The sequence below is a fragment of the Rattus norvegicus genome, chromosome 3 (genome assembly GCF_021556685.1).
Source record: "Rattus norvegicus strain SHRSP/BbbUtx chromosome 3, alternate assembly SHRSP_T2T, whole genome shotgun sequence".
Lineage (NCBI taxonomy): Eukaryota > Metazoa > Chordata > Mammalia > Rodentia > Muridae > Rattus > Rattus norvegicus.
Genome location: NC_141536.1, coordinates 29075340 through 29147428, shown reverse-complemented (window position 1 = coordinate 29147428; position 72089 = coordinate 29075340). Strand labels below are relative to the sequence as shown.

At 38.2% G+C, this 72089-nt stretch overlaps 1 long non-coding RNA gene across 1 annotated transcript; it reads right to left on the bottom strand.

Moving 5' to 3' along the window:
- Positions 1–33727: 33727 nt before the first annotated feature.
- LOC147995455 (uncharacterized) lies at positions 33728–60615 on the bottom strand. Its single transcript, XR_015684330.1, has 3 exons — positions 60230–60615; positions 44578–44665; positions 33728–34880 (listed from the first exon to the last, which is right to left on the bottom strand). It is a non-coding gene; the product is annotated as an uncharacterized LOC147995455 (long non-coding RNA).
- Between the last annotated feature and the right edge of the window lie 11474 nt (positions 60616–72089).

The following is a 72089-nucleotide window of genomic DNA, read 5'->3' as shown; positions in this document are numbered from 1 at the left end:
GGGAAAAATATCAGAGAGAAGTGAGATTAAGAGGATTTCTAGAAAAATGGTTTGTAGGAAAAGCTACGAACTAAGCTAGTGTTAGCTACATAGACCAGTCAAAGAAAAACCCAGAGTAAAAGAGAAGAACATGATAACGGAAGGTAAAAGTACATTGAGCTGAGAAAGTAATCGACTTGTTTCATTTTCCCACTCATTAGAACATATAAATTATTAGGTGAAGTGAAGGGTACCAACAGATAAGAATTTTGGCAGTACCAAGGGTTTGGCTTCCATATGAAATTACTGGCTTGGCATATTTTATATGTTATTTCTGGCTGTTAATTCTGTTTGACTCAGACTTTTCTGTGTGGAGTGCTCTCCAAAATTGAAGATATTCTTGAGAGTTAGAAGGATGGGAAGAAGCCAGGAGTAGCCATATTCCATGAAATTAATTACTTGGACAGATGCTTGTCAAAGTATACCAATATGGGTGCTCAGTACTCATATGTGAACACATTTCGATTTTCCTGCAAACCTGAAAGTTGTGGAGCATGGAGACTGTGCCTTATTTATCGAGACTTCATCAGTACCTTTCATGTAATGATGCATAATTATAGAATTTGTTGGTAGGACCTGGCATTTTGTTTTTAATCATCCAGTGTATCTACACACTAATGGTGAGTTAGGCAGGTGAAATGAGGATTGGAGAGAGAAGATAGAGGCACCAGACTATAGCCAAGGTTTGATGGTTTAACATGGGCTCCTGAGCTGTGGTGTGTACAGCTTAAAGCATCATTTCTCAACTTCAGTGCTAATTGTATTAGGACTACTTAATTCTTTGCCATATGGGCAAAGTCTTTGACTTCTACAATGTATATCAGTGTCACTGGTTACTATTCACTGGATCAATAGCATTTCCCAGTAGTGACATCCAACAGATGTCTTCTGACTTCAGGGAGCCAAAAATTTTTGAATGGTTAACCATGAAACCTAGGAGAGCTACTTCAACCAACTCACATGTAGCTTCTGAAACCATCTTGTATATATCTTGGAAAGAATTCAGATCTGCCACTGACAGAGGGCATGACAAAGGGAAATAACTATGAAAAAAGAGAATGGTCAGTGAGGCCAGCAACATATGTTCCTGGTGAAGGCCTAATACCAGGTGCTGGGCCCAGTAGAGCTTCTTAAGAGGATATTGAAATGTAGTGTCAGAAAGAGATGAGTTGGGACCTTAAGCAATGATATAAAAGCAGTAAATAATCCCTTTTGAGGCTCCAGAAGGACAGGTATAGAGAAAGAAGTATACAGAGATACCACACAAGGCAAGGAAAAAAACAGACCTGATCCCCCTGAATGCTTAGCTGAGGAAAAGATTGAGTCCTAGAATCTGGGACACTGGAGAAAAACTGGGCCTGAGATTGTTTTCATCAGAACTCTTATAGAGTATGAGAACAAGCCAGATTTTGATCTCAACCTTGAAGTCCAAAAAAAGGAGTAGGAGATAAGCATCCTAGGTGAGGATCCTGAAGAATAGTAGTTGTGCCTGAGAGCCTTGATTGGTGCAGTGGCAGACATAGCCAGCCCTCAGCATCTCACTTGTATTAGTCGTCTTTTTCTTGCTGTGACAAAACATCTGACAAGATCATCTTTAAGCAAGAAGGCTTTGCTTTGGTGTCCGATTGTAGGGTAAGAACTATAGGGTACACTCTACCATTGCAGGACAAGGTATAATGGCAGGACGAAACGCAACCAGTCACATTACATCTGTAGTCAAGAATGAAACAGAAATACTAGGCTAAGCTGGCTCCCCCATTTTTTTTGTTTTTTCAATCTGGCACTCAATCAGATAGAATAGTGCTGTACTCATTTAGAGTAGGTCTTCCCAATTCAACAGAATTGACATAGTCCCTCACACATATGACTAGAGTTCTCTTTCCATGCTAATCCCAGATCCCATTAACTTAACTGTCAAAGATAACTATCTCACCATTTAACCCAATAGAGTGAGGCAAAAGATATACTGACACAGTGCTAGTTTTCCACAAGATGATACTGTGACTACTTTGCTAAAGCACTCTGGATCGAAGACTACAAGGAGGGAGTCAAACAGAGCCTACTTTTATATTATCAACATATAGGAAACATCAGGAAAGAAAAAGTGAAGGGTGTCTTTAGAATGTGAGAACTTTAAAGTCAAAAGGTATCCCATACAGTTTTTATTTCCTCCTTTACATTTTATCTTCCATGCTTTGGATGAGAAATACTTTTAATAACTGGCTTTTTAAACATTCTTCAAAAACCACTCTGCTGTTTTAAACTGGGGTTGGACTTGGAGTCAGGAATAGCTGATTACCTAAGAAGGGAAAATATTAGAGTTTATGAGAAAGCTTAGGGATGGTACCATCTGAGAAAATTGTGAAAAATCCGGAAAACATGGGTTGCTTGGTGGAAATGAACACACTCCTCCACAAATTTAACAAGGAGTTAGCATGTGTCAGCTGAGTACTCTGTTCCTAACAGACAACTATTTTGTACTTTTGTAAAAAAGAAGCATGTTCTTTCTCCCCATGGACCTAGTCATCAACAGCTCTCATGGAAAGGAAAGAAAAACCCTAAACTCTGTGGCTGTATGTAACTGTATATTAGGCTATGGGGTGGAGAGTTTGTTTGGAATGATGGATGGTTTGACAATATAGCACAGTCAGACAAGACCAGCCATCAATCATGTTAAATCAATGATAGACCTTGGGTGTGTTTTGTGCCACTTTCATTCATTCTAGTGCCCAGAGAGTTGCACAGAACAACCTCATGACCCCTTATGAGCAAAGAAAATGGCTTTTAAAGTTGTTTCCAGCCTCTATTCATCACTCATTCCTGGGTGAGATGCCAGGAAATAACTTTCAAGTATTTTTCTTCAACTCATCTTTCTCACCTAAAATGAAAGTTAGTTAAAAGCTGGGCAGATAGACAAATAAGGGAAAGCAGGCCAGCATGGGTGTGCTAGGCATTGGGTCATGCAAATGACTTAGCATTCGAGCATTTCTTCTAAACTGGTCTTATTTTTCAAAGTTCTGCTTAGTTTTCCCACACTTCTGGAAAGGAGCTATGATTGCCCCTTGAGCCATTCCAGAAGAGCTGAAGGAGGGAAATCTGCCAACGGTGTCATCAGTGTGTACCCCACATTGCTATTCCTCAGTCAGTATCATGAGAGGCTTTCTCTGCAGGGCACAGATAATTTTTGATGCTACTCTAATCATCATATTACTGAAGGTTAGTATCCGACTCTAGAAAGCTCACATAACTTCATCAATGATAAGGGTTCAAGAACACAAACCAACAGAAGACTGATGGAAACACATTGGATTTTCTAACCTGAGGAAGATCTATAAGACCTCACAATACCATTCTTTTCCAAATACCCTGTGGAACTCTTTAAATCAAAGCACTGCCTCATCTCTGCCCCCTTCCTTGTCTTCTAAAACAACAAAGGTCCTTCACTGTGATTCCTTTCCTAGCCCGGGAGATCCAACATGACACATCAGCCTTTCAGAAGTATAGAGGTTTGCTGAACAACATGACCACCAGGGAAAAGGTGAGCAAACTTAAGCTTCAGTCTCCTCTTGTTCTAAGTACTTTAAATATAAAGGTTAGCTGGAATTACATGTGTTTTGTTTCCTATAATATATACTTACTGACCATTGTTCAGGGTTTCCATCTAGCAAGTAAAGCAACTATCCTATCACGGAATAACATTTTATCAGGATGCCAAACAATTCCATGGATATAGAAATAGCTCTGCACAGTTTTAGGATGACTAGGGTCTGTTGATATACATACCCCATTGGACTTTAAAAAGTCAAGGGAAATGAATAGTAGCAGAATAACGAATAAGTAACACTAGGAATATAAATACCTTAGACACAAGACAACAGAGAAGGGTGACATATTCTGATCCAGGAGGAAAAATCCTGGTTAGACTCTAGATCACAAAGTAGGTGAAAGATTCTTAGCAGTAGATCAAACATCCCACAGGTGCTTCAAGTTTTCACTATTTTCATAAAAAAAATGATTTATGTTTTGGTGACTTATAAGGACTAAAATTAGACATTCGGTGACAATTAAAAGTGATAGTATATATCCATAACTGTGTCAGAAACTAAAGCAAATATGAGAATTTCCAATTAAAGCAATATAACTATGTATATTGTCTTGGTTGTTTTTTGTTTTGGGCCTGTCAACTTCATACAAGCTGGAGTTATCTCAGAAGGGAAAACTTAATAGAGAAAGTACCTCCACCAGACTGCCTGTAAACAAGTCTGTAGGGCATTTTCTCTATTAATGACTGATGCAGGAGGGTGCAGACAAACTGGGGAAAGTGGTTGTGAATTGTGTAAGAAAGCAAGCTGAGCCAACTATTCGGAGCAAGTTAGTAAGTAGCACTCCTTCAAGGCTTCTGCTTCAGTCCCAGCCTCCAGGTTCTTGTCTTAAGTTCTTGTTTGACTTTCCTTTGTGGTAGGCTGTTATCTAGAAAGTGTAACTTCAAATAAAGTCTCTCCCCAGCTGAGGCATATTTGTGATGTGTGTGTGTGTGTGTGTGTGTGTATGTGTGTATCTGTGTGTGTGTGAGTGTATGTGTGTTTATGTGTATATGAGTTTGAGTGCACACCTCTGCATATGTGTGTGTGGAGTGTTATCTAAATATGATTTTTTATCTTTCAGAAAAGACCGTCTTATATCAGTATTGATGGACAAAGCATGTTGTTAATCTCCTTGTACTCTATTCAAGGCTAAAGTGGTTTTCTGTTCCAGGCAGACTGGATATCAATCATAGACCTGAGTAACTGTGAGGATTCTAATAGTGTACTCACTAGTAGGTTCCTTATTTGAAGGGAAACAAATACTTAAATTCTCAAATTTATAAAACCATTCAGAAACTTCTTCTCTGTCTTTCTCCCTGTCTGTCTCTGTCTGTCTCTGTCTCTCTGTGTCTCTCTCTCTCTGTCTCTCTCTCTCTTTGTGTGTGTGTGTGTGTGTGTGTGTGTGTGTGTGTGTGTGTGCCTGTGTGTGTGGTGTAGGAAGGACTTAATATACAATAGCGGGAACGCCTTGTATTCCTACCCAATCCTAAACAGGATGCCAGAAGAGTTCCCCACATGTGTATCTGCTCCAGTAGGAATCTTGTGACACAGAAGAATATTGCCTGGAAGTGAGAAAAGCCAGCAACGTCTCCCTCCTGCTGGGTATCCAGTCCACAGATCCCAAAGTAGAGCTATATTTTTATTTTTCCTGTTACAGCCGAGATCTGTTGTTTGGCTACCAAATTACAGGTTGTGTCTGGTTCTCACATACTTCTGCTTTTCATGTGCTGAACAAGAAGAGTAATAACGGGCTACTTCTTTCACTTGTGGGATTTAGGTACTGTTTATCATAGAATAGGTCATTTTTCTAAGAAAACCTGCCAGTTTAAAACCTGGAGGTGTATGCCATTCATGTGGGGATGGAAAACCCATAAAAATGAGAGGTTTTTGGCTAGAAAGATGGGTTTTAGTTACTTGTTCCCAGATCTAAATGACATGTTTATGAGTCATACCCTTATTATCTAATCCTAACAGCACCATCCAAAGATCACTATCATTAAATGACTGCTCAGGGAAGGGTCTATGGGAAATTTTAGCCCAGAGAAAATTATACACATCCATTCAGTTATGGAACACCGCTCAGAATACACTTTATACTCACTTTTTAAAGTGCTCTATTGATAATCTATAAAAGATAATTAAATAAAGTATGGTAAATATTTGATATTCTGAACATGAGAGTAGTTAACTTAAATACACCACACAGTGAGGGAAACTGCTGTACACATATATTAGCAATTAGTATTTAAATCAATCAACCATCACACAAATATTCCCTTCATAGATTAATGTGTGTCTATGCTCAAGTATCACTGAGGAGTGAAAAATGACCAAATGGAGGAAGTGTAAAGAAATGATGTAACCGTGGAGCCCACTGAGAACTGAGAAGATTGTAGGAACAGTTTACTGAGAGACACTGGATCGGTATGCCCTAACCCAGAGCAATATTGGGGAACTGTGCTGGCCAATTCAGGAAAGAACCTTGGGATTTTGACTCATCCCAGAATTTCTAATGGCTCTTTTTGGCAGACAGAACCTATTTTGAGGACATCTGGGTTTCTTCAAATGAAATTAATTTATTCTTATTTTCTTGAAATATAAAAAAGGAAGTAGACATTTCCTTGCCCTTAAATCATTTGTTTTTTCCAAAGATTAAAAAAAAATAATAAAACAAATTCATTCGCACCATCCTTCATATTTCTGGAATAAGAAGCTATTATTAGGTATTATTAGATTCAATTTTTATCAGGCCATGACACTAGAAAGAGTTGATACTGAGGACTGTCCTCAGACCCACAGCTCCATTATGAAAAGCAGTGGGCAGCACTAAAAGAAACCTTGGGTTGTGTTGTGGTGGTTGTGGTTGTTGTTTTGTTGTTTCGGGTTTCTGTGTTTTGGGAGGTTTGTTTCATTTTGCTTTGGTTTAGTTTTGGTTTGTTTATTTGTTACAGATTCTCTTGTGTCCTGAAACCATGGAACTCCCTTAGTAGAGTAGTCTATCCTCAAACCCACAGACATTCTCTTTCCTTTACCTCCCAAGTGCCAGGACTGAATACCATACCTGGATACCATACCTGGTGAACTTTTGCTTTTTAATTCTGAACCAACAGGATCAATTAAGATGCTATCTTAACGAACTGCCATTTAGCCCACACCTTAATCTCTCCCAGGGAGATTTTCTACAATTTAGAATTGTTAAATCCTGGGGCTGGGGATTTAGCTCAGTGGTAGAGCGCTTACCTAGGAAGCGCAAGGCCCTGGGTTCGGTCCCCAGCTCCGAAAAAAAGAACCAAAAAAAAAAAAAAAAAAGAATTGTTAAATCCTTCCTTTCTTTGGATTAGTAATCCATCTCTCCTTATCTCATTTTTCTCTTCTCCCATTTTACTCTGGGAAGTAGCAGAAGCCAGGCCTCATCTTTTACCCTCTGCCAAATGTTTAATGTCCCTGAAGCTAGGACACAAAGACAGGTCATCACTGTTGCTGTCATCGAATAACATGGTTGCCTTTCCTTCATACCCCTTTACTGTCTTCTGAGTTTCCACCTAAGCCCTCACCGAAATAATCTTTATCCATATTTCTATGGGCATTCGGGTTAAGACTGTGATTGTCTCAATAGTTCTCTTCCCTTTCTACATCCTCACCCAAAACATCCTACAGGTTTCTCACAGCAGATTAGTTCATTTATTTGCTGTTTATTTGTTTCCCTTGCAAACTCATACAGCCTCAAGGAATTACTCAGTTGCAACCTGATTTCATATTCTAGGCCTTCGTTGCAGTAGTATCATCTCTTTTTACCAATTTCCTTATTTAGTTTATTTGGTCAGTGTTCTGGCTAGATTTATGTTAACTTAGCACCAACTAACATCATCTAGAGGAAGGAACCTCGATTAAGAAAATGCCTCCTCCGTAAGATCAGGTTGTAGGCAGATCTGTAAGGCATTTTCTTAATTAGTGACTCACATTTGTGGTTGGTGCTCCCCATGGCCTGGTGGTCCTGACTTCTATAAGAAAGCAGGCTGAGGAGTCTATGAAGAGCAAGTCTGTAAGCAGCACCCTCCATGGCCTCTGCATCAGCTCCTTCCTCCAGGTTCCTGCCCATTTTGAATTCCTGTCCTGATTTCCTTTGCTGATGAACTATGATATCAAAGTGTAAGCCAAATAAACCTTCTCCTCCCCAGTTTCCTTTGGCCATGTTATTTCATCATAATAACAGTAACCTTAACTAAGATAGGCAGCTAAAGCAAAATAACATGAATTATATATAGTATGATTAGACAATGTATAGCTCACGGTTCTGGCAGTTCTGGGAAATCCAACTTAAAAACAGTGCCAGATTCAGGGTTTGATAAGGGTCTGTTCTTAGTCCTTTTGCTGTGTGCTATTAGCAGTGGGAGGCTCCTTGCTTTCTCAGAATCTCATAAAAAAAATCACTAATCTTAATCATGACAGCTCAGCTCAGTTCAGTTCCTGTGATCTAATTACCCATCAAAGATATTATTTCCCGACACCATCACCTTGATAGATAAAATAACATTATGTGACCATCAGCACTAAGTCTGTAGAATTAAGACTATGTTGCCTTTTAATCAATTTATTTCTCTTTTGTACATTGGTGTGTTTTCTTTCCTGACTGAAACCACTAAGCTCTTTCTTCTCTCTGTTATTTCCACTGCTAAACATCTTGTGTTAATGTTTAAAATAAGAGAGTGAATGTTCATCATGCCCAGGGAAGAACAGTTCATATTATCTGTATTATTAGGTATGTAAATCACTATACCTTGAACACTGAATGGTTTACAAAAACTACAAATAGGAATTCCTGTGTTTAAGCAAAGACCCAAGATGTTGAAAACGAAGTGCCATCTAAACTTATTTTTTAATAATGAAGTTACTACTGGAATTAAAGATTTCATATTAAAATCTGGAAATGATTATTTGGGTGACATAACTAAACTCTGAAGAAAAGTAATACCTAAAGTTGGGACATTTATTGCTAATGTCCCCAGTTATTATTGGATTTTTAATCTTTAAAAATGTTCTACATGTGCATTTATCACTAATTATAAAATTCCTTCCAGCACATAAGCAGAAGAGCCAGAAACTGAAACAAAGAAGTGCAGACATTTCAGGTTGCACCATATAAAGCTCTGTACAGCTATAGTTTTAGATTATTTTCATCAATAATCTAGTTCCAACATTTTTTATCCAATCCATGATGATCGGTCCAAGTTAATAAAGCCATCCATGGTACCTCTTTTAAACTCCTTATAATACAGTCTATCTGAAGGTAGGAGCTGACATCAGGAGGGCAGTCCAGGGTGACACATTCACTCACCAGCTTCCAAATGCTCCATTTGGTTTTGTTTGTTCATTTGTTTGTTTGATTTTCTTGTGTTCTTCAGAAATACATAAAATGACACCCATAAGGACATTTTGCTATGCCTGGCATGGGAAATAAGCAAGGTAGGCTACTGTCTTAACTCCGGGATCTTCTGTTTACTAAGAGGACATTGAAAGTGGAGCCTTCTTTTAAGCAGCTGATACAAAAGCTGGAGCTAAGGCAGCAGACACCAGCAAGAGCCCCAGGTGTGGGCTCTAAATCAACAAGTTTTTATATTCTTGAGACCACCTCAGAGAGCACTCAGCTCACCATACATCTGGCTTCTATTAATCGCATGCCAGAAAGAGCATGTGAAGATGTTGCATCTGTAATTATAAATTTTACCAAAATATCACAGGATTGGCTGGGAGGCTGTCGCCATATCTCTGATAAGGGAAGTATGAAGAATAGGTCACATTTGGAGCTTCTGGTGCCTTCTCCATGCTCGATGACAATATTCTCTGTGAAAGCAAGGCTAAAGTTCTCAACTACAATCACAAGAAAACATTAAATACATTTACTTTGTCCTTTTCTGCCTGCATGAGGGCACTAGCCTTATAAATGATCCTTTAGCCTACATCTTTGTCCTCTAGAACAAAGTATTTTGTCAAGTACAAAGTGTTATCCTACCACTCACTCCCTTCTAATTTCTCCTTTCACCAAGCCCTATAGAATGAAATTTAAAATCCTCCTGAGAGCCCAGCTATAGGTTATCTGTGCTTCCCCTAGCCCTGCCACTGTGAGCAGCTTTTGTAGAGTAAATTTAATTCAGTAACATGGCTGTTCTACCAAAGGATCAGATCTAAAGACCTTCTAGGTCTGTGTGATCTAGCCAGAATACAGACATACCTTGAATTACAGTATGATCTGGCTGAAATGCAGACACACCCTTAGTACACACCTTAATCCCTAACGCAAGGTAAGGTTAGTTTGTGAAAGGAAGCAGCCATGTTTGAAAGTGACATCTAATTGAGGGACAGACAAAGTGATGAATCAGAGAAATATTTGAGGGAATGAGTCACAGATACAATAAGCCTAACTCTCGTAAGAGCTGTACAGGAAAGAGGATGCTTGACAGAGGGGTGGTGGGAAGGGGGGGGGAGAAAGGAGGAAGGGAGAGGGAGAGTTTTAGTGTTATCGTAGGAAAGTTTTACAGAGACAGCGAGAACAAGCTAGACACAGGTATAGACAAAATGAGCCAGAGAATGAGAAGGAGCCAGAATATTAGAACATATTACCAAAAGTTAGTATGAGGCCAAGCAGAACAATTCAGTGAGAAGCCAGGAGAAGCTGGATTGAATCAGTCAGCTTGGAAAATTATGTTATACAGAGGCTAGAAGCTTCCAGGCATAGGCCTAGGGATGGCTAGAACAGAAAAAAGAAACACTCTGGACTCAGCCCAAGCTTGTGTATTTGGGTATGGCTCTCATCTTATCCCTCCATCTGAGAATATAAAACTGAATATTAAAAGGTTTTTTGATTTTCTTTCCTGGGTTCATATCTTTTAAACCACAGTAGCCTATGTTTTTTATAAATACTAACCTCAACCCTTCATCATCCCTGGGCATTTGGATGTTCAGGGATCTGTATCTGCTGTCCTCTCTTTTTGTCATATTGGTACACGGCCTTCAACTATTTGTCCATAAGCCATCTACTTAATGAAGCCATCTCTTGCCTCTCCTACCTCCACCCTTTCACTTTAAATATTATTATATTACTAATTTACCTATCCATTGTTGTTATTAGATATTCATTAATCATCTTATGTTTGCATTCTTTAAAATTAAGACTGTTATGGATATTAATTTTTGTTCATCATTTTTTGTCATTGAGCACATAATAGGTGATTTAAGAATTACTTCCTGAAGCAAAGACTAAAGAATATTCAAACAGTAACTGGTCCAACTTGAAACCCATCCTATGGACAAGCACCTATCCCTGACATTTTTAATGATACTCTGTTATGCTTGCAGACAAGGGCCTAGCATCACTGTCCTCTGAGAGGCTGTACCCAGCAGCTGACTGAAATGGATGCAGATATTTACAGTCAAACATTGGATGAAGATCGGGGACTCTTATGAAGACTTGGGGGAAACATTAAATTCTCTGAAGGGGATAGGAATCCCCCAGGAGGAACAGCAGAATCAACTAAACTTGGACTTCTGGGAGTTCTCAGAGACCGAACCACCAACCAAAGAACATACATGGGCTGGAACAACCCCCCTCCCACTCCCGGCACATATTTAGCAGATGTACACTTCAGTTTCCACGCGGGCCCCCCAACAACTGGAGCACAGACTCTCCCTAAGGCTGTAGCCTGACTGTGGTATCTGTTCTCCAACAGGGTTGCCTTGTCTGGTCTCAGTGGCAAAGGAGGTGCCTACTCTGGCAGAGACTTGATGTGTCAGGGTTGGGGAATACTAGAGGGACTCAATCCTTTCAGAAAGAAAAGGAGAGGGGGATGAGGGAATGGTCTGTGAGAGGGATTGGGAGGGGGCAGCATTTGTGATGTAAATAACTAAATAAATATGGGTTAAAAAAGAAATTAGTGGAAAGAAAGAAAAAAAATCACAGCCTGAAAGATGCTGGTAGCAATTTGCTGGAGAACAGTCAGAGCATAGGTTCATTTACCTTGCTCTTCCATGGAGAATTATTTGTTGAATCAAGGGACCAGTAATCTCTTTAGAAAAGAAATATCTCTTCCATATCAGAGACCTCATTCTAATGCTCTTCTGCCCTCTAAACATGGTATGGAATTCAGCAAAATTGGAATCTGTAACATGATTCTCAATATGATCTTAAGGCCGAAGAGTATCTGTAGCTTGAACCTACCTGCAGGAGTAGCACACAGACAGTGGTCCCTGAAATTACTGTAATTATGTAAAGATTGAGTATATCATTAATCCCAAATGGGATGGCAAATGTTTCTTTCCAACTGATTAAATCTGTTAGCACTGACCTTCTTTCCCATGCATAGTACACTTATTTCATTAATGGTATTAGCAAATCTATGCCTTTTCAATTTTAAAAACATATACTTTATTGGTTAAAAAATCTACATGAATTTTAGTTCTGTACAACAGGTAGCTATTTTACTAATATTTAATAAATAAAACTGTAGCCTTCTTGTCATTCTTAACTATGGTTTGCAATGACCTCTTTCCAGTCCCACTTTAAGAGCCTTGCCCCACCTCTCAACAGTGTATCCTTGTGTGCTTTCTCTTGCCAGGCTCTCTGTTCACTTAGTCCCTGAAGTCAGGACTATGTAAGGCTACATCTATACAGGTTTTATTTAGAAACTCATTAATGCTTAAGTTAACTAATATTTGGTTATCCATGTCTTGAGACACTGATAATTCACAAACCTTGAAAATAAAACAAAGAAATTTCTAGGAACAATAAATGAACAATAACAATATAGTGTTTAAAAAAACAAACTGGAATAAACCTGTTATGAAACTGCATTAATGGCCATAACCAAAAGAGTAATCAGATAAAGACAAACTACATTGAATATTCCCATGGAGAACTGAAGAAATTCTATTAAGAATAAGAAATCTTCTCAGAAGTTCAAACGGAAAGCTTGCAGCTGAACGTATGTTGCACATACATCCTCTCTACTTATTTATTGTACAATCTCATTTCTCTTAGTGTATTTCCTCAGATCTGTTCTCTTGTGTCTGAAAGCTTTCATCTTCTGTGGTTTTCACTGTCATTATTCATATGCCACATGTTCTGTAGATATGCACACAATGCATGCGTGCACTCACACACACACACACATGCACACACACATACATGCACACACACATACACACACATGTACATACACCACATCACATCAAAGTAGATGCTATGACTGGACGAGGCAGGGTGTGGTCTCAAAGTCAGTTTTACTTTATTTATATAACGCTGCTCAGGATTACAAGCCTAAATTCCTAGAAAATGCCAAAGAAGAGACAAGAAAACAGACTGAACTGTATTTCTTCTTGGATGCCCCCCCCCCAGTCCACAAGCTCTTGCCCCAACCATGGCAGAAGTAAGTAGCAGGTCTGACTACTAGGGAGTTACTGCCAACGACAGAACTACTGATATGTCAGGCAATTCTAGATGACTGTATTTTGCTGAATGATGAAGTAGCAACTGCTGGAAATAATAATAGGCCTTAAAATAGCAAAAATTCCTGAATGACTATATCAGGGAGTGACCAATTTCTATCATGTGTTGATGTCAATTCAGTACAAGGATATTCCCTGGAGAAAAAAGAAATGTGATTCCAGACTTGCCGTTTTGTTTTTTCCTTCAAGTGATTTAAACTACATAAAATTCCCTTCCAGCCTATGTAGCATACTGGGAATGTCAAAAGGCCAAATGACAGGAAGTGCCATGTGTATAATAAGGCATCAGGTTACTTTCCACACTGTGTGTGTGTGTGCGTGTGTGTGTGTCTATATCTGTGTCTGTCCGTCTGTCTCTGTGTTTCTGTGTCTCTGTGTCTCTATGTGCCTCTCTGTATGTGTATACACACACATACACAATACAGTTATATTAGTGCACAAAATGGAAGACAAGGGTTTGGTCATTTAGTACTATAAAAGTAAATGGAAAGTCATATTCCTGAAATTTGAACACTTGGGGGTAGCAGGATTAAAGGACAGAGAGTTCAAGGCCATCCTTATTATTTGAAGGCAGCCAAGGCTACTTGACTCCCTGTCAAATAATAAAAAGTTAACTGAAACACATGTGAGATCAGGAATCCTGTACTTTCACCAGTCACTATTTCTCAGTTTCTTTGTCCGTTTCCCTGAAAAGAAATATGTAGGTGTAATAGATGTGGATCAGTTAACATATGTTCTTCACTCCCGTGACTGAATAGACAAAATCCATGAATCCAGGCCAGATCAGCAGAACACAGACAGTTATCTTTAAAAAATAGACAGACAGCAATCCCATCACCACTTGGTGGACATAAGCTAGAACAGGCTCAGGAGTTACACATGCTTTGGGTTTCCATGTGTTCTTGAAAATATTGAATCATTTGCAAAGATGTAAAATTAGAAAAGTCTCATGTTTCAAAGCCTGGTTGATAGTTTTTTTCTCTGATAGTTTTTTTCTCTAGCCATACCACTGTATGGCTACTTGGGAACATTTGTCTGACACTGTACAGTGGACAGAGCAGACCATCTCACCTTTCACTCTTCGGTTGCCTCATACCAAGTCTTCCTCCTCCTCCTCCTCCTCCTCCTCTCCTTCCTCCTCCCCAGCATCACCACCACCAGCATCATCACCACCACCACCACCATCATCATCACCACCACCATAATCATCATCAAGGGAGTTAAGAACTGGAGCTGAGAACATCAATTTCAAAAGTTCAGAAGTATGTAAAAGAGAAAATACGAGTTTCTTACCAAGTCAACAGTACTTTATGGTTTCAATTGCTGTGATAAAATGTTATTGTGAGGGGGAAAGGCCTTATAGAAGGGTAGGGGGATGGGATAGGGGACTTGTGTCCAGGAAACAGGGAAAGGGAATAACATTTGAAATGTAAATTTAAAAGATCTAATAAAAGAAGTTCTGAAAGGAAAAGGGTTTATTTCATTTTAAACTTTCTTCAGTAAACTTTGCTTACTGAGCAGAAACAGGGCAGGAACTCAAGCAGGGTAGGACACTAGAGGCAGAAGCTAAAGCAGAGGGCATGGAGGAGCGCTGGGTTACTAGATTTTTTTCTTCATGGCTTTCTCAGGCTGCTTGCCTTCTTCCTCTTCCTACTAAAATTATTTTTTGAGATTATAATTATGTCATGTCTTTTTTTCCCTTTGCTCCCCACAAACCCTGCCATAAATATCTTCTTTCTTACTTTCTTTTAAATCTGTGGCCTCTTTTTTAATTATTAACTATTATTACAAATACATATGTATTCCTACATACAAAAATACAACTTTCTCAGTCTCTATAATATGACTTGTATGGATATATTTTCAGAGGTGACCATTTGAAATTAGATAATCGATCAGTGTGCTCTTCTTTGGGGAAGAAAGTCTTAGATGCAGGAAGTTTTTTTCTTGTTGGTTGTCGCCTGGTGAGCTTCTCTTCTGCAGTAATCCCTGAGCCTTAGTTACATCAGCCTACTTTCTGATAGAATCCAGGACTACCATTCCAGCTGTAGTACAGAAGCCACACTGTGGCTGCCCTCTCTCCATCCATCATTAATCACGAAAATGTGCCACAGTCTTGCCTACAGACTACCTGATGAAGTCATTTTTTTCTAATTGAGGCATCTATTCCCAGACAGACATAACTTGTGTTCAGTTGTCAACAAACTAACCAGGATAATTGTCTTACTCCAATTGTCTCAAGGCATATTTCAACCTGATGTGAAGAGAGGAAGTGACCATTTTTTTTTTCAAAAGCAATGGAACCAAAGGTGAAAGGAGACAGCCAGCTCCAAAAGTTGTCCTCTGAGTCCCACATAATTGCTCTAGTCATGGCAAACATATGCCTGAACCCCCCCCCCACACACAAATAACAACAACAGTAAATGAATGAATTAATGAATTAATTAGTAAATAAATAATAAATAAAATTTTCTAAAGTAAAGACTTACCCCTGAGGTGTGGAAGAGAGAGAGTGTGTGTAAGGGAATGAGGCAAAAAAGAAAAAGAAAGGTAAGAGAGAGGGAAAGAAAGAGAGAAGGCCAGAGACCAAAAAACTAGTATTTTTATATCCTGTTCACGACAGAACAGGAAAATATCTAAAACTTTGAAGCTTCAAACATACTTCTCTGAATTCTCACGTGGAGTGCTCTGTTCCTGAATAACCAATAAAAACTGAGACTTCCGGACATAACACTAGCGAAGTAGCTACCAACGTCTGTTACTTATTCATAAAGCTTCATGTCTACCTCTGACTATAGCCTGCTTTAGGCGGAGCTCAGGGAATCCTGCAGAGGAAGGTAGAAAGTATTGGCACCATGAGAACAGGGCCCAAAGAGTCAACTGATCTGGACTCGAGTGGGCTCACGGAGATCAGGGAGACTGTGTGGGTCTAACCTGGGTCCTCCACATTTATATTATCTGGATGGTTTGGTGTTCTTGTGGGATTCCTAAAGGCAGGAGCTGGAGCTCTCTCTGACTATTGCCTGCCTTTGAGAGCCTTTTCTTCCTACTGGGTTGCCTCATCCAGTCTTGATGTGAGAGTTTATGCCTGGTCTTATTGCAGTGTTTTGTGTCATATTTGATTGTTGTCTCTGGAAGGTCTACTCTTTTTAGGGAGGTGAGGGGGTATATATCCAAGGCAAAGGGGAAGAAAGGGGGAGAGTCTGAGGGGAGAAGAAGGATGGAAACTGCAGTCAGGAATAATGCATGAGAGAAGAAGAAATAAAAGGAAAAAATATTTTTAAAGGCACCCATTCAGTACTAATAAATGTCAACAAGTACCCAGGCTCAGTAAGTCCTTTAATACCACATTATATTCTCTTCTTCTTTATTACAATTCTCTAGAGAGTAAGCTTATTTAAAAGGTGGAAATCGTAAGAGAGTGAAAACATTCAATTTTAGATAATAATGTCTAAAATTACCATTCTGTGCCTCAAATTCACAACCTCATATATACCTGCATACGCCGAACATAATCTACTAGTTTTAAATTATGCCCAAGTTCACACTGGCAACTCTGTCCTGGGAGTTTTCAATGCTTCCAGTTTCTGGGGGCTCATTCTTTATCTAGAAGCACTTATTTTGGACGGAGATGCAGAAATTCATGTTATTGAAACACAGAATATTAAGATGAGACAGAAAGCAACAGGGTGGCACATAAAGGGGATTCCATCTGTCAGTGGGAAATTAAAATATAATTAAATAATAATATATTGGAACTCTACAATATGCTTCCTTTACACTTGTGTCAATAGTTTATCAGATGCCTGACATGGATTAGAGTCAAGGACATTCTGAAACTGTCTATAATTAAGACCCTTGAACTGCATCCAAAAGAGGGACCATTGAATCCAATGCCTGCATTATATACATTCTTTCCATCAGAATCATTTGGCGAACTACACTTCTCCTTTTGAATTTTTCTTTTAAAAGTCACATTTCACCAATTTGTTGCTAAATATACTGAGGCTACTATTGTGGTATGATACACACACACACACACACACACACACATATACATATATATGTATATGCAACTAGATTATACTTCGCTGAAAAGGATTTGTATGCTTCTTGTCCCATACATGAAACATCCCATCCTATTTTTTAAGCAATAAAATCAGATCTCTTTAGAGTTGTATAGATTTCTACTGAGTTCAATGATTAAACTCTTCTACTTTCTAATTTTACTACAGCTAGAATAGCTTGTAGAAAGGTCGTTCAGTTCTTGAACACATGACAAGTTCTTTATTGACTCCTTGAGAGCTTTTTATTAGCTATGTGCAAAAGAAAAATGCTGAAATTATTTAATAATTTTATAACTTTAAGTCCAGTGGAAAACATTTGCTTGTACACCTATGCTTTCTTCCCTTTAGATATGTACTTAGATTAGTATTTTGTACCTTTTAATTATATGTTGTGTGTGTGTGTGTGTGTGTGTGTGTGTGTGTGTGTGTGTGTGTGTGTTTTATCTTGGTTTTGCTTTCATAGGAAAAATAGTTATTTGTTGATGGCAAACATTTTCTGTTTAGAAATATTATCTTCAGCCACGACCATTTGAATTAACTTAGTACTATGGTCATCAGAACTTCTTAAAAGGATTTTTAAAATTTATGGTATTGTTTTAAGGGAAGAGCAAAAATGTAGCTTTCACAGAGATTGGGAATTTGTCTTTGTCTGAGTGGCTTAGGGAGATTCTCTTTCTCACTCTTCTTTATTTTGTGAGGTAATGAAATATTTAAATAACTGCTACTTGGCATAGATACTTATTCCCACAGTATTTCTTGCCAAAACTAAAGAAGGGAGCTCCAAATATCAAGCAGGGGTGCTGTATTTGTGAGATTATAAGCCTGGTTTCATCCATGGCATTCTTCCTGAAATCAAATAAATACAATAAAATAAAGTAAAACCAAGCAAAACAATGTAATTAGTGCAACTCCACAGGGCTGCTTGTGAAGTGATGCAAATACCCTCAGCTGATGACAACTGAAAACTGACAGAGAGCAGTACCAAGAAACCATCACGCTCTGACAGCCAACTCATCGGCTAAGCTCTTTTCCCACTTTCAATATTTGTCCTGTTCTTCAGAGAAACACGAAAGTGAGGACAACATGACCCGGAACTTCTGATTATCTAAACAATACGAAATACCTTTATGATACTTTCTACCGAAGTGTAGGGCAGAGAGGCCAGGTCACAAATGACATGGGTTCACTGTCCTCAGTTCTGAAAGGCTGAGAAAAATATTAATTAAAATCTGGGCGGTTCACGTGTGAAAACAACACATTGTCAAAGACGCATTACTTTCTTACTTGAGACTTCCCCCACAAGCCTTGAGGAAGAACTTTGGCCAGGCTCCTCCACCTAATTGTTGCATCCAAGATTTATTAAAGGAAGAAAACAAAAACATTTGCGAGGCATCAGGACTGGTGGCAATTCAGGTACCGTGAGACGAGGGGGAGCTGCTGCTGCCAGATGGAGTGGATGTATTCCCATGGCACCCATTACGTGCCAAATGTTTCATAAAGCAAACACATGACCTAAAAGATCTCTGCAAGTGTGGGGTCTCAACAGAAAAATAAATGAAAAAAAAAGGAAAGAAAAAAATACACGCTTGCAAAAAAATAAATTCTGTTCTTATTTAAAAGTCATTTCTTAATTCCTAACCATAAGTTGTTTTTAAAAACACACACACTTTTAATATTTTTCAGCTGTCATGCCCACTTTAGTGAGCCTACATGTGTGGGTACTCCATAAAATCTCAGTGGTGGTGGCAGATGTCCCCTTTGAAATATTTCATCTGCTGCTGGGGGGTGGGGGAGTGTGGCTTTGGTGCTATGGACACCATTCCTTCTGAGGGCTCCTATTTGGGACAGCCTCTCTGGGGCAAAAGCCGCGTTTCTACATGTCACTCAAGCCAGGGGGACTAAACGTGGAGAAACAGATGACTAGTTTTAAGATGAAAAGGGGGAATTTTAAATAATAACACACGTGCCTTTACAACAACAACAACAACAAAAAAAAAAAAACCTGCTACAGGAAAATCAGTCATTATTTATTATTATAACCAACGCCGCCTATGGATTTGTGAAAACACCTATGGTGTTGTCTGAAGTGACCAAATAAATCCTCTAGCATGAATGCCGTACCTGTTGGAGATCTGGGATATCCTTTCTCTTCTGGAAGTTTCACTTTACCACACATGTCAGCATTTGATTGCACATCACCTACTTTCACTTTCCAGTTGTTTAGAGTTTTATGGGTTTAGGACTTCTCACCTGTTTTCAATCAACCTGTAGTCTTCTTCCTTCAAGGCGATTTCCCTACTCCGGGAAGGAGTGTACATATAGAGGCGAATATGCCGTCAATTAGTAAATTGCAGTAATTACCTGGGTGGGCCAAAGCTTTTAAAGGCATTCCCTTGGACGTGAAGTGACAACATATGTCATAAAGAGAAAGAGAAATTGAGCCTACGGTGATGGGATCACCAATACCTATGTGGAACTTAGGCCTATAGAAGAGGCCTGTAGTGCTCTGAGGAGGTATTGTCCCATAGGTTCATTGTTTGAAGGCATGGCCATAGGGAGTGTCACTATTAGAAGGTGTCTCCACGTTGGAGAAGCAGGTGTGAAACTGTAGAGGTGGCCTTTGAGGTTTTAAGTGTTCAAGTTTCACACTGTGGCACACATCCAGTCTCCTTGTTACCTGTAGATCAAAACCTGGACCACTCAGGTCCTTCTCCAGCACCATCGCTGCCTAGAGACTGCCATATTTGCCACCATGATGGTACTCAACTAAACCCCTGTAACTGTGAACCAGCCACAAATAATTCACTGAACTCCTAGAAGTGTAAGCCAGCTACAAATTAAATGTTTTTTTTATAAGAATTGTCTTGGTCGTGGTGTTTATTCACAGCAATAAAACCATTACTAAGAAGTTGGAGCCGGAAACTGGGGTATGGCTGTGATAGGCCTGATCATGCTTTTGTTTGGATTAATGTGAATTTTGGGACTTGGTTTAGAAAAACTATGGAACTATGCAGGAACACTCCTGCATTTTATTTTGATCATATAGGGGATTATAAGGAGAGATTACATGAATCTCAGAAGAGACTATGAAGTTTGGACTTTTAAACATTGTTCAGACTGTGATAAACTATGGGGACTTTTGAAGTTGGACTACATGTATTTTGCATTCTTCATGGCTATAAGCATATGAAGGCCAGGGAGTGGAATGTGGTGGTTTGAATAGCTATAGTACCTCAGATTCATCTGTTTGGCTTGGCCCGAGGGAGTTACACTATTAGGCAGTGTCACCTTATTGGAAAAGGGATGGCCTTGTTAGAGGAAGTATGTCACTGTAGAGGAGGGGTTTTGAGGTCATAAATGCTCAAGTTATGCACAGTGTGAGGCACATTCAGTCTCCTCCTTGCTGTCTGCAGATGGAGAAGTAGAATCTCTCAGCACCTCCTCCAGCACCATGTCTGAGGGATGCTCACACGCTTTCCACTATGTTGGTAATGGACTAAACCCTTGAAACTGTAAGCCAGCCACAAATTAAACGTTTTCCTTTATAAGATTTGCCTTGGTCATGGTGTCTCTTCACAGCAATAAAACCCTAATTAAGACAAGGCTCTCTTGGGGATGTACTGTAGAAGGGGAATGGGAAAACTGAGTGAATACATGTTTACTGAGCACGTGACTCTCATTTGGGGACCAACAGGAAAACGAGCAGTAGCTAAGGAAGAAGAAGAGACATCACAGGGAGATGAAGGTACTAGGAAACTAAGACAGTAGAGGAAGATTGTGAAGGTAAGGCAAGGGCCGGATCATGAAGATGCTTATGGTTTGTGACGCACATGTTGAAGTGTATGCTGCGTGAGTATAAGGATACTCAGGATTTTAATCCAGGAGAAAGCATGGTCAAACTTGCCTCTTGATAAGACAATGCTGGTTGAAGTCAATAATGGATTAGACAGCACTTACTCGAATAAAGAGACCAGAGAAAAATCAAAAAGAAAATGCCACCTTAGTCCAGGTGGGAAAAGGCTTATCTGTGAAGTGGGAGAAATGGCAGTGCTAGGCAGGAAAGAACTTGACAGGTTATAGTATTAGGTCTTTGGGATGTGATGATGGCTTTGATAGGGAGTTTGAAGAAAGAAGAGGATTTTAAGCAACATAGAGGCTTCAGGCTTAAACAACTCCATATGTCACTGTATGATTTTCCAATCGAGAAGATCAAGGGGAGAGTAAGACTGCATCGTGGAAGTTGAGGAGCAAGCAGTTGGTTTCAGGTATGAGGCTGCAACTGTCCCTAAGGGGATGAGAACTCTGAGGAGAGCAGCTGGAGAAGGGTCTGATATCAGAATAGAGATTGGCTTGGAGGAGGCAGCTTGAAAGGTTCAACACATTGAAAGCATCTGAAAAGGGGAACACAAGAGGTCTCTTAAGGGGAAAGGGATGTGGCCTAATTGTTGGAGTCCTTTCTCACATTGATGAACTTCTCAATTCAGTTCCTAGGACTGCATAAACCAGACTGGCTGCTAAGCACTTACCTGCAATCTACCCGATCAGAAATCAGAATCAGAAGCATCAAAATTCATGGCCTTCCCCAACTACACAGAGAGTGATGTAAACCTGGATTACAGGAGACTCTGTCTAAACTAAGAGCATCAGCATCTAAAAGAGCTCTCTTATAGAGGAAGAGGTATGGCGGAAGACAAGGAGTCAAGAATAGATCAGGAAGAATTCCAAAAAAGATAACATGAGAAGGTAGGGAGGTGAAGGAAGAAAGCCAGGGAGAGAGGAAAGCAGGGTAGTCTGAAGATACTCCAAGGAATGAAATGAAAAACCAACCTCTTGCAGGTGTTCCCACAAGGAACTGTTCAGTCAATAGCCCAGACTTACGTGCTGTCCCTAAAGCACGAGTCGGTTTCTCTCTTCCCAAACAACTGCAGTACTGTTATAGGCAGTAATTATTTTTTCAGTTACCATCATATGAAACTATAGATTACTAGGAGGTATTCCTCCCATGCCAAGCAAACTACATTTTGGAGTCAGTTCACCTTAAACACAGACTCCAAATTAGGTGAAGAATCTACCCATTTTTATGTGATGTGATTAAGAGTCAATTTTATTTATTATCATGCTACCGAATAACCTTTGTACATATGTGTTCAACTAGCTGAAGCCTTATCTGGCCAGCCATTATTCTATTTTCTTCTTTTTTCTATAAACAAACAGACAAACAAACAAACAAACAAATAAATAAATAAATCCTGACTGTTACATTGCCAAAAATAGTAAAGGATATAGGATTTTTTTTAAAAAATGTATTTTGCTGATAATTACTGATAATATTGTATTCTATTTCAGTGTCCTTGACAAAACTTTGTAAGTACAGGAACAATGAGACTTCAAATTGGTACAATCATTTTTGGAGAAAAATGACATCATCCTCTAAACTACATAGTGATGATGTAACTCTAAGTTGAATGTAATAGTTTAGCCCTTCAAGTTTTTAAATTTAACCACTGTCTACAATTAGCATCCAGATCAAGAAACGAACAAATGTTGGTTCTTCATAATTTCTCTTGGGACTGGTTTTTGGTTCTTTTTTTTTTTTCTTTTTCGGAGCTGGGGACCGAACCCAGGGCCTTGCGCTTCCTAGGTAAGCGCTCTACCAGTGAGCTAAATCCCCAGCCGGGACTGGTTTTAAATTGAGCATTCACTCACTATACATGATAAGCTTAGCACATACATGCACACACACATGCATGTGTGTGCACACACACACACACACATCCAACTGAAATGTAACTTCAACAACTATACTAGAATACACTCAGAGAAAAACCAGTTATACTAGAACAAATTTTGAAAAATCCATGGATAATATTTACCTGGAAATAAGAAACTGCCCACAATGGGTCATAGTGCAGCAGAGAAAATTTTAAATGAAGGAATTATGTCCAAGAACATAAGCATGAACAAACCCTTGAAATATATATATACATAAATATATATGTACACACACACACACATATATATGGAGAAGAGAAAATTTCAAGACAGTAGAATTATTTGATACAATATTTGTAAAGTTAAAAATAGTATATTAAGTATAATATGCATGCGAGTGCCAAGAATAAACAAGCTAGTGGATGGTTAACAAGAAATACAGCATTAAAGACGAGATTCCTCTGAGGTAGACAGAGGGAGAGCACAGGCAAAGCAAGGTAGATTATAATGCAGAATGATGCCTATACCAAGTCAATACCCAGAGTGGAGGGGCTATGGTAACTATGGAGGAAGAATGACTTTCATAAACAGGGACTCTCAAGGAACGCCAGCACATGCGGCTTACTTAGATATTGGTTGCGATCCCACTCTTAATTAAAGTGGTGGTTCGTGGGTTTTGATCTCTATTAATTAACTGATTGGAAAGAATTAACTAGCTAACTATGCAAGAGGGTCATTACTGTGTTGTGGACTGAGAATTTATGATTGATCACTGGGGATTCCATCTGAGCTCCAAATACAAATTATGGCTGACTAAATTAAAATGGTTACTTCTTTGGTTGTGCAGCCATTAAAATTAATGCTTTGTCTCCTGGTTGAGTAGAATAGAAGAGAACAATCGTTTCCTAACATATATTCAAGTTCAAGCAAAGTGATTAAGGGAAGATAGATCTGCTCTCTAGACCCACTACTCTCTCTTCCCCAGGAGCCCCAAAGTCAGGGGGTATCAGGTGGGGACTATCATGAATGAAATAATGAATTGATTTGCATACCTGATTCAGGCTGGCCTAGTTGCTCTGAATATTCTGAAATTTTACGTACATCATTTAATGCAAACTCTTTTTTTTTTCCGGAGCTGGGGACCGAACCCAGGGCCTTGTGCTTGCTAGGCAAGCGCTCTACCGCTGAGCTAAATCCCCAACCCTTTACGTACATCATTTATTAAGTCTAGGTAATTGGACCTTAACAAAACAGCAGTGATTGTTTTAATAGCTGCTTCCATTTGTTTCAAAGGTTTTATTTGTCGATTGCATCACCAGACCTTCATGGGATGATATTCAGAACAATTTATCACTGACATAGCACAGGAAATGAATAGACTACTGAAAAGAAAATAATTCACATGATTGAGTGTCATACTTTGTACCTTGCCTTTCCTCTAAAGCAGCGATTTTCAATATATGGGTCATAACGACTTCGGGGTCACTTTTCAGATGTGTTGAATGTCAGATAAGTACATTATTATTCATAGCAGCAGCAAAACTACAGTTATGAAGTAGCAGCCAAATAATTTTATAATTGGAGGTCACCACAGCATGAGGAACTGTATCAAAAGGTGGCAAAATTAAGAAGGTTGAGAATCAGTGCTAAGACTGAAGAAAAAAAGACGTGTCTACTTAATTCAGTTTTGATAAGATGAGTAGCTCTCTGCCAATGTGACTCACGATCAAACTGAGTGAATGTTATTGAGGAATAATTTTGTGAAGACAATGAATTAAGCATACAAGGTACGTGTTCTATATCTGTTTGATTTCCTGAAGGAAAGGAAGGAGACATAACAATTCTCCTGATTCATTAAAAGAAAGAAATCAACTTGGTTAGCGTAATATGCAATACGTTACACAACATCTTGAGATAACCAGCGCAAAATGCAAGTTATAGTTTAAGTAAAGGATATGGGAATCCCTTCTCTCCTAAACTTCTAAAACAAGTTTTGAATAATTCAGAGATTATTGAAGTCAAGGCAACTGGAAAAAATAAATAGAGAAAAATAACCAAGCCTATCTTGTGGTGAGTCACTAACATCACTGTTGTCTTTGATAGGTTCTGAGCTGTTAGGCTCATCAACCATGAGTAAAGTGTGTGATATGTCAAGTGAACATGTAAATAATGGTTGAACACCTGACACACCAACACATGATAGCCTTCTTTCTAGGACTAAGTGCCTGGGAGTCCAAAGTTTTGTATTTCACAGTCTAATCATTGCTGTTTAGATTTAAGTAGTATTGTAATTTACAGTTCACCCATCTGGTAAAGAAATTTTACTTGTATGATCAAGGCTTTTCTTCCACTGTATTTCATATTCTTTTGAACTCCACTTTTTTTATACTTGTAATTATGAACAAGATTCTGAGAAGTAAATCCATTTCCACTCCTAGCTGTACTCAAAAATATGGAATATGAAGCCTCCGTGGAGTGCTCAGCGTCAGAAAGATTTCTCCCCTGGGCCTTACAGGATGCATTTTACAGCACTTTAGGAAAGGAACCAATAGGTTTTATGGTCCTCAGGAGCTTTGGATGGGTATGAGACCACCAAGAAATGGGATAAGTTTTCAGTGCTCTGCTGTTTCTAAAAGGGATTTGCAAACCCTCCAAATTTCCTCTCAGGTTACTGTAAGTCAAGGTGACATGTCTGAAACATATATGTGTTGATGATGTCATTGTTACAAATTATTTCTGTCACGCCACATTTAAAATATTTCTTACCTTAAATACTTCTAAGTATATTAATGAAAGTAATGTTTTAGAATATATGAAATCACTAGGTTACTTTCAAGAGAGACTTAAATATAAACCAGGTCAAACAACTACAGAAAATTTCATTTTTCTGTCAATAATTGCTTCACATTAAGGACATAATTTTGGATTGGTAAACCAGTTCTCAAAGAGAAAGTTTTCTGTATGCATACTATGAATATCAGTAGTCGTTGGAAAATAATGAAAAAACACTATATAAATTAAAGCTGACCATTCAAGATGGGAAAAATGAAAATTTCGTTACTATTTATTAGATCTACTTTTTATCTTCAAGATAAATTTCAGGATTACAATTTGGGTGTGTCAGTTGGAAGCCTTAAAAACTGTTATGAACTATCAAGGCAATTGCTACAAAGTCTATTTCTGGGGTCCTCCCTTGATACTTCCAAGTCCACTAATAAAAACTGCAATGGTTACCTGTCAAAGTCCAAACACTCAGATCTCAGAGCCTTCAGTTAAGAAGGCTAGTTCAGCCAATACACTTTCTTCCATGAACAGAAATCTGCACTGAGGGAAATAGGCCCATAACAAGGAAGCAGTTTTTATCACAGATGCAGATAAAAGCCTTCTCAATCTTAGCTGGTTTCACTGTACATGTATTAATATTTTATATATATATATATATGTTTTTGTTTTTCTTCTATTTTTCCTACTAATTGTGAGTGTGTGTCTGTGTGTCTTTGTGTGTGTGTGTATATATGTATATATATATGTGTGTGTGTTTTTCTTCTATTTTCCTACTAATTGTGAGTGTGTGTCTGTGTGTCTTTGTGTGTGTATATGTATATATATGTGTGTGTGTGTGTTTTTCTTCTATTTTCCTACTAATTGTGAGTGTGTGTCTGTGTGTCTTTGTGTGTGTGTGTGTGTGTGTGTGTGTGTGTTGATGATTATAAATCAAGAAGGGTGTTTGGTTTTCCATTTGAAGAACTGCATCGATTAAGGCTTACTAGATGAGGAAAGGAACACCTTGGAAATAAGAATTGAAAATCTGGGCTACATGGGATTCTGAGGTGGGATGATAGCTGTTAAAACCAATGAAAAGACACTGATTGAAATAAAATCCAACAAATTAACCAATAAAGGAATCTCTAAAACTTACAAGTCTATAGGTAAAGAAGTCATGAGTTTGTGTGTTCTTTGCACACCTGGTAGTGAAGAATGCAATGACATACCATGCATGTGAGTCACAAGAAAGTACTTGAAAGTCTCACCATAAACAAACAAACGAACAAATAAATATGTATGTATGTGGTACTAAATGTGTTGAATCTAACTTAAACATTATACAATGTATTTTTGAATAGACGCAATACATGGCAAATGTGAATGCGTATATATTTTTGCATCCATTAAAACAAACATTTAATTTTAATTGACTAAAATTTTCTCATTGGGTATGTTCATAGTGGAGCCTGGAGGCTTCTGGGAAATTCCTGCTTCCTGGTTCTTCTGTCCCTGGTTCTTCTTTGCGTTTGCTGTGAACTTATGAGCAGTTAGTTACAGCCTTTGGCTGTTTGAGTCCTACAAGGGGAAGTGGAATGCCTGGGAACACTTTCCTTTCCAACTACATTCCAGCAAAGTAAAATGATGTGCTGACAGATGAAGTTCTCTACCAGGAACTTAACCTCATCCCAGGATTGTAAGCTAGGCAACAGTTTGAGAATCTGCCCCAGGCAACCTTCCCTTTTTAGAAATAATCAACCTGCTGCCTCATTTCAGGTACATTTTCTCAAATTAAAAATAAGAGGAAGGTAACTACTGACCTACATAGCTAGGACCTAAATTAAGATTTTATAAATGCTATGGTTTCTGGTAAAAGGCTGAGAAAGAAATGCTAGATGACTTTAAATTTTGTGAATTTAGCCATATTTTTATGCATCTGTTCCCAAATGGTTAAATGCTATTAAGAATAGAAGCTATTCATAAACAAAACATATATAAGAAAACATGGAAACATTCCTGTTATATTTCTGAAAACAAAATAAGATGTTAAATTATTTTTCCTAAAGTCTATGCATTAAAGGCGAGCTTTAAAGTATTCTTGATATGTTTGTATAGTTCACTAATGTGATACCTTCCAAAATTTCTGAAAACTAGCATAGTTTGGAAATTTGATTATATGGCAAATTTCTTTATAACTTTGCTCCATACATTAACTCTGTATGTTGAAGGAGAGGGGATAAAATTATTTACCAGGTACACTACTGATGGCTAGACGCTCAGGATGAAGGTGAAATAGAGAGCTATAGAGAGAGAGATGAGGAATGATGACTGCTATTCTTAGGAAGCCTTTTAGTCCAAAAGCTCAGAATACCCAAGATACAATTAAAAATCACATGAAGCTTAAGAAGAAGGAGGACCAAAGTGTAGATGCTTCAATCCTTCTTATTTTTGTTTGTTTGTGACTCGAGAGGTTTGTCATTGTTAGTTTATTTGTGTTATTATTTTTAAAATTAATTTCTCAGTTTCTTCTCTCAGACCAGTGAAATGTTCTTCACACATAGAGATAAAAGGTTGGTTCAAAAATGGACACAGTTAGCCAGGAATCAAGGGATAGAAGAATGGAGACCATCAGGGGAAGTCTAGTTGTAACTGGTACATCAACATAACAGCTTCTGTATCTATGATTCAGAGAACAGAAAGGTAGAGGAGACCGGAAGATTGTATTAGTTGTTTAGTGAAAATCCAGTGAGACATGGAAAAATGAATTACTTCTTAAAATCTTAATGCTTTTTCCATTCTCGTCATTTCTACCTTTTGTATTCGTTCTCAATCCCTGTTTACTTGGTGATGGCCTTAGTGCGGAAATCATCAGGAAACTGGGTAAGCCGGTTTAAACAATGAGACCCTGATGGAATCTGGTCTTACTGTCCTAGTGGCTGAAAGTGCTGCTGATTGCTTTGATTCTCTATTTCCTGGGCTTAGCAGGGACACTGAACTCAAGAATGAAAAGAGGATGAGAAAAAATCTTTCTTCTACGACATTCACGCCCCAGCCGGAAAGTACCATACCAGAAATTTCACAAGAAAATCTGCTCTCATGAGAATGTCAGGCAGACTCTTAAACATTTTTTGATAAGTTCAGAAGAGCTTCAATCAAAAAGCTTTCAAATTCCCATCCCATATGACCCCACTGGGCCCTCTGAGAGTCACCCAACACCACTTCATAGTTCCCATAAACACTTGGACCCTTCTCTGTGAAAGCCAACAAGTTTTCCCAAAAGTCTTTTACATACCAGGTCTTGCCAAATGAGCTATCTTAGTGGGAACCGTTGGAACTTTCCAGACTATTTTATACTAAAAGCAAAATGTTCCTCAGTCATCAGCATGCCCACACAGTTTTCTGGGACTGACAATGTCTTCATATTTTATATGCTATGTACAAAGTAACTTATCCTCCTCCTTAGCCAAGTATGGCTCTCAGAATACTTTGTAAACAATATCTCATAACTGAAATAATTACTAATGTCAACACTCTCCTTAATATTCTGGAATTGCTAACATTTTATATCAAATCTCCATATGAAAAATGGAACTGTTCACCTCTACTTTGTAAATTAGCTATATGATTTATCTGTGGGAAACATTTCTAAAATATAGATTCAGAAAGACTTCCACCACATGATGGCTTTTCCATATGGCATCTCATAATTATTTTGCTGTGTGTGAACATGGTGAAAACAGTTTCATAATTCTCCAAGGGTCAGAGAAAATTATTTCAATTAGACATATTTCAGAGCAAACATTACCTTAGGGTTCATTAATAATATTACCTGAGAAGGGACACCTGTCTTTTATGCATAAAAAGCTGTCAGCTTCTTATTGCTTCTTACCGTAGAAACCCTTTTGTGACTCTAAGAAACATGGCAGATTTTCTCACGCTTTACCTAAACACCGCATTTGGCAGCCAGGACCTGGTTGTAATCCGTAGCATGGGAGCTAGTGGGTGGACTTTTTTCTCTATAAACTCTTGTATAAATCACACCAGTCTCCTGGTATTTATTCTAGGTAATGCTGGAAATTATACACAGATCCATTCAGCCATGCAAAGGAGTTTTGTAACTTCCTGGAGTTCTTTCATATGAAGTCCTTACTCCAAATGTAATTCCAGAAATGTGGGACATTACGACAGCTTCAGAGGAAAGCACCATTCTGTTTCCTCTTCTTCTTTGAATCCTTTGTAATGCAGAATAGGTCAATTAGGGAAACACAGTCGCATCGATTAATAAGACATTCATTGACCTGCATTGAAAATCCAATGCCCATTGAAATAGTTTGAGAGAGAGTCACAGGGATACTCTAATAAAAATGAAAGGCTGGAACATTGCTCTATCAGCATTTGTCACTCTGTTAAGAATTAGGTGGGCTGTACATTGCTGTAACCCAACAGCCTGGCTTGACTCACCAGGGTCTAGTCATGCATATTCATAGATGAGGTGAAAAGGTTAGACATTCCTAATATTCTCTATCTCCAATAAACAGATTATCTTATTTGAAGAGTATTCTCTTCAAATACTGTTACAGATCCATAGTGATTTGGATAAGGTCTCTTCACCAACTTATCTTGCTTTTGGCAAATCCTCCCAACAGAATTCACATTTAACTTTGCAAAAAAGTATTTATTTGTTTTGTCATTTGTGGCTGGTTGGATGACTCGTGGTATGGGAGATAGTAGCATCAACCAACATTAATTCATTAAAAATCACTTTCTTGGTGTTGAAACTAAGTATAACCTCAAACAATAAAGAGACCCTGGCTGAGGATCATGACTGCAATTCTCTGGGTATTTTTTGAAATAAAATATACTTAGAAATTATGACAGAATTTTTTTAAAGGCTACAGTGAAAACAAAAATTCTCACTCTATTTTTTCTCACAAGTATATAAGAAGTCATAGTTAAAACAATTCTCCATGAAAGCAAGAAAATATGGGAAGAAAGAGGGTTATCAGAAAATTTACTAGCATTTATCTGTTTTCTCCAAATATACATGGCTGGAGAGGAATATACAAGAAGGAGGCAGTACACTGGGAAATAAAAAAAAATTTGTAATAAAAGGTCATTTGCATAATTCTTTTTAACTATGCCTTAGTTCATTAGAAAAATTAGTACATACAAACAAAAATTTTACATATTGAAATGAATCGGATACCATGATGATTTCACATATGTGTATATTGCATGTTTAAATTACTTATTGTATATGATATTATAAATTATCACTTCTTCATTTAAATGATTCTTCTCCCTAGAATGAATAATCTATTTTATTACCAAGTGGGCATCCTGAAATCACGTACATACAACCAACATTGAAGAGACACACCAGGCTGAATTGACACAAACGTGTGTGTGCGCTCGTGCATGCGTGTGGTGTGTGTGTGTGTGTGTGTGTGTGTGTGTGTGTAACAATTAAAGAAGAATAACAGGATACTAGGAATTACCTAGAGGTGGGGGGAGTTGGAGGAAAGAAAACATGGAAGACAATAATATAACTATGTTCATTTAAAAATTTTACTTCTTTATCGTCTTGAAATCTACAGTGTGCAATTGGTATCAGAACCATCTTACTCCACAGTAGCACAGTAGATGTCTTGCACCACCTGTCCAGTTTCATCTTAGTACCCACTGCACCTTTTCAGGCTCCTCTCTCTCCTCCTCACTGCGCTCAGCAATGCTCATTCTCATTTTTAGCTACATCGCCTCTTACAGATTTTTACCCCAGAGTGGAGAATGTGGTGCTCCTCTCTTCACCTGGTTTCATCTCACTTAACGCAGTGATCTCTAGACCAACTTATCTCATCCCAAACACAGGGTTTCACTTTTATGGATGCATGGTGTACCACGTATATGCAGCACGTTTTCTTCATCAATTCATCAGCTGAGTGATAAACATTTGATAATTATCATATTAGTTTTGTTTGAATTACTATCATTCCATTTGGAGAGTCAAAGATCTGCTTGGTTTAATGTGTTGTAATCACTTTAGAGCATAAAAAAAAATAAAATCTGACACAAGCTTTGCTTCTCCACTACCATAGAATCTTATCCACCGTAGATTTTTTTAAATATGTATCTCTTAACCAAGCTAACTGGCAAAAGACTAAGCACTAAAAGCAAAGCCATAACAGCGAGCCTGCACCTTGGTATCCATGAATCACTGATAACAGTTCAGTCCCCTATTTATTACATCATTGTGTCTTTCCATAATGGCACCCATCTAAATAAGTGGGCCATCATCTACCTAATTGCTCAGAATGAGAATCCAAATCATTGTTGACTGCTTTTGTTCACTCATGTTGCAAGTCCAAAGCATTGTCAAACTGTTTCTAACATTCATTACCAACAGGTTTTTTTTTTATTTTTCACTGATTTATCACCATAAACTGACTTTGGTGTCATTAATACTGTAAATCCATCTTCAATACTCTTCAAACTGGTTATTTACACCTTTAACCTGCAATTTGACCTCCAGCTAATTGTCAATGTATGCAGGTGTGTGTTCGCTTAAGTATGTGCCAGCGTACTGGTGTGCAAGTGCATATCATATGTACACACATGCACATGAGTGGAAGCCAGAAGATGACCTCTGATGTCGTTCTTAGGAGCACCATCCCTCCTTTGGGATAGAGTCTCTCGTTGGCCTGTAGTTCTTCTACTAGCGTAGAGTGAGGAATGAGCCATGCAGTTAAAGGATCCTTTGGCTCTGCCACCCTGATGCTGGAATTCCAAGAGTACTCCAGCATGCCTGGCATTCCACAGGATGCTGGGAATAGAACTCAAAACCTCATGCTTGTAAGGCAAGGACATTACAACCAACTTAGCTCATCAAATCAGCTGTCATATTCTAATTGAAACTTCTGGTGTCTTCTCATTATATTGAGAATAAAAGACATAGCCTCTGTCATTCCTTCTAAATCCAACCTCTGGCAGGCACTCACAACTCATCTCATAGCTCAACAGCACTTGCCTTCACATTCCTTTCCACCCTAAGTCTAGTCTTTCCTACTCAGAGCTTTGTAATTTTGTAATTCTTGTAATCTGGATATTTGAATGGCTGAATCTCTTCCTCCGCTGACTTTGTTCTTCTAAATACCCTGCCCTGCCACCAGAGTTCACCTTTGATGATTCTACCTAGGGCTGTGTGCACTACCACTAACTATGGTGATTAATTATGTTTGTGGACTGAACTGAAGAATAATTGAATAGCAGGAAACTGTTATTTTGGGTATGTCTGGAAGGCTTTTCTATGATTGAGGAGATTCACATTTAATCTGATGAACTGAATAAAAAGAGATTACTTTAACAGTAAGCATCAGAGCCACCGGATCTGAAGTGTCCTCCAATGTAGCTGAAGGATGAAGGACAGTAAACGTGACATCTCTGCTTGGACAGCAATATCTACTTTCAGGCTTTGATGCTTGCTGGATCTGAAAATTAGAGCAGAAGTGATACTATTGGCTGCCCCGGTATCCAAGTTCTTGGATTTAGAGGAGGTCTTATGCCATTGAGTCCTGGGTTTATCCTGCCTTTTGACTTGGGCTGGAATTCTAACATTTTTGGATCTCTAGCTTTTAGGAAGAAGATTATAGGATCAATCATAAGGTTGTAGCCTTCATAACTTTGTGACTGCATCAATGTTCAAGAACAAATCTCTCTCCCGTCTCTCTCTCTGTCTCCCTCTCCCCCTCCCTCCTCTTCCCTTTCCCCCTCCTCTCCCCCTCTTCCTCTCTATCTATGTGTGCGTGTGTGTGTGTGTTTCTGTCTGTCTGTCTCCCTCCTTAGGACACAAACATGCTATTGTCTTACCCTACTTCAGTTTTATTCTGAAATGCTTTGGCATATTTACAAACTGCTTGTATTTACTGCTATGAACTGAAATTTCAATAAATTATTGGTATTTTTTGTACTAGAAAAATAATCAGTGTGAGATTATAGGCTTTGTATGTTTAGCTAGCACTGCATTCTGAGTATGTAGAAACATTGTTTATCATAAAGGACACATAAAATAAACATTAATTATTATATTTTATTTACAAGGTTTAAATACATAAAAATAAGCAACAGACTTGGGCAGTGGTAGCACACACCTTTAACCCTAGCACTCAGGAGGCAGAGGCAGGCAGATCCCCAAGTTTGTGGCAAACATGTTCAATGGACTGAGTTTCGGGACAACCAGGGCTACACAGTGAAACTCTGTCTCAACAGATAATTACAACAACAGAATTAAGCATCAAGGTATACCACATAGTTGAATCGGGATGTGTCCCACGTTGAAGGAAGTAAATTATGTCTCAGGAGAGTCAAAACCTGACTAATTGACCTAAAAATAATAAGGCTTTCTCATCCACACTTTTATAATTCATAACTACTCCCAATATCACATAATAAATTAACTGGATTTTTTTGTTTGAGAGTCTTTAAACTTTTGTGTCCACTTTTCCTATTCGACAGTAAGTCTTTAGGTTCTGCTTGTGTACCATAGAGAGGTTTAGAATATATCTCAGTCAATTCTCCAGTGAGAGAACTATTACTACATACCTATACATTTATAAGAAAATTTTAATTTGGTTCATAGTTCTAAAACCGGAAAGTTCAATATTTGGTGACCCCATAGGTGAATTTCTTTCTGGAGGGAATCGTGAGATTCCACAGCCCTGACAGATCTCATATATATTCAGATTGAATGTCTCATCTCATACCTCTTTTCTCCAAGTCTTCAGCCTTATCATATTAAATACCACCCGAAGCCTGATTCATCTCAGAGTTCCTACCCTCGATACCATAGTTACGTTTTGAGCCTAATGCTTTACACTGAAAGGTAAATGTTAACATGACTGTCTGCAGGACATACAAAACATACCAGACTGTATAATCTCCAAGATCCCTTCCCTGTTACGTAATTCTACATAATAAAAATAGAAAAGTAGAAATGTCAATTTTCAGTTATAATATTTCTTTACTTAAATTCTTTAGCTTATTTATATGTAAATATAGCATTAATGAAGTCATTTGAGAGCCTAAATTTTTACTTGCCTAAAGAATAAAAATTTAATGCTCTGCTTCTTACTGTATGTCCCTGGCAAGTCTCCCAATTAGAATGGGTGACTAATCAGTGATCCAAGGAGTCAACACTCTTCCTTTTGAAGTTCAATTGTTTCATCTGTAAAGGAAAAATAGAATCCTATCAATATAGTCCCAGTCTTAGGTAGGTTTCTCTGGGAGTTGGTACTTGAAGTACATGTTTAGATAAGTCAAGGTAACGCTGTAGTGTCAGTCAGCTATGGGTGCCAGTCAAACTTTGACCAAATGCTGAGGATTTCTCTCAAGTCTCCCTTACCTTTATCCTGCCCTTACCAGATATGGCTGAAGAGTTTACATCTGCCTCAGTATGTCATGAGATGGGAAGGAGTTAATCAAGAACCCAGGGAAAGAAAATGCATTTGACAGAAACTGCCTAACAATGTTGGCAACTCATTCTGTCTTTTGAGGGGTATCCAGATTATCCAGCTATTCCTTAGAAGTATATATCAAATCCTCCTGTATCTTTTGTGCTAACAGAAAAGAATAAGGTGCAGCCCCTGAAGGCACTTCTCCCAAATACATTAACTTAATGTGTGTGAGCTGCCATACATTCTAGCTCCAACATACAGTGGACAACGATAATACATATACATGATCTGCACCAAAGAACATATGTATGCCTCTCTACCTATGGGCTTCTGTGCACAGGACAGTCAAACCACCACTCAAAGACTAATGTCCACAATAGAAGGTAGCAGTCTTCACATTCAGAAGCACAGCTTTGGTGGCCGCTTCTCCTCCTTGTGTTTAAGAAAGCATAGGTTTGATTTGGGCATGTGGGGACATACTTGTAATCAGTACTAGGGAGGTTGAGGCCTGAGACCTGGTACCAGTTAGCAAGATCTCAACTTATACTCTACTTCCCGATCCCTACCCCAATATATAAAATCTAGCTGTGTGCCTACTTAATTGTCTATGTTTGAATTGCACACACCTCAGATCTCACATCACTTTAAGGAATTCATCAACACATATCACACTGTGATATGCATCTATGCACAAGTGAGACTGTAATAAAGGCAAAGATTTATATAACCATTGTATAATTCCTCATTTTCTAAACATGTTTTCCTGTCACTCTTCCCTGGCCTGGAACTACTCATGGGATATACCATAATGATCCTTGCCTATCTCCCTTCCCCACTTAGTTTTAAACTGTGTTGCTTTTTTCTGCTTTTTAAAAGTAGTCCACCAATAGGTTTTGCCCTTTTTTATCCTGCTGTGTCACTTTTTAATGCAAGTTTTCATCACCTCAGGAAAGGGGATTTCTTTTTTCTCCCCAGTGAAAAAGATGGATTGGTAAGCGGGCCCCGTGGCCTATAAACCGTTTCCTTTTAATTCAGGGCCTAGCAGTTTGGCCTGGCTCCTGTTCAGGTACTACTATAACTTGTCTGAACCCCTTCTAAAAGGTCTCCTGCTTGTGTATTTATGCCAGAGCACTTGGGCGAGCCTTGAAATGGTCTCTGTGAAGAGTGATTGGCTCTCTGCTCACTTGCAGCCCATGCTGTAATGAACCATGCCCCTTGCTCTTCAAATCTGTAGGCTCTGACCTCACCAGGTGAGGTTTTCTCAGGAAATGGCCCCCCGGGGCAATTCCCAATTGCACAGTTTCTGTGCTGGACACCAATAACTGTGTGCAGTCTGTCCGTGGTTTTCATGTTCCAACACAAAAGATGCCCAAAAATCCCACATAGGAAGTGTTAGGAGATTTCTAAACCTCCGAAGGAAGACTATAACCCTGGTTAAACTACTCTTTAGTATTCTAGTCAGGGTCTCTGTATAGATGACAAATTCTACAAGAGCTTGTTCATTTTAAGGAGGGTGATACAATATGCAAAAGAACAAAGAATCTTTTCATCGTTGGTGTTGTTGCCAAGAACAGGAACTGATGTTATGTGAGCTTTGATCTTGGCTTTCTTCCCTTCCCCCACTGTGTAATTCAATTATGTATCTCCTCTTTACATAAGGCAAGAGCCACTCCCCCCACCTCCTCCTTAATTGCAGACTGTTTGAGATGCTAGATGTCTTGAGACAGATGCAGGATACTTTAGCGTCCTATTATTCAAGCCTCTTCCAGGTACCGTGTGCTCAGGACAATTTTCTTGTTAAGACTCCCAAACGACAGAATGTACATAATAGCCCATTCAGTAATCAGTAGATTATGAAGTGGCTGAAATGTAGATGAAAATTAGTGGATATCTTGAGACAAAGAGGCTACTTAGAGTTCTTTGAAGAGATGGCACGGCAACTTACATCTCGCCTAACTGTCTGCCATTTCCCCTCATCCTATTAGCCATGCAACTGCAAATTTTATAAAAGCCATTTTGAGCTATCGTTACATGCCATGCCTTGAAGGATTGGGTTTTTGTTGTTGTTGTTGTTGTTGTTGTTGTTCAAAATTAGAGATTTAAAGAACGATTAAACCTCCTTTACCCTTTAACCTCACATTCTATATCGTAGGCGGACAAGTATCAATTATTCCGCTCATTTTGAAAAATAAAATAAAACGGAAGGAAACTCTCGCTTGATCATAATAAAAGAGAGAAGCTGGCTGTATGACAGAGTGGAAGCTTTCTTGCTAAGCCTGTCCTGCGCATGCTTAACTGTAAAGGGAGATATGAATAAATGAAAGGGCAGTAAGCAAGGACCTGCAGAATTAATAATGATAATAATAATAATAATAATGATAGCAATTTTAATTGACTTACACATTCTTTTAACATGTGACTGATGGGCATTTCAACTGCAATGATAAGGGTGAATCAGATCTAGGAAGGAGCTGTGTGGACCAAGGTGCTGCTTCCTTCTCATGCAGCACTGGCTTCACGAGCCCTTGTCCTCAAACCAATGCTGATTTTCTTTCTTTCTTCCCTTGCTTTTCAAGATTTCCATTAATTACAATCATTTGCCACAGTATCAAGTTCAGTGTGTTTGACACAGATGAGTAGTCATTATCAAAAACTAATCGTATCAGGATTTACAGAGCATCAAGGCTGCTTCCTAACCAGGTCATACCGAACCCTTCCAACTCAGAACCATTGATGTGCCTGAAATGCTGTCACCCATAGGAGAGAACATTCCGCAGGCACAGTTCCTCTCCAGAAAAGAAAGGACAGGACACGTCCCCTATTCTGAACCTGTGATGAGGTTTGACACTTTTTTTTTCAGTTTATGCAAAACCTTCAATTTTTAACCAGAAAAGTTGTTTGAAATTTCAACCACAGAGATGGAATATTAATTTAAAGCTATATACATGAAAGGAAAGCAATTTAATTATAAAAGTTACTTTAGATAAGAAATTTGGTCTCAATACTCAAGTTTTTAAAAGGCTATTTATAGTAAATGGAAGCAAAAGTGCATTTGTAAACTGATTTTGATTATGAACAGAGGAAAAAATAAAAACAAATAAAAACAGAACACTGATTTCACTTGGACTCCCAAATTAACTCAAAGCAGGCATGAAGACTAGAAATTTTGTCTTCATTTTTGGGTGCCTTTCCTTTACTTTTATTGAAAGCAATAACATAGTCATTTTTTTAATTATACACACCTGGGACTCTAGAAAGACCAAGTGCTGTAATCACAAATGACCCCACTTCCTATTTCAAAAGAAATATTTTTATTGGATATTTTTATTTACATTTTAAATGTGATCCCCTTTCCAGTTTCACCTCTGCAAACCCCCATCTCATCCCCCTACCTCTGCTTCTAGGAGGGTGGTGCCCCACCTACCCATGAACCCAATACCACCTCACTGCCCTGACATTCTCCTGCACTGGGGCTAAAAGCCTTCACAGGAACAAGTGCCTTCTCTCCCACTGATGCCATATAAGGTCATCCTCTGCTCCGTATGCAGCTGGAGCCATGGGTCACTGATTTTTCTAGGATTGCTTCAAGTTACTCTCCATTTAGTTTGATGTTGACTTACTGGCTTTTATATTGTGTATACTATTTAGATATGGGCCTTCAATTCCTGATTTTTTACCATGAAGGGGTGTCGAATTTTGTCAAATGCTTTATCAGCATCTAATGAGATGATCATGAGGCTTTTTTCTTTTAGTTTCTTTACATAGTGGATTACATTGATGAATTTCTCTACATTAAACCATTCCTGCCTTCATGGGGTGAAACTTTCTTGATTATGGGGAATGATCATTTTATATGTTCTTGGTTTTTGTTTGTGAGAAAGTTATTATTTCTGCATCGATACTCATAAGGGAAATTGGTCTGAAGTTCTCTTTTTTTGTTGGGTCATTGTGTGGTTTAGGTATAAGTGTAACTGTGACCTCCTAGAAGGAATTGGGTAGTGTTCCTTCTGTTTATATTTTGTGGAATAGTTTGAAGAATATTGGTATTAGGTCTTCTTTGGAGATCTGATAAATTCTGCACTAAATCCATTTGGTCCTGGGCTTTTATTTGTTTGGGAGACCTTTAATGATTGCTTCAATTTCTTTAGAGATTATGTGCCTGTTTAGATGGTTTATCTGATCCTGATTTTATTTTGCTACCTGGTATATGTATAGAAAAATCATCCATTTCATCTAGATTTTCCAGTTTTGCTGAGTATACACTTTTGTAGTTGGATCTGATTTTTTTTTTAATTCCCTCAGATTCTATTGTCTCTCTTTTCATTTCTGATTCTATTAATTTGGATACTCTCTCTCTGTGCACTCTGGTTAGTCTGGCTAAGGATTTATCTATCTTGTTGACTTTCTCAAAGAACCAGCTCCTGGTTTTGTTGATTCTTTGTATAGTCCTTTTTGTTTCTACTTAGTTGATTTCAGCCCAGAGTTTGATTATTTCCTGCCTTCTACTCCTCTTGGGTGTATTTGGCTTCTTTTTGTTCTAGAGCTTTTAGGTGTGCTGTCAAGCTGCTAATGTATTCTCTCTCCTGTTTCTTTTTGGAGGCACTCAGAGCTATGAGTTTTCCTTTTAGCACTGCTTTCATTGTGTCCCATAAGTTTGGGTATGTTGTGAACTGAACTGAACAGGTCCCACAGTTCCCTTCACCTACATCCCATGGTAGAGATAGCTGGACTCTCAGAAGTTCAGATAATCCTGAGAGCTCAGAGGAGACTACTTCTACCCATATTCCTGAATCAAGAGTATAGTAGCCTGGGCTAGCATTTGTATTCTCTTAGGGTCTGTATGACATCTGCCCAGGATGGAACTAGAAAATATCATCCTGAGTGAGGTAACCCAATCACAATAAAACACACACACACACACACACACACACACACACACACACACACACACGGTATGCACTCACTCATAAGTGGATATTAGCCCAAAAGCTTCTATTACTCAACATACAATCCACAGACCACATGAATCTCAAGAAGGACAAACAAAGTGTGGATGCTTCAGATCTTCTTAAAAGGGGGAGCAAAAATACTCATAGAAGGGGATATGAAGACAAAGTTTGGAGCAGAAACTGAAGCAATGGCCATTCAGTGCCTGCTCTACCTGGGTATACAGCCCATATATATACAGCCACCAAAAGTAGATAACATTGATGAAGCCAAGAAATGCATGATGACAGGAGCCTGATATAGCTGTCTCCTGAGATGCTCAGCCAGTGCATGTCAGATACAGAGGCAAATGCTAGCAGCAAACTATTCCTCATAGGAGGAATTAGAGAAAGGATTGAAGGAGCTGATGGGGCTTGCAACCCTACAAGAACAACAATACCAACCAACCAGAGCTCCCAGGGACTAAACTACTACCCAAAACTACACATGCCAGACCCATGGTTCCAGATACATATGTAGCAAAGTATGGCCTCTTTGGGCACCAATGGGAGGAGAAGCCCTTGGTCCTGCCAGTCAAGGGGTCAGGAAGGGGGGGTTGTTTGCGGAGTGGGGACATCCTTATAGAAGAAGAGGGGGGGAGGGGATAGGGGACATATGGCCAGGAAGAACAGGAAAGGGAATAACATTTGAAATGTAAATAAAAATCATCCCATAAAAAAATTTTAAAAAGGAAAAGTGATTTTTGCTTCCTGCTTTTTTTTGTTTTTTGTTTTTGTTGTTTTTCGTTGATGTTGTTGTTCTTGTTGTTAGAAGTGGAATTATGTTTGTGTCACCATTTGGGGGGTAGTTGAAAGAAGGCAACTTCCTTGCTTTTCTTGGGTGTAGCTTCCCTCCGTGTGTTGGAGTTTTCCATCTATTATCCTTTGTAGGGCTGGATTTGTGGAAAGGTAATTTTTAGAGTTGGTTTTGTCATGGGATATCTTGATTTCGCCATCTATGGTAATTCAGAATTTTGCTGGATATAGTAGCCTGGGCTGACATTTGTGTTCTCTTGTGCTCTGTGTGACATCTTTCCGGGATCTTCTGGCTTTTAGAGTCTCTGTTGTAAAGTTTGTTGTAATACTAATAGGTCTGCCTTTAGATGTTATTTGAGTTTTTTTTCCCTTACTGCTTTTAATCATTCTTTGTTTTATGCATTTGGTGTTTTGATTATTATGTGACAGGAGGATTTTCTTTTCTGGTTCAATCTATTTGGAGTTCTGTAGGCTCCTCGTATGCTTATAGGCATCTCTTTCTTTAGGTTAAGGAAGTTTTCTTCTATAATTTTGTTGACGATATTTACTGACCCTTTGAGTTGGGAATCTTGGCTCTCTTCTATACCTATTATCCTTAGATTTGGTCTTCTCACTGTGTCCTGAATTTCTTGGATGTTTTGGTTTAGTAGTTTTTTGCATTTTGCATTTCCTTTGACTGTTGTGTCAATGTTTTCTATGATATCTTCTATACCTGAGATTCAACGTTAATATTCTTAACAGTGCAAGCAAATTATTTACTAAATAACCATAAGATACTAAAATACATAAGGGTTTTTTGGTAACTTTATCAGCTCTATGATGTTCTATATCATGTACATTTTTCTCAAACATGCAACTATATAACTAGGTAAACCATAAATGTAGTAAAAATGAGAAAGGGGCAAAATCATTCCTGGACATAGCTCAACATGATATTTAGTTTAACAAAATGTCAATTAAAAAACCTTAAGTAGCAGAGACAAGGTCTGCTAATTATTATTAAACCCAAAGTTAATAAAAGGCGTTGCTTTAAAATAAAATAACTGCTATGAAAACTTAGATAGGAAAATCTATGTCTGTCTTTATTTATACACAAAAACAAAATACAAGCACCATAAGCAAGTTACGGATTACAAAGTTTTAGTGAGGAAGAATGAGATCCTATTACCTACTAGCCATGCCTGGATGGAAGAACTATATCATCCATCAGTTTCACTTTATTGGTCAGTGCTTATTAATTTGAGAAATGGTGGAAGAACCTCTACCATTGCTGTTGCAAGTCAGGAAATCCTGGCGAATAAACAGTGGTAACATTTATAAGGAACAAGAGAAAGGAAGGAACAAAGTGTAGCTAGATTCCAATGGAAATCAAACATTAATTATGCAGGCACCTCTCCTGGATAGCATAGTAGAGCTTACCCTAATGGCATTCAGGCAGAACTAGTGACCTGACCAACTTAGCTACCACTCAAACCCAGATCCATGACTTTGAGCTGGCCCCTTCCAACATCTACTCTATCTATGAACTGCTAGACTGCATGAAGGGCAGGTCTTGCAGAGCCAGAATCTCCATAACTCAGGGCAACAACAGGATATCCAAGGGGAATCTCAGAGAGGAAACAGGATTGATCATGTAGCAAAAGCCATAGGTTTCAAACGAGACCAATGATTCGTCACACTGAAGATTTGCATGTAACAATGTGTGGATAGAAAAGTATAATGTGAGACACACTGTGACAAGGCAATTTTTGGTTTGGATTGTTTTCTTTGTGGAAGGGCACATGATGTGAAATTCACAAAGAATCAATAAAAAGTTAAAATAAAATAAAGTAAAATAAAATAAATTGGTCTCTTTGCTTAGGTGTGGGATTCACAGAGGAATTTACACTATAGGTGACATTTAACTTGAGCATGAAAAATGAGAACCAGATATGCAAATCTCGGATTGAAGACAGTCTAGATAGAATCTCCAAGCTTAATTTTAAAATATTTTTAACTTTATTTGGGGCTCTATAACCTATACATGTTCTTTTCATGTAAATGCATTATAGATTTTCCTCAGGACTAATGTACTATGTACTGAAATGTCCATTTGATTCCTTACCTACTCTGCTTGCTTTCTTGGACCTCATATTTTGACTTTGCTATGAACCTTTATTTTCTTCCTGATATGTGATCTTATGTGACCTGTACTTTTTGTCTCCTTTACTCATTAATATACGAAACATACTTTCTTATCTTATTCATGACTCTCACCCCCATCTGAACTCATTTATAAATTGAGTGGTGATATATTAATAAAAATTGTGGTACCCAGGTGGCCTTAATAAATTGTATCTGTAGAAATTCAGGTGATATCAAATTAGCTGTTTCAAGATGTTTTTATTTTACTCTTTATCACACTGACATGGTTCTCAAGGGTGATGATTTTTTGAAATACATGAGAATATTAAAAATAATTCAGCTATCATTTCAGAAGTGACTTGGTAGCAGGTGAAAACTGTTTTTTTCCTCCTATGAAATAGTTACAATGTGGAAATACCAATTACAAAGCCCATGAAAATGTCCTAAGAATTAAAAAAAAACAAATTTCAAATCATATCAAGTGCTGATTAAAGCTATTAGGCTGATTAAGCTTGTCAGAAGACCTTATAAAAAGGAGGTGATAAGAATACCAAAAAATAATATTTCGTAATATTGTTATTAGTTATTTTGGAATTTTACATTATGAATTCTGAGTACACTCACTTCTCAGTCCTCCTAGGACTGCTCCCACCCTCATTCTTGTGAGCCCTTCCCCAAAAGAAGAAGGAGAAGGAGGAGGAGGAGGAGGAGGAGGAAGAGAAGGAGGAGGAGGAAGAAGAAAAAGAAGAAGAAGAAGAAGAAGAAGAAGAAGAAGAAGAAGAAGAAGAAGAAGAAGAAGAAGAAGAAGAAGAAGAAGGGGAAGAGGAGAAAGAGGAAGAGGAAGAGGAGAAGGAAGAAGTTCAAATTGTGTTGTCTATATACACACTAGAACATGGTGAAACTCCCAGTGGCCAGTCTCTTAAAGAAAACTGAATACTTCTTCTCAACTGAATACTTGTCAACCAGAAGCTATCAATTGTGAAGAGCTACACTTAAGCAACTTTATTGCAATTTTTAAGAGTTCTCTTCAATGGCTTTCTGTTCAGGGTGTTATTCTGTGGCTTAAGGGTGGGGTGAATAAGGGTTGTCATAGAAGCCTTCTGTGTCCCTCTTTCTCAACTCTGAGTCTGAAGATATCAACAACATGGTGAAAGTCACTTCCTTGCCCTTTATATTCAGTGTAAGCTGGGAACATAGATTTCTCTTTGGAGCAATGCCCTTAAAACCCTCCATTATTGATGTTAATATTATAGTTAGAGTTAAGTATGACTAGGTTCATGGAAAATCCCCAGCCAGCTGCAGAAGACTAATACAAATCTGGTGGTCAGGATAACTAGGATATGACAACATTGTGACCTTGCTGAGAAATACATCTGACGTCAGGATGCCCAATGATATGACCTGTAACCTTTCTGAGAAACCAACATCCTACTGACTAATGATATGACAAACCTGTAACCCTTCTGGGAAACCAACATCCTGTTGACATCAGCTGACCACAAGAGCTGTGTCCTTGGCCTGTGTAAATGTTTCACACTTCCCCCTCCCTCTGTTACCCTTGTTATGGTATAAATTCAGCCTTGGGAAAAAATAAAATTGTCACCTTGATTAGACTCTTGTCTTGGTGTCCTTCTTCATGTCTCTTGTCCCCCATTCTCTTCCAGGTACCCTCAGCACCCTCATTGACTGTCCTGCAGGATAAGACAGACTTCCACATAGTCTCAGTTGTCATCATTGTCCACAGATCTCAGCATAGTCTAAAGAGGCAGTACAGACCATAGACATGGACACAGTCCTCTAACTTTGTATAGGCCACGGACAATATGCCCTTGTAGCAGCACAGGCCGAGGACATCAGCATGGCCCTTGATGACAGCACAGCCCACAGGCATCAACATGGGTTCAGGTGACTGCAACACAGACTATGGACATCCATACAACCTTTTTTTTTTTTTTGGTTCTTTTTTTTTTTTTTTTCGGAGCTGGGGACCGAACCCAGGGCCTTGCGCTTCCTAGGTAAGCGCTCTACCACTGAGCTAAGTCCCCAGCCCCGCCATACAACCTTTGTTGGTAACACATGGCATGGACATCAAGAAAGACCCTGGCTGCAGTAAGACCATAGACCCAGACATCACCATGGCTTCAGATGTCAGCACAAGCCACTGATATCAATATGAACACCAGCAGAAAAAAATATTTTAATGTAATGGTATTCAGAATAATATAGTAATACCCACTGCTAAAATTATTTTACATTTTGAACACAAAATGTAGAGCTGACCTTAAGGTTTTGTCCCTACTGACTAAGTTTCATACTTCCAGAAGGTGCTATGAAGAATACTAGAAAGGAAAATTCATCAACAGAGTTATCTAAATGTGAGTCCTGGAAGCTACAATAGTGACCTGCCAAGCAAGATGTATCCTGTAGTGCCATAGAAGTCTGACAGGTATGGGAAAAAGTTGGATTTGAAACCCACTCCCTAATAGAAAACTCATAACTGGATCTATTAAGCACTCAAGAGCTTATGATTATGGAAATAAATCATAGACCTTGGAGGGAAACCTCCTACTACTTTTTTGAAAACTAGTTGTTTTGTCAAAGTGCCTTCTAATTATCCACGTTCATACTGAGAGACTGTTGCTGTGCCTGACCTTCATCAGAAAAGCATATTGTCGTGGGAGACATCAGTTAATGAAGAAATCTATAACTGGGCAAAGTTTTGAGAATATGTTCTAGTAGAAAGATTGTCACTAAATCAGACAACTATATCTTCCCCTCCAAGGCTGAGGGAAGAATGTGAAAGATCCAATAAAAGACTATAAAATCCACAGGAGTGGGAAGTGTGCAAAAAATATGCATTGTAAACACTACATAGCCTTTGCTTTCATGAACTCACCACTGCTGTGATTATCCACACAAAAGCTGGACAATATCAGCTCTGTCACAGTTTCTCATGAAATGGAGAGGGGTCCTCAAAGGCCCACTCCTCTGTGACTGACAGTTAAATGTGCAGTATGAGGTATCTGTTTTTAGTAGGATGTTGGGAATTAATTCTAGTGTTTTGTCTTATTTCAGCTGCCAAAAGCCATACTTCCAGACCTGAGGGTCCCTGTCCCCAACTGGCATCAATTGATAATAAAGAATTGCCGTACAGCCATTGCATGGGTAGGAAGATGGGGCAGGACTTTTAGATTGTCCAGAAAAGAGACTGGAGCCTGCCCCACATGTGGCCCATACATATACAGCCACCCAATTAGACAAGATGGATGAAGCAAAGAAGTGCAGACCGACAGGAGCCGGATGTAGATTGCTCCTGAGAGACACAGCCAGAATACAGCAAATACAGAGGCGAATGCCAGCAGCAAACCACTGAACTGAGAATAGGTCCCCCGTTGAAGGAATCAGGGAAAGAACTGGAAGAGTTTGAAGGGGCTCGAGACCCCAAAAGTACAACAATGTCAAGCAACCAGAGCTTCCAGGGACTAAGCCACTACCTAAAGACTATACATGGACTGACCCTGGACTCTGACCCCATAGGTAGCAATGAATATCCTAGTAAGAGCACCAGTGGAAGGGGAAGCCCTGGGTCCTGCTAAGACTGAACCCCCAGTGAACTAGACTATGGGGGGAGGGCGGCAATGGGGGGAGGGTTGGGAGGGGAACACCCATAAGGAAGGGGAGGGGGGAGGGGGATGTTTGCCCGGAAACCGGGAAAGGGAATAATACTTGAAATGTATATAAGAAATACTCAAGTTAATAAAAAATAAAAAATAAAAAATAAATAAAAAAAAGAAAAGAGACTGAGAGAGAAGGGGAGGAGAGAGAGAATCATCAGGAAAGGGAAGCAGAGATATTAGACATAAGAGCATCAGAAAAGGGGTTGGGAATTTAGCTCAGTGGTAGAGCGCTTGCCTAGCAAGCGCAAGGCCCTGGGTTCGGTCCCCAGCTCCAAAAAAAAGAAAAAAGAAAAAAAAAAGGAGCGTCAGGAAAGAAAGACACCAGGTATGTAAGCACTCAGAAAAATGGCCCTGGAGGATGCTTCCCCTATTGGGTCTAGGGTAGCAGAGATGAAATGTTGATTTAACAAGTTGGCTCAGGAAAGTTGGAGGAGAAAATCTAGCATTTCTAATGCTAGCCTTGGGGAGCATTAGATATGCCCAAGCATTGAGTTTGTCAAGACATATCAAAATTAGCTGGTGTGTATGTGTGTGTAGGGATGTGTGTGTGTGTGTGTGTGTGTGTGTGTGTGTGTGTGTGTGTGAGAGAGAGAGAGAGAGAGAGAGAGAGAGAGAGAGAGAGAGAGAGAGAGAGAGAGATTTGTGAATCCAGAGAACTCTAGGGCAGGTACAGGATGCACACAACCTGTCGGGAGCCAAAGCAGTTTAGCTAATTAACCACTACAGTGAAGTGGCCACTAATACATTGTTCTTGTTCCAGTAATTAATCTTCCACTAACACTTTGTCAAGAAACTACAATAAGCATACACACACACACACACACACACACACACACACACACACACACACACACACTCACACAACTGCTATGAAGATAAGAAAAAAATTTGTTGGGAAGAATTGTTTGGAAGAAAGGAAGGGAGATATGACAGGAATATATGGGTTAAAATAGCTAAAATGTAATATATAAATGCACGGAACTGTCAAAAACAATTTTTAAAATGGAATAGTGTCTTAAAGGCATTTAGATAATGACAGTAGATCTCTAAAAGTAACAAAAAAGATATATCATCTATGGAGGGACTTTATGCCTGTTGAGATATTAGTCATGAAGATATTAATAATTTCATAAATGAGTGGAGAAACAGTAGTAGAGTAAAATAATATTGTACAGGCCCCAAAATGGCACAGACTTCAGAAAATAATAGTAAGAAAAAATTTAAATGGCAATTTCAGTTATTAGGAGATAGGGTTGAAGTATTAAGAGAGCACTCAATACCAGCTTGGATTACATAAAAATATCAATAAACTATGTGGTTTGTAAAACTTATAAAGGTGTCATCCTTAGCAATTTTCATAGGTATTCCAAACTGAAGAAACGCTAATCTCACAGAGATTTGTAGATACGACTTTACACAAATGTAGTTGATTATTAATAGATAAAACCAAAAATGTTTTAAAGCAAATAAATACACACACAAATATGTGTGTGGGAAAATGTCATGCTAAAACCTATTGTTTTGTACAATTAACATTTACTAATATGAAAGAGTTATGAACAAAACTTCTATTGGTATGCAGCTTGTTGAAGGAGCTATGTAGGACCAAGAACCCAGATTCTAGAAGGAAGATTCACAGAAAGTCATTTTCACAAAGCTGAACCAAACTCTAAACTTTGTTGGATTTTAGAATTTCTATGACCCTTACTCTACTGGATTATTCACTGTAATAACCTCTGTCCCATAGTTACAGCTTGTGATGGAAGAAAGTGTGGAAGATCAAAAAGATACAATTTCAGTGAGAAAAACTACACTGCAAGTTGATGACATTAGAAGATAAGGACTTTTACAGACCTTGAGATGACAGAATGTGTTTCATACACTGGAAAAAAGAAATAGATGGTGATAGAATTATGTATGACCACAAATTATTGTCTATTCCTTTTTGCTAAATCAGGGCTAACCTGAGTGATTTTATCATTCAACAGAAGAGAGTGAAAGCATAATTCAACTAGTTCTGAGGAGAGGTCATAATACGGCTTTTGACTTTTTTAAATACTCAGTGTGTTGGCATAAGCTGTCATATAGTAAGTTTGAATGCCTGGTAGTAAACAGCACGTTCAAACTCCCTGAAACTCTATGACAATGGACAGGGACCCATTTCCACTGTGGGAACAACTTGAGACTCACTTGACCAAGCTACCAATATACATAAATTAAACTATGTTTAAATCTTCGGACACCCAAGTAGTCGAGTACTACAAGCACACATTTATGGAGTCTATTTCTTAAGTCTTAATGTATTCAGTATATTTGGGATACCTAGTCTACCAGAAGAGCCTACAGATCTTTGCTCAAAGAACAATTATCTTTTTTTCCTATTCTTACACATGGCTCTTGGCTCCCTCACATTCTATAAGCAAATATTTTGTGCTTGAGAATATACTATAGGATTCTGAATTTTGAGTATGCTTCATTTAATTTCACACCAGGTGGTGATACCTTACTTCAGACAAACTATGTAGTGAGTCTTTACTTAGTTAATGATCACTAGTAAAATTCTCATAGCTGAATATAATTTCAAGAGTCTTCAACAGTGAAGGAAAAAGAAAAAGAAAAAATTCTTTTGAAGTCACTATGGATGCTTGTTTCTCTGGTATAGATGACTTAGTTTCTTTATGCATGTTGAGTAAATATATAAGCTCCATTGATTGTTCTGTGATGCCAGGTCACTTCATCTTTTCCTACCCATCTCTTCCAGGCTGTGAAGGAGTTAAATTAACTCCTAAGTTACCACTTAAGAGCAATTTGTATAGCAAGAACATATGCCATTGCCAGATCACACACCCACTAACCATGAGTCAGTGCAGAACACTGAGCAGACCAAACAACAGCACTGGGACAGTTGTGGGAAAGCAACGTGTGATGAGCATCCAGGACACAAAATGACCCTTCAGTCTTAGCACATAAATGAGATCCCTCTCTATTTGTTTTTGTTTTGATTTGCTTTTATACACTGCCAGTTTTACTTCAAGCATAAAAACTTATTTACATTATTTTAAATCAATGACCTAAAAATATGGAAAGATTATCTTCCAGGCATATAAGCAGACATATTCTCATTCACCCTAAGTTGCCATATCTTACATTTTTAGCCAAGAAGAAGTAAATTAAATACTTGGTAGTAACAGGACCGAAACTCAGAGGAGCTAAAATACCAAAACAAAACAAACAAACCGCCACCAACAACAAAAACATGGCTTCAATGATGTTTTTGGCAAGGGAATTAACTTGTAAGGTTTTGAACATTTGGAAAGACATGGGAAAAGCAACTCAGCATTGGAGTTTTATTTAGCTAAGGCACATACTTATGATAATGTCGCCTTTTGCAGAATCATGCTCAAATCTATGTGTTATCACCATTCCACCCTAGCTGAGAAGAGAAAAATCTAAGGACCTGTTTAAGCAGCCACAGGCTTCTAGAAAACTTCAGCTGATGCCTCTTTTTAGGCTTCTTCCTCAGTTCTCAACCAGCCAATGTCAGTTTTTCAGGCTGGCCTCCTTCTTGATAAGGTGAACAAAGAGGCAGAGACCCCTGGGGAGTTTCAGAGGGCTATGATTTCAGAAAGAAAAATGTTGCTGGAGAGCAAATGTTTTCCTGAATTCATTCAAAGTCAGGACAGAACCATCGAAAGTCATTGTTTATGTCTGAAGCAAACCTTTATTGTGCAGTTGAAAATGTTCTCAGTTGCTCTAACGTACTTTTCATAAAAAGTGTAATGTGTTTTTATTTCTTCCAGGCAGCAGATAAAATCATGTTACACAATATTGATTTAAAATCCAAGCAAGTTTGCCCTACTTTTTTAAAACTCTATATTCTTTCACAGTCTCAGTCTCAGTCTCTCTCTCTCTCTCTCTCTCTCTCTCTCTCTCTCTCTCTCTCTCTCTCTCTCTCTTTCTCTCTTTGTGTGTGTATGTATTTGTGTGTGTGTTTGTGTGTGTGTCTGTGTGTGTGTGTGTGTCTGTGTGTGAGTGTGTGTGTCTGTGTCAGGTTCCTCAACGTCTAGAGATGTCTGACTAGTCTTCCTAGTTTTAAGAACTTTTATTGTTCTGTCTTACATTGACAATGAGAAGTAATGCAATATAACCTTTGAAATTAATGTTCATGTCTATGCATTATATAAAACTACTCATGAGCTCAACTATTTGGGAAATTTTGCTAAGCATATGAAATTCTATACGTAGCAAATATAACCAAAATTAAAATTAAGATTATTAAAGCATACCAGGTACACCTAATAGCAAGTTCATTTTCTAGGTAAAATAGCATCACACATTGCAGAAGGCCTAAAATAAAATGTAATAAAACTAAACTGCACGTCTACTAAAACTTACAGGTATGCTACAATTTTTAATTAAAATCTTCATGTTTTGCACACTCCGACAATAATTTGCACTGTAAAGTTAATAGTTATAATTTAAGGTGCTAAGCCTGTTTGCGATAAATAACGGACCCCATTAGTGCTAACAAAGCAGTGCTAACACTAACCAGTGCACTGAAATCTTCATGGGGTTTAGATTTTGCATGGCTTTCAGTCACTTGGTTTTCCTACCATATGCATTTTTCACATATTTTACCATTTCTCTCTCTATGATTCAGTCTATAGTATTTTGTAATTTCAAATATACTCTTGATCCTTTATCTTGCCAGGCAGGCACTGGTCACCCAGGATTATCCCAACCACATTCGCTTCTGGAGGTCTAACAAGATCTCATCTCAACCCTGGGAATCTGACTTCATTTCTCAACTTACCGATAGTAAGTAACTCATACATTTTAAGCCTGCTATATGTAGGCATGCATAGTTTCCAGATAGGTTTCCCTCTTTTTACTATAGTACACTAAAGGTTTTAATTAAGTAAGTACTGTATGGTTGGTACATTCTATGCAGATTATAAATGGTAATTAATTACTTTGACTGCAACTTATTAAAGTCAATCCAATTATTAGCTCTGATTTTCCAAATATCTGAGCCTCCCTAAAACAGACTAACTTGGCTTTCCTGCTGAGAATATAGCCAAATAAGACTGAGTGTCTCGGGGGTGGGGAGGTGGATGGGGAAGGGAACACCCTTATAAAAGAAGGAGAGAGGGGGGAGAGAGGGGGCTTATGAACAGGAAACTAGGAAAGGGGATAACATTTGAAATGTAAATAAAAAATATCCAATAAAAAATAAAAAGACTGAGTATCCCAGGAATACCTGAGTTGGCTTCCCTGCTGAGGCTATAACTCTAAGTCCAGGATCCCCATCCACTAGATTCTGGTGTGGTACTGTGATTGAGTAATTGATTGAATAACCATGATTTCCTAATTCTGTTTATGTTTTTGCAGCTTTCAAAAGCCAATCTAAGGCCCTGTGAAAACTAAGGAGACAAGTACTTTGTCCCTAAGCTATACTGCAAAATTCATTTTATTTTTTAAGATGTATTCTTCTTTTTAATTGTGAGATCTTATGTCCAGGCTCTTATTATTAATAAGCCTTGTAACTCCAGTGTCGAGCACAGGATCATAGTTGCTTGTTAAAGGAAATAAGAGAGAGAAGAGAGGAAGAGAGGGAAGGAAGGAGAGCAGTATGGATGGAAGGAAGGAGGGAGGAAGGAAGAGGAGAAAGAAGGCAGAAAGGGAGGAAGTAGACTGATTGTGCTTTTTTAAAAAATGAGTTGGTATCTAAATTGCCAGCATCCCCTGAAACTATCCACTCATTCTAGAAAAGACAACAACGATGAAGACAAACAACAACAACAAAAAAAATCAGAGAAAAAGTTCTCTCCCTTCTAAAATGAATCATTAACTTAGTTCTTCTTTAAATATAACTCATTTCTTCAATTAAACTGAACCAAGATAAACTGGAGTCTAAAGCACTCATTCAAGTATTAGTCAATAGATATTTATTAATATGCATCGAGTTGTCTTTCAAAAGTATTATTTTTTTAAATAATGAAAGTATATCTTCTAATATACATAGTTTATGTATGTATGTAGTTATTGTATTAGTTACTACTTACTTATCTTACCTTTCTGCAATGCAGTTAGTTCCTATAAATGCATATTTAAAATTGTTTTTTACCCTTTAGTGTGTCCTGGACACTAGGTAACATGCTTGACGTAGATTATATACTCCATAAACATTCAGTAAATCAGAAGAGTCTTGGAAACTGAACAGATAGACATATATTTAGTAAGGGGCAAAAGTAGAAAATGTGGCATCCACTTGGAGACACACAGTGAAAGAAATTTTAGAGCAAAGAGTAACTGATAACAAGAATGCACAAGGAGAAAGGGAGTTTGAAGGAAAACTAGAATTAAAATATGGATAGTTTAAAGTTTCAAGATGGTCCAGGCAAGTTTCAGTAATTAATTAAAATTGCTCAGTAACCTATGAATTCAAAATGTTCAAAAGTCTAAAGGGGAATGTATTTAAAAACCAAGTATATCATATCTATCAAAGTATTCTTTAAGTAACTGATTCAAATACAGAAACTGACAAGTCTGGAAGCCACAGGGCAGACCAGCAACTGGACATAAAGAAGAATGGATAGGAAAGTCCAGAGGTAGAGTGACTCCAGGAAAAAAAAAACGAAAAAACAAAACAAACAAACAAACAAACACCCCAGATTTCAGACCTAGAGCTGATTGGATGAGACTCCAACATGTTATGAAGGGTAAACTCCTCTGTTTAAAATTCACTTAAATATAGACATTAACCGCAGCACAGTAGCACATAAGTTATTAGTTACATAAGCAACTGGGAAGTATAACTTTACTAATCTGATTCATAAAGCTATCACAGCAAGATCTGAAGTAATTTTCAACTTGAATAAAATAACGAAGAACACAGTCATTGCAAGGACCTCATCGTATGTATTTCGCCTTTAGTTGAAGCTGGTGAAGAAGGGGAAATGTGAATAATGAACTAACTGAGGAGGAGTCATAGGAGGGAACAGTCAATGCAGGCTATGGGTGCCGGGACCAGAAGTTCTGCTTCTTGCTTTCCTATTTGCTCATTCTTTCAACTTGGATAATTAACATAATTTCTCAGCAATTAAATGGAGATATTTCTTACTCTTTAACATGTCCAAAAAGATAATATTTTTAAAGTCAAATACAACTATATGGGTGAATATGTATTTTCAGTATACATCTTTGTAATTCTCCATCTATTACCCTATCAAAATTTGTAAGTGGAAGTTATCCCAATGGAGATAGAGATGACTGAGCATGTGAAAACAAGGGATGTGCCACAGGGACGTAGCTCAGTTGGTAAGTACTTACCTAGCACACACACAGTCCAATCACTATCATATATTTAATATAGGGAAGATACTGCTAGCAGAACTGAGTGTCTACTTGGCTGATACTGACACTTTTGTCACTGGCCTTATGTATTGGAGTTTCCTAACTAGAAATCACTCTTGCCAACACAAGCACCAATATCAACTTCAAATTCCAACTGTGAGCCGAGTGAAAATGGATGTTCTCCCAGTTATGCTGATTCATCCGAAGTTAACCTCTACAAGTTGAAACGAGACATTCTGTGAGAGAAGATTTAACAACAAATATAACTGCCCATTTCATCAAAAGGTGATTTATAGCTTTAAACTTACATTATTATTCATTTTCCATGCTTTAGAGCTATTTTGGTAATCAAAATGTCTTCATGAAAGACAAAAATTTGGACCATGAGTTATTGGAGATTCAAAAATTATATATTCAAACTACTTTTAAGCATAATTAATAGTATTTATAGTATTGTGATTAATGGGTTGAAGGTATAGCAGAAGAAAATACTTTCTAAAATATTTTCTATTTCTCTAATAGAAACAGAAACATCTATGCAAATATATTATCAACATCTTTTTAGATCATAAATAAATATTATCATTACTATAAAAACAGCAAATAAAGGTTTCCAAGTAAAAGGCTCCAGAAGTAAAGAAGATTAATATCTATATAACTCCAATATAACAATAATATAGTTTAAGATAAAAAATTATGGAAGTATTCTGAATTTTAGAGTCTTTCTACTCCATCTTCTGCAATGTTTCCTGAACTAAAGTCATAGAAGCGGTAGTGTAGATGTGTCCATTGGGATCCCCATGAGATGGGCATGGTCTCTGCCTTGTGTCCTTCTGTGGTTTTCTATGATGATCTCCATTTGCTATAAAGAGAAACTTACTTCATGATGGCTGGTAGCTATACATATCTGTAGGTACAAGGATATGATTGAGAATGTAGCAAAGAATTATACTAACATAACAAAGTGGCAGCAGTAGCTTTTTTCTAAGATATATGACCTCACTAGCTCCAGAAAGATGGCTAGGTTTTAAGCCCTAAGCATGTTTTCCTTCCTGTTGAGTGGCCTTAAGTCCAGTTAGACAGCTGTTAGGAGCCAGCAACATGTATATGGTACTTACTGTACCTTTATGTATTTCTCATCTTGCTGGTCATTGCTGTGGTTTGCAAGTATTGAAGCTGGGTGAGACTATTAAATGCTTCTCTCAATTAGAAACTAGCCTAGTATTATCTGCTACAATTCAGGATAGAAAACAGGAAGGATGCTTTGAAGTTAGTTAGATCCAGATGAAGTCATCTGACTCATGTGTCCCAAGAATGCAGTGTGTGCAATAGGGGATTACCTTCAATGTCTGAGAGGCTTACCCCAAAGTCTGCTATGAAACAGTCCCTTTCAGAAATGGATGCATAAAGAAGAATATGCCAATGTGAAAGGAAGAAAAATGTGTAAGGTCTCATACCAACACAAAAAGCTATAGACAATTAAAGACTGCTGAGAGAGTGAGAAACAGCCTCTCCCACAGATGAGTTCCTTATTGGTTATCTAATACAACATAGTCAGCCCTGAAATTATATGCAACATAATAAATATTACACATTGTATTTACATGCTTGTGCATACACACACACACATTTAACAACAACGATGTCAACAACAACGACCACAACAATGACGATGACGATGACGAGGGGAGGAGGAGAAGGAGGAGGAGGGGAGGAGGCTATCAATTTGAGTAGGGATACATGGGAGGGATCTGATAAAAGTTACCTGGGAGGGAGGAAAGGGAATATGAAAAGATTTCTACTTCAAGATCCAAGACCTGACACCATTACTGAAGCCATGGGGCGTTCACAAAAAGGGACTACCATGACTGCTCTCCAAAAGACCCAACAAGCAGCTGAAAGAGTCAGATGCAGATATGTGCACCTAATCAATGAACAGAAGCTGCTGACCCCTCTGGTTGAATTAGGGAAAAGCTGGAGGAAGCTAAGGAGGAGGGCAACCCTGTAGGAGGACTAGCAGTCTCAATTAACCTGGACTTCTGAGATCTCTCAGACACTGGATCATCAACCAGGCAGCATACACCAGGTAAGATGAGGCCTCCAACACATATACAATCAGAGGAGATGCACCTAACCCTCAAGAGACTGGAGGACCCAGGAAGTTTAGAGGTCTGGTGGTGTGGGTGGAGGGGGGACATCCTCGTGGAGATAGGGAGGAGGGATGTGGGGAAGTAGGGAGGTGGTATGGGATGTGGAACTCTCAGGGGGTGGACCTGGAGGGGAATAAAATCTGGAGTGAATAAATAAATAAATAAATAATTTCTATTTACATTTTATTTAAAAATATGAAAAAGCAAAACAAAATTCTTTAACCAAAATAAAAATCAATGTGAAAGCATATACTTCAGTAAGTGATTTTGTGTTTAATATCAATAGAATTATTTCTCCAAAAATACTTCATTCAACTAACTAAGTTTCTAATACACTCAAGTATTTACTTATAATGGAAATCTGACATTGGATAATAACATGTCACACTATAATAAAAACGAGTGAAAGCTTAAAGAGGATACGATTTATTTTAGTTGAGGGTTTCACTTTGTCATGTTGCTGATGAGGGTGTGGCAAAATAGACAAGCTCACATCCTGATGCTATGAAGCAGAGAGAAAGCACATCCATCCTCAGAACTTCCTTCATTTTCTCACTTTATCCAAGCAGGATCGTGGCCTATGGGAGAGTGCCGTCCATGTTGGAGATGGTTCTTTCTCGCTTAGCAATCTTGCCAAATGCCCTAATAGACACATCAAAAGCTTTGCTTTGGTGTCTTCCAAGAACTTCTCGATTTAACGCTACCATTGAAATCACGCTCCTGATTTGAGAGCATACTTCACTGAGTGAAATGAGATCCATGTATTTGCATTAATCCAAAAGAAATCTCTCTTAAATTGGTTTCCTGGAAAAACAGAGCCTCGGCAGAAAAAAAGATGCTCTATCCAGGGAATGGTAAGTTGCATCTAAAGAAAACAAAAACAGGGATGGAGGAAAGTGTCAATGAACCTACTGTGCCCATGGAAAATGGAACTCCCTGTTGTTGAGGTCTCTAAGAAAGAAAGAAGAAAAGTATACAAAATTACAGATGCGGGAAACTATGGGAAATTCTTTAAAGATAAAACCTGTGATGCAAATTTGTAGCACTAGGACCTCCTGGTCACCATTAGTCTTGTTACTTCACAGACTACATAGCACTTTCTATTGGTATGCCTCAAGTTAGATTGATGCCATTAATATTTTACTGTACACAAACACTACAAATAAAACCAATAGAGAAGTGAGAAAAGTATTCATATTTCCCTGGAGATGGACATGAGTGTATGTTAAGTGTATTGTTTTTACTCTTTTTTATCTTGATATATTCTCTCCCCTTTACTTTACAGACAGAAGACTCTGTCCTCCTGCCACCATGGACATTGGCTTGAGTTTCCTCTGTAACCTCCTCATTATTTTCCTGCTACAGTTTCCTGGGCATTGTCTTCTATTGTTTCCATACGTTTCTTGCTTCTTGTTCATGTCTTTCTAGATCAAATACATGCAAAGCTTACACATTTGTATTCTTTTTTGAGGGGTGAGGGCTCTCCTGTAGCATCAGCCTTGTACTACACTGCTTTCTTGATTTCTAGGTATTTACTCCTGGTTATTTAAAAGTTAATAAATAAGTGGAGCCACAATGTCCCTTCTGTCTGGGCCTTATTTCTTAACTCTTTATTCCTCACTGAAGGGCACCATAGAACACCAATGGTGCAGCACTGAAAAGGGGACATTTTGTTAAAAAATGATTTCTCTTTAATTTCTCCAAGTCTACTTCATGACAAATAGACATTTCCTGACAACATCCTCTCTCTTCCTTTCCTCTGTCATCCCAAACCACCTCACAGTCTCTTTTTCTAGTGCTATGGCAGCAACTTCTGGTCAAAAACACCAATTTACACTCAGTGCCATGTTCTGTATTTTGCTGCCAGAACATGATTTTTAGATACAAATTCTAGCTCAATTTAATCTCTTTTGACACCATCCTCCTTCTGTTGAAAAGACAAGGAGACCTAATGCATGGAGTGGGTTAGGATGTAATAACTAGGCTGGCTGCATTGTTTAAGAAGATTTGGTTATGTTCCAGCATGAAGATAATTTCTCTTCTTCATCACAGAGAAGTCATAGAGCATGGATAATGAATTTGCTGCCACAAGTATAAATATAAATAATCAAAATTTATATGTTTCAAAAAAGATCAAGTTTCTCCAGTAGCTTCTAGTTCCATCTAGTCCTGTTTATCCTTTTAATAATATGAAACAAACCAACCAACAAGACCAACACAAATCTGTAGGTGGACATGTGTACAATGTCCTATTAGTTATAGTGTATTAAATATGTTGTAGATCTTTGTGGATAGGATGACTGAAGACTGTGATTTCTGATAATTGTAGACTTTTAGAACTGGGATGGGAAGTTGTGAATAGGAAGTAAAAGAGATAAAAGAAGAGAAGAGAAAAGAAACAAAAAAACCAAAAAGAAACTTTAAAGGGAAAAGAAATAGTGAAGATACTGGTGAAGATTCCAGGTTCCAACCTATTAACACACTGGGCCAGATCCTTATGACCCAGCACAACTCCGGGGATTGCTGCCTAGCTCATGGGAACATGTCTACCTCCTGAAGAATCTTTGATTAATCTTTACAAAGCCAGACTATACAGTGACATTCTGAGGTCATGAAGAAAACTGTAGCTATTCTCCTGAAATACAATATGCACATAGACATCAACTGAAAGCAAAGGAATATAAGAATAAAACACACCTTACAAAATCAACTACAAAACTCACAAAACACATGTCTCAAAAGAATAGAACATTATTTCTAATGTTTCTCTTCCAGAATTTCAAAGGAAGGACCAGTGCCCATCACAGTATGGAACAGCTATGAAACTATAGCATATGAATATGTAGTTTGTGGTCTTTGCTCAAACCTAAATGTTAAGCTATGCATCATGGGTAACTGCCTAGAAATACCAATGCCACCACGGAATCCAACTGTGTGGTAATTTGATCTACTTCTTGAGAGTGACATGGCATCCACATATCTGCTCTTGTTTCTTTTAATCAACTACTGCCTTCAAGAATTCCAAATAATGAAAACATAGCATATTTTTCCCTTTGAAAGATATGTAGAATTTGAATGATGCAAAATGGTCTTCAAAGACTTAGGAGTCACCACTCATCATTTAAATATCAATAATAGCATTAAGTAAACATTTATTTAGGGGAAGAACTAAAGGAGATGAAGGGGATTGTAACCCCATAAAAAGAACAACAATATCAACTAACCAAACCCCCCAGAGCTCTCAGGGACTAAACCACCAATCAAAGAGTATTCATAGATGGGTCAATGGCTCTAGCTACAGATGTAGTAAAGTCCTTGATCCTGTGGAGGCTTCATGCCCAATGTAGGGAGATGCTAGATTGGTGAGACAAAAGGGGTCAGTGGGTGAATGGAGGAGCACCCTCTTATAGGCAATTGGAAGGGGATGGGATAGGGGTTTTGTGGAAGAGAGACTGGGAAGGGGACAACATTTGAAATGTAAATAAAATAACCAATGAAAAAGTTTCTTCTCTTTATTTACTTACGATAAAATGCAGAAATTGAGAAATTTTAGAAAAGACAAGTTATTATGCTGGAATATCTCTATTGATTAAATTTAACAGCCAATTTCTCAAAACCCCACTTGACTTTCTTTCTAAGACATGCACTGTCAATTACATTAAGGGATGATCATAAAGAAAAGTGTAACTTTGGTGTTTTATTTCTGTACCAAGTATTGAAAGTAGTACCTAGCACACGTGACATGTGAGACAACTGGTCTACCATGGGGCTGTTTCTCCAATCCTCCTTTGTATTTTTTACTGAGACATTAACTTCCACAGACTGTCCTTGAACTAATTCTGTAATGTCATACTGGCCTTGGACTTGGGTTGCTCCTATTTTAGTCTTCTGACTAGCTTGGATTATAGTTCTGTACCATCTTGTCCAGCCTATTCACTGTTTTTGTTGTTGTTGTTTTATCATCATCATCATCATCATCATCATCATCATCATCATCATCATCATCATCATCATTCATTGGTTTTTAAAAGTTTAACTTTACATTGTTACATTGAGTGACAATGACATTTACCTGAAGTAAATGAGGGTCCAAATAGGGCAGCCGCAGGACACCGTTCCAGGGTGGGGAAGCACAGTCAGAAACATGGGACAGAGAAGTACAGCTCCCGGGTCCCTGGGCCTTCAAGGAGGCCAAGGATGTCTGGTTCTCAGGCTCTTGGGCAACCAGGCACTTTTGGGATGCTGCTGAAGAGCTGAGAACATAGTGGGGGCCCGTGGGGCAGGATTTAGTCTAGGGCTGATGGGGAAAGAGGGCTATTTCCCCAAGCTGGTCCCGCACGGGGAATCCTTGGCTTGATGGCAATAGACTTGAGCTTGGTAGCGGTTGGTCGCTGCTGGGAGTGCAGGGAGGTCTTCTGCAGGGGATAAGGCCTTCTCTGTGGCTCGCCACAGCAGATCCTGATGAAAAGAGATAGTCCATAGTTTCAAGGCGTTTTTTGTCATGGCGGAAAGTGGATGAGTAAAACTGTACCCCACTTCTCGGACTGGGTCTCAGATTAAATACCTTTTGCAGGGAGGAGTGTCTAGGAAGAAAAGGTTAATGTCTAAGCTCCAGGTTCTTCACTATAACAGAGATCTGTCTTGAGCATATGTGACCTGTGGACCCATCCTCTATCTGTGGAGGGGCTTGGGGTATTGCATGACTGATGGCCGCAAATCTATGGAGGGCTACAGCTAGTGACCGGCCTGATTTCCTGGGAGCCAGGTGAAACACCTACCATCCCTCTCAGAGTCACCAGTGTTTCAAGCCTCTATTGGTCTATATGTTTAATAGGATAAGAATTAGCTGTTAAGTTTAAGGTTTACAACTGACTTGCTCTTTTTCCAAGAATAAAAGGGCTTGATTTAGTGATTTCTGTAACATACAAAAGATAGTGTTCATTCAGTAACAAGTTTACCTCCTTCTGTCAAAGGGAATTGTATTCAAACAGTGTGTTCTGGAACTTTCAGCAGGTGGTTGTTATTAACACAAAGAGAATATCATCTTAGCAAAGAATCAAAAATGACTTCACCTTAAATATTTGCTTCAAGCCAAGAATAAAAAAAGAAACTGTTAAACATATTTTTTTAAGTTTCTTAAGACTCAGAACTAGGAAAAAATAAAGTTCTGTGAATAGTGTGCTTCCCGTTATAGCTGTGTGCCCTGATTGCACATCTGAAAAACAAAAATACAAGACAAAACAAAAATCATTAAGCAAAACAAATGATTGATAGGTAGGTAAATAAATAAATAAATAAATAAATAAATAAATAAATTACCAGAAATTTTCTTTCAATAGACTATTCACATCTCATTCTGATAGGCAGGATTAAAAAAAAAAAAGCCTAATTTACTAGAACCACCTAAGGATCTGCCTTAAGTATGGATGAAGTTTTATAAACCCAGGTGAAGAGAATGTTGTAAAAAATCAGTTGTGATCAGGAGTTTCAGTAATAGGGGATAAAATAAACTGTCTAAGACCATTGTCAAGACAGAGCAGGGGATTGCAAAAAGCAGGTAAAAAGATTAGTTTTTAGCTTTGTGTTTATTCCACTTAAAATAATGTACTCGGCAATGAATTAGCTTATGATTTATTTATTGAATACTTACTATATTAATGTACAATATGCTAGGCACAGAACAGAAACCACAAAGATTACTTTGCTTTTCAAGGGCAAATCCTTTTAACATGTGAGTCAAGTATTCAAAACAGAGCTTCACTTACTATTCCAGCAGAATACTATTTAAAAACATGAACTTAGATACTTTCTATAGACTCCCTTGGAGCCCTTTGACTTTCTATACTCAACCAAATTATACCTCCTGTATTTGTAGCCCAGTGAAGACATATCATAACTTTAAAAATACACAATCCTACTGAAACATCACTACTCCTTCTTAAGCCTCAAGCTAAGGAAGCAAGAAAATAAACCTCACACAACATGCATTTCTCAATGAGTTAGAACTAAACTATTGTGTACATAAACATGAAAGGTAAATGACCTAGGGAATCACACAGTAGTACACTTCAATGCTAGGGTAGAAGAGATTCTCGAACAGAGATTTACAGCTTCGCCTTTACCTAGTTCCATCCTAGGTAAAGAAAGAACAGAAATCCTAGAGTAGAATTTGAGTTTGGGAAGACTTGTCCCATTTCCTAAATAAAACACAAGTTCTAATAAGCCTTAGTTTGCAAGCTGTAGAAAGGCATGGATCTATGTGGGCTCAGAGAGTGTTCAAAATCTTATATTAGCCCATTTTGTGTGTGCTTAAAATATGATCTAGAAAATATATGGGGGGAAAGGGGCCTTTCAAAGGTTACAAGACCGCACTGGAACTACCTGAATTGTGCACAGGGATGTGAATCATACATAAAGGAAAAGAAAGTTGTCCATCCTGAATGGATTTTGTCAGCAGGACTGTGAAGCACCTGTGTGGATACATGTTTAAAGGCCAGAGCACTACATGTCCTGAAGACCTCATCCTGGCCATTGTTTAAGACTCCTTACTGCATAAGCAAAATTCTCTTGGAAGATGCCCTAAATCACCTGCTCTTACACAGTCATCACATACATTTAGAATTAATTGGGGGCCACAGGATTTACTATAAATTGTCTGTTTATTTTGTCAGTTTCCATGTACATTTCCAAAGGAGAAGAATTTACCTCATAGTAATGGGGAAATGCGGCTATGTTTAATGATGATTTTCCAAATCTTTTGTGTACGCTCTATTAATTTCTTTCTGTTTCCTGAGAAGAATAAGCTTTTGAGTACTCAAAGGCTGAGGTTATGCTGATTTTGTTCTCTCACATTTCAATGTCTTACTCCTTCTTTGGGTCTACGGGAAGGACCAAGGAATGTAAGGCAGTGAAATGAAAATGAACTTAATGCTTCAAAAAATTAGCCTGCCGCACAATTATTTATGTATAGTTACAACATGCCATTCTCATGGATTGGCAGGATTAATATAGTAAAGATGGCCACTTTGCCAAAAGCAATCTACAGATTCAATGCAATCCCCCATTGAAATTCCCAATCAATTCTTTATAGAGATAGAAAGAGCAATTTACAAATTCATCTGGAATAACAAAAAAGCCAGGATAAGTAAAACTATCCTCAACAATAAAAGAACTTATGGGGAAATCACTATCCCTGACCTCAAGAAGTGTTACAGAGCAATAGCCATAAAAACTGTATGATATTGGTACAGAGACAGGCAGATAGATCAGTGGAACAGAATTGAAGACCCAGAAATGAACCCACACACCTATGGTCACTTGACCTTTGACAAAAGGAGCTAAAACAACACAATGGAAGAAAGATAGCATTTTTCAACAAATGGTGCTGGTTCAACTGGAGGACAGCATGTAGAAGAATGCAAATCAATCCATTCTTAACACCCTGTATAAAGCTTAAGTCCAAGTAAATCAAGGACCCTCATATCAAACCAGATACACTCAAACTAATAGAAAAAAAAAGTGGAGAAGAGTCTCAAACACATGGGCACTGAGGAAAATTTCCTGAACCAATGGCTTATGCTCTAAGATCAAGAATTGACAAATGGGACCTCATAAAACTGCAAAGCTTCTGTAAGGCAAAGGACACTGTCATTAGGACAAAATGGCAACCAACAGATTGGGAAAAGATCTTTACCAATCCTACATCTGATAGAGGGCTAATATCTAATATATACAAAGAACTCAAGACGTTAGACTCCAGAGAGCCAAATAACCCTACTAAAAATGGGATACAGAGCTAAACAAAACATTCTCAGCTGAGGATTATTGAATGGCCAAAAAGCACCTAAAGAAATGTTCAACATCCTTAGTCATCAGGGAAATGGAAATCAAAACATCCCTGAGATGCCACCTCACACCAGTGAGAATGGCTAAAATAAAAAACTCAGGTGACAGCAAATGCTGGTGAGGATATGGAGAAAGGGAACACTCCTTCATTGTTGGTGGGATTGCAGACTGGTACAACCATTCTGGAAATCAGTCTGGAGGTTCCTCAGAAAATTGGACTTTGCACTACCTGAGGATCCAGCTATACCTCTCCTGGGCATATACCCAAAAGATGTTCCAATATACAACTAAGACACATGTTCCACTATGTTCATAGCAGTCTTATTTATAATAGCCAGAAGCTGGAAAGAACCCAGATGCTCTTCAACAGAGGAATGGATTCAAAAAATGTGGTACATCTATACAGTGGATTACTACTCAGCTATCAAAAACAATGACTTCATGAAATTCATAGGCAAATGGAATGAACTGGAAAATATCTTACTGAGTGAGGTAACACAATCACAGAAAAACACACTTGGTATGCACTCATTGATAAGTGTATATTAGCCCAAAGGCTCAAATTACCCAAGATGCAATCCACAGACTACAGGAAGCTCAAGAAGAAGGATGACCAAAATGTGGATGCTCCCACCCCTTCTTAAAAGGGGAAACAAAAATATCCATAGGAGGGGATATGGAGGTAAAGTTTAGAGCAGAGACTGAAGGAACAGCCATTCAGAGCCTACCCCACATGTGACCCATATACATACAGCCACCAAACTAGATAAGATTGAGGAAGCTAAAAAGTGAATGCTGAAAGGGACCGGATATAGATTTCTCCTGAGAGACACATCCAGAGCATGTCAAATACAGAGGTCAATGCTAGCAGCAAATCACTGAACTTAGAACAGGACCCCCTTTGGGGGGAATTAGAGGAAGAATTGAAAGAGCAACAATGCCAACCGACCAGAGCTTCCAGGGACTAAACCACTATCCAAAGACTATACATGGACTGACCCAGGGTTCCAATTGCATATGTAACAGAGAATAACCTTGTTTAGGCACCAGGGGAAGGGGAAGTCCTTGGTCCTGCCAAGTTTGGACCCCCAGTGCAGGGGAATGTTGGAGGGAGTTGTTAAGGGGGGTTAATGGGGGGGACACCTGTGTGGGGGAGGGGTGGGGATTCGAGGCTTATGGACAGCAAACCAGGAAAGGGAATAACATTTTAAATGTAAATAAAGAAATATGTCTAATAAAAAAGGGTTTGTTTAAAAAAAGTTACAGAATAAATGGACAGTATAAAATAAAATGTAGTAAAGTTGGTGCATGGAGGAAAAGAAAGAACAAATGAATGAGAAACATTAAATAGAATAGTAAATGAGATAGAAGATGTTTCCGATAGCAAATGAACAGAATGGGTAATAAATATCTTAAAGTGACCCAGCACAGGTCTTAGTACTAAAAGAAAGGTAAGAAAACAGTCTGAGATATGCCCTGCATTGCTGACAGCATTTATTTTATTTAAGGTACCAAAGTTTTAAGAAGTGTTTAATTATTCACACCAGTATGCAAAAGCAACATTTTAATTGCAGATACTAAGACTGCTACACCCCAGAATAGACATCACTTCTAAAACCCTCCCACAAAGAAAGTAACCTTCTCTATCTGAGCTCCAATCTCTTTCCACAGTACTTTCTCAAGGTTTGTGTGTGGCCTTGGTGAGAGGGTATCTGCAAATAGGTGGTAGGGAGCGAGCTAATGATATGTCAGTAAATTTCATGTTACCAAGATCAGCAGCTAAAAAGGAAGCAAAAGGAACAGAGCACTCACAAGGAAATACCAAATAGTTCTGCCAAGTGCCACTTGATCAGCCTGACTTGCTGGGAATATGTGCAAACAGATGACGTCTTTCTTCAAAGAAAAGCTCTAAACTTTTCAGCTAACAAGTTCCCCAGAAGCGTGCACAGGAATTATCTATGCTCAAGTAGTTCGATTGTGGGAAGAAAGAAATCTCTCCATTTCCTTTAGCAACAGGCTTCATTAAGTCCAAGTAATTAGTAAAATATATTAAAATGCACATAGACATATATCGAAATACTATATATAATACATATACGTATACGCATATATACCTACCTCTTTTGCCCACGGTCTCATTAATATTTAGCATTTGAAGTTACACTAGATATTATATTGATTGAATTAAGACTATGTAATTTAGATTCCATCCTCACATGACAGAGAGAGAGAGAGAGAGAGAGAGAGAGAGAGAGAGAGAGAGAGAGAGAGAGGGATTCTTATGGCTTAAGAGTGGGAAACTGGAGCAGCTATGAACTAGGGCAAAGTTAAACACAACTCCAAATATTTCAAGGTTTGGTTTTGTTTTGTTTTGTTTTGTTTTGTTTTGTTTTGTTTCTTCTGTAATCCCACGAGCTTTTCTGACAGTTGGTCTCTCTCTCCCCTCCTTGTACATTGTGGTTGGTGTCCCAGGCCCAAAGTCCATGAGCCAGCACAGTATAATCCAGAGGCTCATTTCTTTTATTTTTCCTTCTTTTAAAATTTCAGTTAGGTTCTAAAGCAAGCCCAATGACTTTGTTGTTGTTGGGATTTTCAGTTTATTAAAGATACTTGGGGTGCTGGCCTGTGGTGCTTAACTGGATATAATTACTAGATCACACACCCATGTTCCTTGCTGTGTCAGGAGACAACATCTCAAACTATAACTATTAGTTGGTTTTGTGGTGTTGGGTTAGTAAGCCAGTCTGAGGTTAGAGCAGAGATGGGATCCCAAGCCCTGGGCTTTGTATTACATAGTATTGTATTTTTGAAGTTGTACTAAAGGGTCAATTACTGTTTCCATTATAAACTCTGTTTTTCAAGGGTTTGCAGCTCACCAATTTTCATTTTGGTATGCAAGCTGCATAAATATTCAGGTTTTAAAAAAATAGTTTAAATTGGTCAGTGCCATTTTTAGCTATAAAAGCAACAAAATGCTCTTCTATTGGCTTCAGTTTTTTCAGGGTTTTAGTATGAAAGTTCATTCTGTTTAGAAATGCGAAACACACATTTAGTCACATTTTTTTTTATTACGGAATTGTGTAGTAATTCTAGATGCATAAAAGAATGACTCACATCCCTCAAAATAAGCCCACCCCAAACAAAGCCTTCAAGAAAATAGCAAGAAATTGTCTAGATTTGTAAGTTAAGGTCCATATCTTTAAAATAAATAACTTTATCACTGGTATCACAGGAACGAATGCATTTTTAATGCCAGGGTCATGGTAGAAACCCTGAGGAAGAAGAGGGCCTGTGCCTCAGAGCACTTGAAATCCATTCAAGGGATTCTTGTGAAGAAAAGAATTACGTGTGGACCCAAGACTATAGGGTTTTCTATTTCTTCAGTAAGCATCTCTAGTACACGGAACTCTAATCAAATTATGTATTGAGTCATGATTTAAGAGGAAAAGGGTCAAGCTGCTTACAGACTTGTGCACCTTTTTGTGTCCTCCAACAGAGTACAGATTCTAATGTCTAGAGACATGCCCCCAAATGGTTACAGAACCATAGAAAGTCTTGCGTGAGTTAAACGTCTTTCTGTGACTATCAGATAATCCAGAGCTAAGACCCAATGTTTTCTTCCTAGATTCTGAATGTTTCCAAGGCATAAAGTGGATTCGTCCTAATCCCATATGAACCACACTTACATGGCACAGCCGTCCACACAAGCTATTTCCACTGATCCTCACGTGGACACTCAGTCCTCTCCCTGTTTGAATTCCAGAGCTACCATCATTCTCTTCACACTGGTTTTCTCCAAATGATAATGACAAGATATTCAAATAATCTGAATTTAGTAGATTGTTTTTCTTATCTCACTATGACCTTTGGCATTATTTTATCCATTTGCCATCATGACCTTTGCCATCATCACCTCTACCTCTCTCTGTTTCTGTTTTTGAGAATTTTACATTGGAATGAAATCATATGATAGTTGACTCTATTTACAGAAAATGATAGATCATAAGAGATTCTTTTCCCCCAGAACAAAAACCAGTGCTTTAAACTTAGGTTCCACGAAATGCTTTTTACTGGAGGTTTAAAGCTTTAAATAGTCAGTATATAGGGGTAACTGAGGACCATAGCCATGCACTGGCTGTGAAAGTAGACCCCTCAAACCCTGTCGCAACATTCATTTGTGTCACTCAGCAGTCTATAATTTATGCTGTTCACACCTATTTTTCAAATGTCTTTCTCCATATCTATTCTGTTTCTCTTACCTACAGAGTCCTCAGAAATTTCAGCTTTTGCTTAATGTAATATAGCTTTCATTTATAGAAACAAATGTGGAGTTCTGCTATTCTCTGACTCCTTATATTTCCTACAATATTCCTGGGATCATTTTCCTCTAATAATATTTAAATTACTTACAAGATTCCACTGTCTACTCTGTCAATAAATTATAATTGTTCCAAATACTTTCTGATGTTCTTTTCCATTTCATTCTCTACTGTCTACCTGGGTTGTGGTAACTCTTCCATTGACCATAGTCTTATGTTAATGAATTCCAAGTTTGTATGATCACTTTGAACCTCCTTTTAATTTTTTACATTGAGGTATCCATGTCATTTCTTATCTCATTTATTCTATAATCAGTTTGTGAACTTATATTTTCATCAGGTATATAATAAAATAATATATATACATATGTGTATATAGACAACAGTAAGAAGCACATTGAAAAGATTTGCCACTTAATACAAGTCCACTGGGTTCTGCTGTCTGATGAGTTCCATACTCCTAGAAAATCTTAACTTATTAAACTTCATAATAAAATGAGTGTGTAGATGGCAGGTAATATGCACTTCTTTCACTGAGAAGACTCAAAAGTATTGAATATGATCTTCTGACTCAATCTTCACTAGTATGGTTCTCCTACTAGGTTCCCTACTTCAATAGTATTCAACTGCATATGTCAAAAACAAAACATGGTTTTAGCTCTCCACTCTATCAGCACCTCCTCACTAAAAGATAGAGCATGTGTGTGCAATTTTCTCAATGTCTCTAGATTTTTTTTTCACATTTTGTCATGTCATCCTTTTTGCAGCTTCCTGTTTAATCATTATTTGTATTAGGCAGTGTTCTCTAGAGGAGAAGACCTTATAGAAAGTGTGTGTGTATATGTGAGGGGGGAGGGGAGAGGTGGAAAGGGGAGGGGGAGAGAGGGAGAGAAGAGAGAGGAGAGAGGACAGAGGACAGAGGACAGAGGACAGAGGACAGAGGGCAGAGGAGAGAGAAAGGGGGAGGGGGAAGAGGGAGAGAGGAGAGGGGAGAGAGAGAGAAAGGGAGAGAGGAGAGGGGAGAGGAAAGAAGGGAGAGGGGAGAGAGAGAAGAGGGGAGGGAGGAAGGAGAGAGGGGAGAGGGAGGAGAGAGAGAGAGAAGGAGGAGGAGGAGGAGGAAGAGGAGGAGAAGAAGAAGAAGAAGAAGAAGAAGAAGAAGAAGAAGAAGAAGAAGAAGAAGAAGAAGAAGAAGAAGAAGAAGAAGAAGAAGAAGAAGAAGAAGAAGAAGAATGGATTACAGGTTGTGAGCCAGTCCAAGCTATGAAATGAAATGAAAGGTCTGAGATCCTTGTAGTTGTTCAGTCCATGAGGATGGATGTCTCAGTTGGTCAGTATATGCCAGAGTCCTGAGGAAGGAGCCTCCAGTGAGGAAATGGACTTGCCAGGAAGAGCCAGAACCAGTGGGCAAAGACAAGAAGCTACATTTTTCTCTATGTAGGCTGCCGCCTGAAGGTGTGGCCCAGATTAAAGCTGGATGTTCCCACTTCAAAAGATATGAATTGAAAGTGGACCTTCACACTTTTAAAAATTTAATTAAGAAAAAAGAATATCCCTCTCAGCCATTTGGGTTTTGGTTAATTCTAGATGCAGTCAGGTTGATGATCATGATGTGTCCATCACACTGCTCCATTTCTTTGAAATTTACACAGATTTTTTATATTTTTTATTAAATTGGGTATTTCTTATTTACATTTCAAATGTTATTCCCTTTCCCTGTTTTTTTTTTAAAAACCAGTTTGTGCTTCTCTCTATAAATTGAAGCTGAATGAACTTAAAATTTTCAATCCTTTTGTGATTATCTTTTCATTTAAATATTTCAAAGTCTCTGTCATTATTTCAATGTCATTTGTAAACTCTAGATCTCTTCCCGTCTTCTTGCCCAATTCCTAAGACTTGGATGCTCCTTCCTGAGCCAACAGAAATCTCTCATATTTTCAAATGCACTGTGCACTTTTTAAGCTCACATTCTAGTTGAGTATATCTTCCTAATTCCACAGGAATTCCAACCAGGCCAACTCCATTCATCATTAAGGAGGTTTTACTTTCTCATGAAAGCTTCATGTTCAATATAACATTGTGTTATCTAGTTGGAGTATTGTCTCCAGTTGTAAATTGACTCCATGAAATCTCGTGGGGAGCCTGGTATTCCATGTATATTTTCCTAAGGCCTCCCTACACTTCTTATTCTAGCTTATCCTTCTCTAGCTGACCTTTGAATCTTACCTCTAATTCTCACAGAAAGCCATTTCATCGCAGGAATTAAAAGAGTGTGGTAAACTTTCTCTAAATTAGAAATAGAGAGTCATGGGGTTCCTGATTTTCTCAGTTCTTGATTTTACAGATGCCTTTCAAGAACTAACTCATTATCACTGTGTACCATGTTGAGAATGTATGGAGTCTATGTTTGTTAAGCAACTGACTGCTTGATTAATGCTTGCTAAGAGTCCAATAGGAAGCAAAGCTTCATTTTTATGGAAAAGGCTATTAACCGAATGAGAAAACATTCCTCCGAACAAAAGTATTCTTTCTTACTCAGTGTAAGAATGTCATCTTCTTAAAGTGTGTACACGCCCTCAGTGTCAAGGACGACTAGGGAGGGTCTTTTTAATAATACTTTTTTTCACAGTAGCAGAGGCTTTATAAAAATAGTCATTAATCAAACTTGGTCTTTTTTCAATAGCAAACCATAGAAATACTTTGACATTCGTGATTTTTTTTTAAAAAAATTATGGTATATTTGTTGACGAAATTAGGGGGGAAATGTCAGAGCTGATCGTAGAATAAGAAAGTAAATAATGTTATTAATGCTAACTAATAAAAACTGATTTCTCGTCCAAACATAACAATAAAGTGAAAATCTTGAATTAACTTTTAATTTGGCTTCCATTTCACACGTGCAATTAAGGAGAAAAAAGATATAATTCTAAGGTCTCTACAAGGCCTCAGCTTAATAAATGGGATCGTAGAGGACTTGTAACTCTGGCATTTTTCATTTTTATTTTTTCCTTCAAATGTAAATTTACATCGGGATTTTGTTGTTGTTTTTTTTTTAAATCAGCAAAGTAACTGCCATATCTTGCTACCATCTCCCACTCTTTGTTGAGAGGCCTCCCAGAATTTGCCCCCAACACTCTGATCATGCTTCTGTGAAATGCCACAGAGTGACTTTCTTGAAAGTTATCTGAGCTTTCTCAATTATTCTTTATGGGCTGTGAAGAGACCATCTCACCTAGTAGACATTTAACTAGAGAGCAGTTGACTGGGTTTGCTGTGGCCCCCTCCACTTTCTGGAGTAAAATCTCTGTTCATAATCAGTTGCTGGTTTTTGGGGTTTTTTTGTTTGTTTGTTTGTTTGTTTTGTTTTGTTTTGTTTTTATAAATGGCCCACAGGAGGTTCCTTCCACTTCAATTGCCTTTTCAGTGTCCTGTTGATTTTCCAGACTTTGGGAACATGCCCTAACTGCTTGCATTCCCATTGGTGTTCTCCACTGCATCCTAAAGGAACATGTTGTTACTCTGTAAGTGTGACAAGGCTATCTTGAAGACTCACACACCATTTATAACAGTACAGTTTATAATAGCATTTCCTGCAGAAAGAAAGTGTCTTTCTCAGAAAGAGAAAGATGGTTTCCACACCCAATTTACTTCTACAACTATAAGCAACACCCTGTCTCTTGTCAGTAAAAAGAAGATAAAATAGAACAACAATCATGGTATGGGAATGATGTTATTTCCCCCCAGAGTATATACCAAGGAATAACTCGTTCA